At 36.0% G+C, this 72,089-nt stretch overlaps 4 protein-coding genes across 4 annotated transcripts; 1 reads left to right on the top strand and 3 right to left on the bottom strand.

Annotated features, from left to right (window-relative positions):
• Nucleotides 1-23,996: 23,996 nt before the first annotated feature.
• LOC141673802 (uncharacterized) lies at nt 23,997-25,355 on the bottom strand. Its single transcript, XM_074480537.1, has one exon. It carries the CDS (start codon nt 25,353-25,355, stop codon nt 23,997-23,999), a length of 1,359 nt encoding a protein of 452 aa, XP_074336638.1.
• Nucleotides 25,356-26,628: 1,273 nt separating this feature from the next.
• Nucleotides 26,629-27,228, bottom strand: LOC141673803 (uncharacterized). The gene has a single exon (XM_074480539.1). It carries the CDS (start codon nt 27,226-27,228, stop codon nt 26,629-26,631), a length of 600 nt encoding a protein of 199 aa, XP_074336640.1.
• A 1,889-nt stretch (nt 27,229-29,117) lies between these two features.
• On the top strand, nt 29,118-30,788 carry LOC141673804 (putative pentatricopeptide repeat-containing protein At3g15930). Its single transcript, XM_074480540.1, has one exon. It carries the CDS (start codon nt 29,118-29,120, stop codon nt 30,786-30,788), a length of 1,671 nt encoding a protein of 556 aa, XP_074336641.1.
• A 453-nt stretch (nt 30,789-31,241) lies between these two features.
• On the bottom strand, nt 31,242-33,320 carry LOC141671536 (uncharacterized). Its single transcript, XM_074477808.1, has one exon. The coding sequence runs from the start codon at nt 32,699-32,701 to the stop codon at nt 31,451-31,453; it is 1,251 nt and encodes a 416-aa protein (XP_074333909.1). The 5' UTR covers nt 32,702-33,320; the 3' UTR covers nt 31,242-31,450.
• Nucleotides 33,321-72,089: the final 38,769 nt, after the last annotated feature.

The raw sequence follows: 72,089 nt of genomic DNA on the forward strand, positions 1-72,089 counted from the left end.
TCGTTCTCAGAAAATATGTATACTCGTAATTTTATGAAATCAGGGTTATTGGGTTCTGACAAAACATTCATCTCAACATACAATCAAGTCTCGCATAATATATATATACTTATTTATACTCGCATGATGTACCGATAATTACAGGGTATGTCCCGAATTTCTAAAATAATTTCCAAAAATTCGGGCAGCACCTCCTCTGTTTATCGGCCTACCCGTCGAACAACTCGACGTCACATCTCAACAACCAATTCAACAATTTATTCCACCAATACAACCGAAATCCATTTCACCAATCCCAAACACCATTTTAACCAACTAATTATCATTACATCATATATTTATACTCGTATTTGTTTTAAATTATTAGGACTCAGAATAATTCATCACGGTCCACCGTCGGCTCGCTAAAGCTCATTGCCGACGGCGGCAAGTCTCATTGGTGCCCGACCAAATTCGGGTTTCCTAACGAGTCCCGCCGATAATTAATTAGTAACTTCTCGAAAAAGAATAAAATTCGAATAATCAAAAGGGTTTATTCGAAATATTTACCAAAATAATCCGAGTACATATATTGAATATTCATTACGGAATTTCAGAAAATAATCGAATAAACAATCATCAATAATCTGAAGTAATAATCACGAATCAGAATCTACAGAGTATACGAATTATATTCACGAACACCGAACAACTGAGCAACAGGGGAGCGGCGAATAATCGCCGTAGAAATGGAAACACAAGGCTGCAGACCACACAAAAAATTAATCAATGATACTTACATACACACACATATGGAGGTGTGCATATATATTTGACTGATAAATCGAGACTAAGCTGTGAGGCAAAAACAGAACTGGGGCGACGGGGAGTTCGCCGGAACCGGCGACTTACCGGAATAGATGGAGCTGGCGCCGACAGGAAGGAAGGGGGAGAATAAGCGGGGGAAAAAGGAGAGTAGTACAGGGGATGAGAGAAGATCGAGAGAGATTATAGGGAGTACATGGACGATGCTGCATATCTCTGTTCTTAATTTCTATGTATCTCTATTTTTTAATTTCTAAACCCAGCAGTATCAACACTACATACTCCTGAGAAGATGACACGTATCTAATTCTGGACACGCATTTCTTTTCTGCCCGGTATTGACCCGCACTTTGAGTTTTAACGAACCACGTTGCACATGAAATAAACTCGCAAAATTATCAAAATAGTCTTAAATTTTTCTAAAAATCCCGAAACTAATAAAACTAAAATTTCCGTAATTTTTAAAGCAATTTTGAAACGCAACTCGTACCCACATTTTATAATTAAAGAACCGAGCTGTACTTAAAACAAATTCAGAAAATTACGAAAATAATCTTAAAATGTTATAAATATCCCGAAGTTTATAAATACATAAATTTCGAAATTTTTAAAACGATTTCTGAAACACAATTTATACCCGCTTTTCTCAAATAAACGGATCAACGCCCGGTTCAAATTAATCCCGAAAATTCCCAAGATAATTTTAAAATTCTCGGAATATTCCAAACTTTGAGTTTCATAATTTTTGAAGAATTCTAGAATTAAATATGGATTTTATAAATAAAAGCATTCAAAAAATCATTTAAAGATAAATAATTAATAAAATATTGATTTCTCAATTTTATAAAATCCTAAAAATAATTTTTGTAATTATAAAATCATAAAAACAATTTTAGAAATATTCCCAATATTTATGCGAATAAATTTGCACTATATCCATTTTTGAAAGTGAAAACAATTTAATACGATCCCATAATTAATCGTGCGGACAACCCGGTTCACCATAAATCACATCTAGATAATAATCAAACAACTCATATCGGTCAAAACCAATACACATATTTATGTAATAATTTCCATAATAATCACACATTTAAATAATTCAAAAATACACGAGTCGTTATATCCTTCTCCCCTTAAAAAGATTCTGTCCTCAGAATCTGGTCCAATTACACAAGTGAGGATGTTTGTCAAGCATATCTGACTCTAGTTTCTAAGTAGACTCTTCTATTCGAGGATTTCAAACGTACTTACTATAGATATGTACTCATTTCCAATGCCTCGCCTTTAACGATCAAGAGTTTGGATTGATCACTCTATGTAAAACAAACTTGAACAAGAGCCTCATTGGCTCCTGATCAATCACTTAATTCAAATCAGATACTTATCGTTTTTAATATTAACAGGCTAGACATACTATATGTACACATTGTGGTGACGGTAACATCAACTTATGAACAACTTTATCTATATTTATCAATACCTCGAATGGTTCACTAATTTTAGGACTTAACCTGTTTTTTCTACTTAGACTTATCTAGTCTCTTTCAAGATGAAACTTGTATTAACACTATTGGTCCTATTTCTATACTCATATTCTTTCTCGATACCATTTCGCCTTCTTTATTTGTCTACTCCGAGCTGCTTCAATCAATATTACTACGCTCTTGGTGTGCTGAATTACTTAGAATTTGACAACTTTCTTTCTCCCACTTTATCTTAATAAAATGGGGACCTACACTTGCGTTCACATGAAGCTTGGTAAAGTAGCATTTCAAAGCTGACATCGATGATAATTAATCATTCCAGTGTTTTCTTAAAAACTTAATCTCTCAATATATCTTACAGTTCCTGAATCACTTTCGTACTTTGACTTTCCGTTTAAGTATTTAAACTTCATATTCCACTCTTTCCTATTCGTCTATTAATTCCTCAGTGGTCTTAATTACATCCAATCTTCTCTGTCGGTATAATGCATATGTTACCCTACAGCTTTGCTTAGGTAGTTGTTCGTGGATCAATTTAGAATCTTTGTTAATCTTAGTCAAAATTTCATTCTTGAAGACTCAACGTATAGTTTCCTGAACAGCTGAAGATGTTATCAATAAATATAATTCACTTATCTGAGTACTCCTTATACAACATGTTCCTTAATTCCTTATTAGACAACTGATACACTTGTTATTTCACATAATATCACCAGAGCTTGCAATACTCATAACTTATTTTAATCATAATCTCTGTTATGTCCTCAGGTCGGATCTTAAGTTAATTCTCAATACATAACACACTTCTTGAATTAGGTCTCATAAGTAATCAATTCTTTATAGGGTCTCACTTCTTCTTATTCATTGTTTTGTTATATTCCCGATAATCAGTACATAATCTCATAATTTCATTCCTTTTCTCCATAACATCACTGATAACCTTCACGATTCACTTCTTGTAAAACCACTCCCTGGGTCTGCCTTATCTACTAGGCCTCCAATACTTCGCCTTAATTCTTTGACATATCAAACACTTCCTAATCCATCTCAAAATTTCCTTCTTATACCTGGTTGTTACTATTTTTCTTTAAATTTCCGTATATCTTGACGTTTCTTCAATAAATTAAATACTTTATATTGTAAATTCCCTGTGGGATCTCATTTCTTAATCCTTTTACTTGTAGCATTCAAGTGCTGGAAGAAAACCTGGGGATATCGTGCTCGTTTTCCTGGGCGCATAAATTTCCTTTTACTAACTGCTAACATCGTGATCCATTATCTTCTCTTGACATCTCCTTATCTTTTTCTTAACAACTTCGACTGAAAGGTCATACTATCCATCCTTGCTCCATTTTGGATTATAAACTCTGACTTCCAATTCCAACTTCTAAAATTCCATAGATAATTCTTTTGGTACAGTTTTTATGTTCGTTTTCTCCTTTTTGCTTATTGCTTGCCTCTATATTTGCTTTTTCTCGTGAATACATACTTCAACCTCTTATGGTCCATATAGATCTTACATCTTTCTCCATACATATCATGTTTCCCAATCTTTCAAAGCGAATGTTATTACTATTAATCCCATATTATGAGTAGGATACTTCTGCTCATAAGGTTTCGGTTGTCTGAATGAATATATAATAGCTTTATTGTGCTGCATCAACACACATCTTATTTCCTAATGAGAAACATCTCTATAAACTATCAAACCACCTTGATACCTTTAAATTGATAAAACAGGTGTTGTAACCATTCTTTCATTTAACTTCGCAAAACTTTCCTTCACCCTTCTCCACTTCACAAAACTTCTTGCTTTTCCTTGATTAGCTTCATCAAAGGTATTGCAGCTTTAAAGAATTCTTGCGTAAATTTGCAGTATAACCGGTCCATGGTAAAACTTTTTACTTTTGTTGGTGCTTTTAGCCTTTCTTTATTCATAGTAACTTTAATTTCTACTGGATCTCCTTTGGTCTCCTCCTCACTGATTACTTATGCTTTCTATCATCAAAACTTTCACCTTGCAAACTTTACATAGAGCTTCTTTCTTCTCCGACTCCTCAGTTGTCATTAAATGCTTCGCATGGTCCTCCATTGACTTTAAGTGTTACACTACAGCTTATTCAGATATTCCTTAAAGATTTGTGTCCATCGAGTTCAAATATTACGGGTATATTGGTTAATCCAAATGACAATACGGAAATAGTACTTAGTTCTGAAAATTATCTTTGATATATCCATAGGTTTAATCTTCAATTGGTGAAATACCAAATCTTACATCGATCTTACAAAAGTACTTTGCTTCCTTTGTCTGATCAAACAAATCATTGGGTCAAGGTAACAGATACTTGTTCTTGATAGTAAACGTGTTAAGCTTTCACTAGTCGACGCATAACCTCATACTTCCATCTTTCTTATTAGTAATTAATACCGGTGCAACTTATGGGATACACTGGGTCTAATCACTTCTTCTTCTAGCATCTCTTACATCTGCTTTGCTAACTTCCTCCTTGTGACTGGTGCCATTTTATGTAAGGCCTTGGTCACTGGCTTCGCTTCAGGTGCTACGTCAATCGCGAGCTTCATTTGTCTATCTGGAGGAAATGTTGATAACTTATCTGGAAACATATCCTCAAACTCTTTAATTGTCATAAAATCTTCAATTTTGTTTGTCTCTAACTTTTATTTATCTCATAATTACCGTAAAACTCACATCTTGATCATCGTAATCATCGTTAACCAATTCTTTACCTCCCTTTTTCCTTTATGCCTCATCCTATTCTCATTTAACGCCTTCAGGACTATCTCTTCATTATGATTGTTCGTTTGGGCATCATGCTTCCATAGTTAATTCATTCCTTAGAATAATGTCAAATCCTCTTATCTCAAATTATACCAATTCTTCACAACTTATTGCCAGAAACCTCAATTCCACCATTGGTACTTACTTATTTAACAACTACATGTTCTTGACTTGCTAATCCTTTTAACTATAATCTTATCAATTCAACAGGGTAATTCATTTCATCAACAAAACCTTGAGGGATAAACAATTAAGTTCCTCTCACATCTTTTAATACTTTAACACATAAGGTACTTACCATCGTCATCCATGTTATCACGTCCGTAATTTAAACAACATATTTCACAGGAAAGTCGCATATTCTCGTTCTCGAAGACGTATCCTAATTGGAGTAGATTCCCTTGATTCTTAGTGCATCCCTGACTGGTTAGTGATTTGCAATTCTCGCCATATGCCCTTGTTTGCTTTCCATGCGTGAGAGGTAGATGGAACTTTACCCGCTTGGTCCATAATTCGTTGATTTCTGTTTAAAAACTTCTTGCAAAGAATGACAGTACAACGAAACGACTAGAAGGATTCAAAGTCCAACAAAATTTAGAGTTGAAAAGAAAGAAGAAACAAGGATTTGAATATGAATGAGACAACCACATTGGTACTTAAGATGGCCAGTCTTTCATACCATACGGCATACAACACATGATTAGGTGGCGTCCCACCCGACTCTTCATCATTCCGACAAAGTGTCTCACCATAACACTGTCTGTCCCAATCAGAGAGCAAGACTTGAAGGAAACAATTAAATTTGAAAGGAGTTCAATATCCTCCTTTCCGATATCATAGCAAAGAGTTTATTTAAGAGAAGGAGTTCATACTTATCGAGGAATCAAAAAGGGATTATACGTTGTAGTATTGAAGACAAGAACGATACCCTTGATCACCATCCACATTTCATTTGTATTCGTCTTTTGAGCTTGATCGACCACATCCCAATTGCATCATATAACAACTTTAGAGGGTACACTGAAATGCCTTTGCAAATTAAGCATTATGGTAGATTCCTACTTGTCACGTCTTGCGTCTTTAATATCGCACCCACACGGATAATACTTTAACAATTCGATCATAATGGCGTTCCTACCAGATAACTTCGAGTTTCCTCATTTTAATTCAGAATAACCGCGAATCATTCAACATAACGATCTCTTTTTTTTTTTAATAATACTCTTCTTTTAGAAAAGTCTGGAAATCTTCCCAATCTCCTTCGATCACGCCCAGGCTCTTCTTAAATCGATAAATTCTTTTAAACTTTAATGGTCTCTGCAACTTGATGAATAATCACTCCGTACGCGGATTCTGTTATTAACCTTGTCAACAACATTTACACCTTACCGATAGGAATAATCAGCTTCTTCATAGTCACGGGTTACTTGGTTCTTTAAATTAACAATACTAAGTCTAAAGTAAGTATCCATCCAGGAAATCCAGGTTTTTAACAAACAAGAAACTCAAGTAGTAATTTGACAACCAAGGTTTAAAACTTATTTTATTCAAAAAAAAAGCTTTTAGAAATTTTGTAAGGAAAAATCTTTTGCGAACACTTGTTAAAATTTTAAAAATCATAAACCTGGTTGTCCTTACTATATGAGTTGGTTGTTGTCCTTCCGACCTATAACAAGGTACCAAATTAATGGAATGATCATATAAAGGTCCATTCACTTCAATCTACCTTTTCTCCTTAATCGTATCCATTTTACCTTCCTTAATCGACGAAACTTCAATTGTTGTCGCACATTATCTTATTCGTAGCTTCACATCAAGGCTCCCATACTGGTAATACTTCCGACATTATCGTTGCAGTAGTTAAGTAGAACATGCTATCCAATATTCAACAAGTCTATTTCATAGAACAAAGTTTACTCGTATCACATCACAGCACTACTTTATATATCGTATTTATCATAGCACCATCATTTAATTCCACCAAAAATTCCAGATTTATACCTTTCTCTCTAACTCTTTCTAAATTCATCTAATTCATCCCATAATTATTCACGGGTGGCTTAGTCACTAATGGCTTCTTTTAACCCAATAACAACTATCCTCTGAAACAATTAAATCTCCTCTCTAAACTTCGTCTCACCTTTATTTATATCTCAAGCGCTCACTATTTACTGTAACTCTCGAATCCATCCTCGTAGGTACAATCACTTCATAGAACAAGTTCTAAACTGGGGGTATAGAACATGATGTAGGGTAAACTAAAGAGATACACTCACAGCCGAATGTACAGTAAAACAAGAATAAACAGATGGAGGTTCTTGAATAGGTAATCTCGTATCAAGAGGTGGAAAAATTAGCATAGAATAACTTGAAGAAGTACAACCGTTATAACAGAAGGTAATACCATTAATGCTGGTGGAGGAACAAGGTGCAAATCCAATCTGAGAGAAGATGACGATCCTCGAACGGAAAGCTCCAAATGATAAAATGACACCAGGAAATCAAGATCTGCCATTGCCGTTGTCCGGAAATCACGTCGCAAACTGAGAATCCCGAATTGCAATATGAACCGTGCCGGAGACCTACTATACCATCGCACTCAACCTCACATCGTCTTATCTTTCTATTTCCTATTCCTCTTCCTAACCCTCTACCCAATCCCGACAATCTAGGCTTTTTTCAGTGACTTATAACCTGTAGCTCTGATACCAACTTGTGGCACCCTCCAAACCCGGGTTAGAAGTTTGGGGTCCACAACACAAACACAATATATCAAACTGTCTAAGAAATATTATTTATAATGACCCTGCTTTACAAAACCACGGATCGTAACAGGTTAAAGTATGAAAACAAGTCACAACCTTAATTTATTACATCGTACCAAATCCCAACTAATTTAACTTACAATTGGTAATAAAATCATTCTTACAATCTAACTATCTCTTTACCACATGAAACTTCTGCTAGCTCGATCCAACTCGACTGGAACCTTAGCCCGTACTTTGGACTGAGGAATTTCACTATCATCCATATTCTTTTCAACTGTAAAATATATAAAAGAATCGCAAGGGTGAGCTAACTAGCTCAGCAAGTCATGATAACGATAACTGAAGTTAAACAATGATCAAATGAGATGATTCAAAGGAATTGAGTTTCGTTTTAACTAATCATTAGAATTGGATATTCATTTTAAGTTTTAAAAACCAAGGTTAGGCTGCTGCTCAGTCACGCACTAACCCCGAGCAAGCACATAGCACTTTTCTAATTACTGGATCCAAGGCACACATTGGCCTAACTTGACCATTGGTACGGTCTGACCACGAATCTGGTCCACATATATAAAAACTATCCAATCCTAAAGCAGTTTCATATGATATCAATATGATTCAATAAAACAAGATCATAATCAATGATGGTTAAACATTTGCATAAAAACGTAAGGAAACTCGTGGATATCTCAAGGATATATCAGGGTATGTATAAGAAACGGTTCTCAGTTTGTACAAGGGTCAGGTATCAGACCAGTAATGATTTTTCAAGATATGGTTCTTTGATGTTATTAAGAATGGTTGGAGTATAAAAGTTTCTGTGTTTTCAAATCATTCTCTTTCAGTGTTTGGTGTTTGGTAGTTATACCTTTGGGGAGTAGTATTATATTTGTATGGTTTGGTGTCTGAAGATCAATAAAGGACGGATTATAAAGAATGAGGCTTATGGCTCAAGATCAAGAAAATCAGGGTTCAAGGTTAAATGGTTTAAAGTTCTTGCAATATAAAACAGGAGTTATTTCGAATACTAGCGACATGTTATAACACAGTTCAAAACATGGGTAATATATATCTTGAAGAGAAGTTCAGAAATACTTGCCTTACAAGGCTTTATAACTATTACTGATCAACCCTGAGCCGAGCTGCTCAGGTTCTAACGTCCAACCACTAGATCCCATTGGATTCAACTTCGACACTTAGATCTTTCTGTTGAAACTCTATTGAGCTCGTCGACTGACCACTAAGTTATCTTTAGTCCACCGTTCACTTTCAGGTTCCCGACTATAACCTACAAGGTCGAAATACCCTACATTAGACGTCCAGGTATACTTGACATTTCCTCGATACTAATTCTACCCAACGACATTCAAACCCGACTCATAATTATATATATTATAATAACACACGCAACAATTAGGGTTCACATTTTCAAAATCGGTTTAGTGTTCGTTCTCAGAAAATACGTATACTCGTAATTTTACGAAATCAGGGTTATTGGGTTCTGACAGAACATTCATCTCAATATACAATCAAGTCTCGCATAATATATATATACTTATTTATACTCGCATGATGTACCGATAATTACAGGGTATGTCCCGAATTTCTAAAATAATTTCCAAAAATTCGGGCAGCACCTCCTCTGTTTATCGGCCTACCCGTCGAACAACTCGACGTCACATCTCAACAACCAATTCAACAATTTATTCCACCAATACAACCGAAATCCATTTCACCAATCCCAAACACCATTTTAACCAACTAATTATCATTATATCATATATTTATACTCGTATTTGTTTTAAATTATTAGGACTCAGAATAATTCATCACGGTCCACCATCAGCTCGCTAAAGCTCATTACCGACGGCGGCAAGTCTCATTGGTGCCCGACCAAATTCGGGTTTCCTAACGAGTCCCGCCGATAATTAATTAGTAACTTCTCGAAAAAGAATAAAATCCGAATAATCAAAAGGGTTTATTCGAAATATTTACCAAAATAATCCGAGTACATATATTGAATATTCATTACGGAATTTCAGAAAATAATCGAATAAACAATCATCAATAATCTGAAGTAATAATCACGAATCAGAATCTACAGAGTATACGAATTATATTCACGAACACCGAACAACTGAGCAACAGGGCAGCGGCGAATAATCGCCGTAGAAATGGAAACACAAGGCTGCAGACCACACAAAAAATTAATCAATGATACTTACATACACACACATATGGAGGTATGCATATATATTTGACTGATAAATCGAGACTAAGCTGTGAGGCAAAAACAGAACCGGGGCGGCGGGGAGTTCGCCGGAACCGGCGACTTACCGTAATAGATGGAGATGGCGCCGACAGGAAGGAAGGGGGAGAATAGCGGGGGAAAAAGGAGAGTAGTACAGGGGATGAGAGAAGATCGAGAGATATTATAGGGAGTATAGGGACAATGCTGCATATCTCTGTTCTTAATTTCTATGTATCTCTTTTTTTTTATTTCTAAACCCAGCAGTATCAACACTACACGTGTAGAATGAACTCCTGAGAAGATGACACGTATCTAATTCTGGGCACGCATTTCTTTTCTGCTCGGTATTGACCCGCACTTTGAGTTTTAATGAACCACGTTGCACATGAAATAAACTCGCAAAATTATCAAAATAGTCTTAAAATTTTCTAAAAATCCCGAAACTAATAAAACTAAAATTTCCGTAATTTTTAAAGCAATTTTGAAACGCAACTCGTACCCACATTTTACAATTAAAGAACCGAGCTGTACTTAAAACAAATTCAGAAAATCACGAAAATAATCTTAAAATGTTATAAATATCCCAAAGTTTATAAATACATATATTTCGAAATTTTTAAAATGATTTCTGAAACACAATTTATACCCATTTTTTTCAAATAAACGAATCAACGCGTGGTTCAAATTAATCCCGAAAATTCCCAAGATAATTTTAAAATTCTCGGAATATTCCAAACTTAAATAAATATGAGTTTCATAATTTTTGAAGAATTCTAGAATTAAATATGGATTTTACAAATAAAAGCATTCAAAAAATCATTTAAAGATAAATAATTAATAAAATATTGATTTCTCAATTTTATAAAATCCTAAAAATAATTTTTGTAATTATAAAATCATAAAAACAATTTTAGAAATATTCACAATATTTATGCGAATAAATTTGCACTATATCCATTTTTGAAAGTGAAAACAATTTAATACGATCCCATAATTAATCGTGCGGACAACCCGGTACACCATAAATCACATCTAGATAATAATCAAACAACTCATAGCGGTCAAAACCAATACACATATTTATTTAATAATTTCCATAATAATCACACATTTAAATAATTCAAAAATACACGAGTCGTTATAGTTCTCACTGGTGTGAGAAAAGGGAATGTGTACCTAGCTGATTTCAACTCATCTAATACAGAATCTGTAACTTGTCTTCTCAGTAAAGCAAGTCAGGATGAAAGTTGGCTATGGCACAAGAAGCTATCTCATTTAAACTTCAAGATCATGAATGAGCTAGTAAAGAAAGAACTGGTCAGAGGCATTCCTTTAGTGGAGTTTTCTAAGGATGGACTGTGTGATGCCTGCCAAAAAGGGAAGCAGATTAAAGCATCATTCAGGAAGAAACTTGATTCAACAATTGAAGAGCCTTTGCAACTGCTTCACATGGATTTGTTTGGACCAGTCAATGTATTGTCAATCTCAAGGAAAAGATTCTGCCTAGTAATTGTAGATGATTTCTCAAAGTTCTCTTGGACATATTTCCTAAAGTCTAAAGATGAGGCTAGTAAAATCATCATCAATCACATAAGGCAAGTCAATAATCATCCTGATTTCAAGGTTAGAAGAATCAGGAGTAACAATGGAACTGAGTTCAAGAATTGTGTCATGAGAGCATTTTGTGAGGAAAATGGGATTCTGCATGAGTTTTCAGCAGCAAGGACTCCACAATAGAATGGAGTAGTGGAAAGGAAGAACATATCACTTATTGAAGCTGCAAGGACAATGTTTGAAGAATCAAAATTACCAACATATTTTTGGGCTGAAGCTATAAATACTGCATGTTACACTCAGAATATTTCTCTGGTTAATCAAGCAAGATGCATGACTCCCTATCAATTGTTCAAGAACAAGAAGCCAACTCTAAACTTTCTTCATGTCTTTGGCTGCAAATGCTATATTCTGAGAAATCAAACTGATCAAAATAGGAAGTTTGATGCTAAAGCAGATGAAGGAATTTTCGTTGGATATGCTATTGGTAAAGCATATAGAGTCTACAATCTAAGAACCAACATTGTTGTGGAATCAATACATGTTGTGTTTGATGATAAAAAGATTGAAGGACTAAAAGATGGAGATTACCATGAGAGCCTCAAATTCGACAATGTGGAGATGGTTAGTGATGACAGTGATGATGAAAGTGATCAAGAGAATGTATCTAAGGATAATGCAGATAAATCTACCACCAATGAAGCACAAAACTCAACATCTGTCGAGTTGCATAATGCTTCATCCGTCGGAAGGCAATCTGCGTTATCCGTCAGGAGACAACCAGCTTCATCCGTCGATACTCAAAATTCACCATCCGTCGGGTTATCAAAAGGAGCAGGAAGTCAAGATAGATCACCTATAGAAAGTTCCCCTTTCTCAAATCAAAGATCCACAAACTCAGGGGGGTTTCTAACAATCAAAACTCAATCACACATCAAGACAACAATGAGATTTCTTCATCTAGAGCTAATCTACCTCAACAAAGGAAGTGGACAAATGATCACCCCTTTGAGCTTATCATTGGTGATGTTTCTTCTAGAGTTCAAACAAGAAGAGCAACTCAGGAAGAATGTCTATACAACAGCTTTCTTTTCAAGGAAGAACCAAAGAAGGTAGAAGAAGCTTTGTTGGATCTTGATTGGATTTTAGCTATGCAGGAGGAGCTAAACCAATTTGAAAGGAATAGTGTGTGGAAGCTGGTACCCAAGCCTAAAGGAAAGAATCCAATAGACACCAAGTGGGTATTCAGAAATAAGATGGATGAAAATGGCATAGTTGTCAGGAATAAAGCTAGATTGGTTGCCAAAGGCTACTGTCAACAAGAAGGAATAGATTTTGATGAAACATTTGCTCCTGTTGCAAGACTTGAAGCCATCAGAATCTTCTTAGCCTATGCAGCCCATGCCAATTTCAAAATCTATCAAATGGATGTCAAAAGTGCCTTTCTGAATGGAGATTTGGAAGAAGAAGTTTATGTTAGTCAACCTCCTGGTTTTGAAGATCCAAATTTTCCAGAATATGTCTATTATCTTTTGAAAGCACTTTATGGACTGAAGCAAGCACCTAGAGCCTGGAATGACGCTTTATCAAAGTTCCTTTTGGAAAATCACTTCATAAGAGGTACTGTAGATAAAACTTTATTTTTCAGAAATGTTAATGGCTCTAGTATACTTGTTCAAATTTATGTAGATGATATTATTTTTGGCTCTACAGATGAGAAACTTTGCAAAAAGTTTTCCAAATTGATGCAAAGTAAGTATGAAATGAGTATGATTGGAGAGCTAACTTACTTTCTGGGTTTACAAGTTAAGCAAGTTAGTGATGGAATATTCATTAGTCAAACTAAATATATTTTTGATCTTTTAAAGAGGTTTGATCTAATGGATTGCACATCTGCAAAAACTCCCATGGCCACTGCAACTAAGCTTGAATTAAACACTACTGAAAATCTGTGGATCTTTCAAGTTATAGAGGCATGGTTGGCTCACTTCTGTACTTAACAGCTAGTAGGCAAGATATAATATTTGCTACATGTTTATGTGCCAGATTTCAAGCTGATCCTAGAGAATCTCACTTAACAGTTATTAAGAGAATTTTCAGATATCTCAAGGGAACACCAAACCTTGGCATTTGGTACCCTAGAGATTCTGGTTTTAATCTAACTAGTTATTCAGATGCAGATTATGCAGGTTGTAGAATTGATAGAAAGAGTACAACGAGAACTGTCAATTTCTAGGAAACAAGCTTGTGTCCTGGTTCAGTAAAAAGCAAAATTCAGTTTCTACTTCCACAGCTGAAGCTGAATATATTGTTGCTGGAAGTTACTGTGCACAGATTTTATGGATGAGAAATCAATTGCTAGACTATGGTTTGCAAATTGAGAGGATTCCTATTTTCTGTGATAACACAAGTGCAATTGTCATCACTGAAAATCCAGTACAACATTCAAGGACAAAGCACATAGATATCAAGTACCATTTCATAAGGGAACATGTAATGAATGGTACTGTGGAACTACATTTTGTTCCCAGTGAGAAGCAGCTTGCAGATATCTTTACCAAGCCACTGGATGAATCCACCTTTTCAAGGTTGGTAAGTGAGTTAGGTATGCTTAATTACTCTTAAATCTATCTGAGTTAATTTGCAAGTTGAAATGCAGCCAGAAATTTAATTGATTTTTCAGTCTTGGATGAAATTTTGGCTAAGTCAAAATTTACATCTCGACGGATGACCCTTATCCATCGAGTTTGGTCATCCGTCGAAATACAATTAGCTAATAAAAATTAATTACTTTTCTGGAATATTTTATGACTCGACGGATAACAGTTTATCTTCATCCGTCGAATTGTCTTAATCTCAGCCATTAATTCCCTGAACATTATCCATCGAGTATACTTACAGTTTGTAAGCATAACACGACGGATAATGGATGGAATTTTTACAGTTTATTTTTAAACGGCTATTTTAGGTAATTTCTATTGGTTACTTTATTTTACTTTATTATTTTTATCAGTTATTTTTGAGATAGTATAAAAGCTTATTTCATTGCAATTGTTTTTCTTTTATCATTCTCAAATTCAACTGCTCTAATTTCATTCTCTCTCAAAGCACTTACTCTCTTTCTCTCCAAGCTCTTACTCTTTAACAATGGCACCTGTTGTATAGATTATGTCTCAAACTGGGTTCATTTATGAGAAGAACAATTTCACTGCATTAGTGAACAAGGGTATTCAACAATCGGATGACTATCACAAGATGATGGACTTTGTGAAGAATTGCAAGCTCAATTTTGCCATGCTGGAATCACCCACAATCTTCTGTGAAGTTGTTGAAGAGATGTGGACCACTGCTACCTATAACTCTACAGATAAGACCATCACTCTAACCATCAAAGGTAAAGAATTCTGTATAAATAGTGATGTGATAAAAGCATGTTTCAAAATTCCTGATAACAATGTGACTTCACCACACACTGACACTGATATAGTCAATATGCTCAATTCCATGCACTATGCACTTCCTACTTCTAAACTGAGTGATATTAGGAGAATGGGTCTTAGGAAAGAGTGGAGTTTCTTGTGTGATGTAGTTACAAAGGTTTTCTCTGTAAAGATCAGTAATTTTGATTCAGTGAATATTTCCATGCTTAACATGCTATACATGCTAGTTACAGATAAATTTTATAATTTCAGTGATCTTGTCTTGTTTGAGTTAGGTTTCAAATTAGGGGAGTTAAATAAATGAGGTAAAAATGTGTATTATGCTAGATTTCTTATGTTATTAGCTAACCACCTCTGTGAAGAGATTGTGCTTGAGAACCCAAACAACAAACTGGATTGTTGGGTTTAAGAGAGAAGGCTCATTGCAGATTTGAACAGGGCCAATCATCACAAGGATGTGCCAATGTTCTACTTTCCTGTAATGCAAGCACCTCAAGTAAGTGATGTAAGTTCATCCATCCCTACAACTATTCCAACCTCCATAATTTCTTTGAGTTCAAGAGTAGCTATGGCAACTGTGCTAATGACCAAACAGTTGCCTACCAAAGCTGCCAAACCTACTATTATTTCAAAATCCAAATCAAAGAAAACCCCCTCTGGTATCTCCCAAAAGATGCCAGTTGAAAAATCAACTAATGCCAAAGAGGGGAGTGTGAAGGAGGGTAAGTTAGGTGAGGGAAGGGGTGAACATAAAAGAAACCCCAAGAATAAGGTTGGAGAGTTGAGTGCATCCCAGCCTAGCCATACTGCAGTTTTCCAACAAACTGCAGTGCTTAAAAGGACAAAAGCTCACTTCTAGCTGCATCCTCCCAAAAGGATGTAGCTATTGAACAAAGCTCTCAACCAAGAGCACAGGCCAAGAGGGTTAGGGACACAAGCTCACCCCAAACTTATGCCAGAAAGAAGAAATCAAAAACCTCTGGGGATGCACAGGGTACACACACTGTGCAAACTGGTGCTAAAGACACAGTCACTGCACCTTCACAAATTTAGCTTGATGTGGCTCCAATAAATGTGGAGTCACAGCCAAAATCTCTAGTTATAGAAGCACCTCAAATACCAAACTCACCAACAAACTCTCTGGATATGGATATGATACACACATCAATTCCTGATTCCCCTTCTTTAACTCTGTTGGGGAAGCCAAAATCTAGTGCAAGTGAGCATCATCTTTTAGATGATTTGTTGGCTCACTTGCCAATTCTTTCAGGAACTGGTGTATTATCTGTGCCTAAAATATCTTCAATCAGCACAGAGTCAACAATAGTTTCTATTCCCAGCTCATTCGTTTCTACTCTCTCGATGGATATTGCTCATCCGTCGAGTAGTGATTGTATCCCGACGGATAAGCCTAACAGCAGTTATCCGTCGGATAGCAAAACCACTCACTCGATGGATATCACTCATCCGTCGAGTATCTCTACACAGCTTCAAACTTCAATTATTTCAATTGCAGAAGATTTAGTGGTTGTACAGTCACTCATAGGATTGAGAGAGAAGAGTGTTTTGAGTGAGAGTCTGGGTTGCTCCCAGGAAAAAGGAGAGGAAATGAGTGAAAATCTGCAATCCATTTCTTCAGGATTGGCAAAAGGGAGTGAGAGGAGTCCCACCTTAGTAGGTGAAGGTGAGGGTGGGGAGCCAGGGTGAGACCCTGATGCAACAAAAGAGAGAAAATGAGAGAAATGTAGGTACTGGAGCAATAAGGATGGATGTCATTGCTAGTGAGTCAATGAATGCCCAGGATGCAGACAAGGAAGGACTATCTCAGCATCCTAAAGCTATTATAGATTCTACTTCTCTTGATGTTGAGGCATTTACTCACCCTGTTCCAGCTTATCAAATTCTAGCTTAACAGGGCAATGACAATGCAGAAAGGATGCTCAATCTGGTGCATACCACCCAGTCTATGCAAAGGGCTAAGGATGCCATCACAACTTTACCTTCTACAGTTGGTGATGTGGACTATGAGATTGGGGGTTCAGCTGATTTCTTTGGAGATGGGAGTGGGGATAGTGGAGATGAAGCAATGGACATAGGGGGAGAAGTAGGTTCAAGCTCAAGGTCAGGTATGCCATCATGGGCATTCTCAAAGAACTGTGATGAGCATTACTTCAAGATAACAACCCTGATCCAGTTAATGAATCAGACAAATATTGCTCTTCAAACCACTCCCAATGCAAGCACCAAGAAGCTCCTTCAGGCACATCTTTCCTCCCTGCAACTTCAGCAAATACAAGGCCTCCACCATGCTAGAGATGTGGATTCTATGAAGTGTTATATTGAGGAGATGAAGAAGGCTATTTCAGACAGGATAGATTCTAAACTTCCAGAAGCTACAATGCTTGACATCAAGATGCAATTAAGGAAAAATTCTGATCTGTCAACCAAGATAGATGCCTTGGATACAAGAATGTCAGCCATGGAAGCATCTTTTACTGCCATTCATCTCCATCAAGTCCAACAGACTAATCTACTTCAAAAACTGGTGGCAGCTCAAACCCCCTCCACAACTCAACTTGATGATAACAAAAAGGGGGAGAAAGGACCAAGTGAGGGGGAGAAGCTTCGGATACAAATCAGTAAAGTTATTGTGCCTTCAATTACTATCTTAAAGCCACCAGTCACAAATGGTATAGATCTGATTCAAGCAGCAGCAGCCAACTTGAAAGTTACTGAGAAAGAAAAGTTGAGTTTGGTCAACTGGGAGAAGATTGATGAGGAGATACAGAATAAGTTTGAACTTGTCAAGGAGCCAGTTAAGTCAGCCATCCATCACTCTCAAGTCAAGCAAATTAGTGTGAATGAGATGAGCATGAACTGTCTAGAAAGAGAACAATCTTCCTGCATCAAGTCTCCAAAGGTTGAAATGATACTTAAACCAAGGGCAAACTACTCAAAATCATCTTTGAAGAACCTCTTGGACACTGTGTATGAGACACCCAAGCCTGATGAGAAGAAGCTTCTGTCAAGATCAATTGCCTTCTATAAAGATCCAGCTGATTCAGCTTCTAAAAGGAGGATTGCTAAGATTTTTAGAAATGGGAAAGAAATTTGTGTGGTGGCTGGACACCCTCAATTTGCTCAAGCAAAGAGAGAAGAAAAAGCTAGATTGAAGCAGGAAAAGAAGCAGGCTGCTCTAGATGCTAAAAAGGCTAAATAGAAGAAAGAGCAGATTGCTATCTTGGCCAAACTACATGCTGTAAATTCATCACAACAAATTCCCTCTCAACCATCTGAAGCTACTGAATCAAGGAAGCAAGTTGAAGAACAGAAGAAATTTCCAAGAAAGAAAGAATTGGCTAAAAGAAATAAAAGGAGACTGGATATTGTTGACAAGGAATTGGAAGATTAATTTCCTAAGGAATCCACACCAGCTACAACTCAAGCAACAAAGCCCTCTGTGGTATTTGAAGACATAAGGGTGGTGGATCCCTACAGGAATATTCATGGTGAACCTATTGTGCCCAAGGATGAGCCAATAGAATGGGAGAACATACCAATTCCAGACTTCAATCTACCAATCCTTAGCAAGCCAAAAAGGACAAAGTCAAGAGCAGTCAAGAAAGTGAAGCTGTCTCCTCTCAAAACCAAATCCATAGTCAAAGCTCAGCCCAAAGTCAATAGGGGATACTATCTGTACTTATGTGACATCAAAGAATTTTCTGATCTAAATCTCTATATGGATGAACTAGATGAAGTAAGAGGTATTGATGCATACAGAAACCTACCTGAAAGGTTAGTGTTCAAGTACAAAGGAGGAAAGGAGATTCAGTGGCCACTTCACAGGATTCTTCAAGAGAGCCAAGCTGTACTAATTAAAGTTTATTCATCCTTCAAGAAGAACTTTGGGTTCAATGTCACTGCAAGAAGACTAGTATTGAAGAAGATTGAAGAACTAAGGAGTGTTAGAGCTAAAGATGCACTCCCAAATACTCTAATCATCCCTTACACAGGGAGAAGAGTGCATCTAAGGCCCTACTGGCTGATGGAGTTCATAGATGACAAAGGTGTGAGAAGATTCTTCAGATTAGAAGAACAATTGAGTATCTCTAGCAATGAGACTCTTTTGGAAATGCAAGGAAAGCTAAATCTCTCAGAATCTGATGAACTGGAATTCCACAGACAGCTCCAAAATCAAATTGATGAAAACAACAGAAAGCTTGGAAGAAGATCCAGACCTTCAAGAAACTAGATAAATCTGCTTAGGCTAGAGGAGCACCTTGAAAATGATTGTGAGCTAAACTTTGTACATTTTTTTTGAAGCACTTTTCAGTATTATCTACTTTCTTTTAAAGTTGTATGTTTAGGGTGTTTTGTTATCATCAAGTATCTCTTAATTTATGGCTACAATTCCAGTAGACATAAATTGGGGGAGATTGTTGTGCATATGTTGTGTACTTGATGATTACATGAACAAAACACCTAAGTAGATTTTACTTAGTAAAATAATGTAGCACTCGAAGGATAAGAATTATAGTCCCGACGGATAACTCATTATAGTCCCGACGGATGATGACTTAGTATCCATCGAGTGAGTAGCTTATGTAATAATAAGTCTGAAGCACATTTCTGCATACACCTTTGTATAGATTCTGTAGTAGCATATAAGTCATGTTGACTTTAACTAGATATGCAGAATAGGTTGATTAATTGTACATAGATGATGTCTTGTAATTCTGCATAAATGAAATGAAGTCAAGTGCCAAAATAGCTAACGACGGATGATTAACAAAGCCATCGACGGATGATCAAATGGCTATCAACGGATGTTCAATATAGCAGTCAACGGATGATCAATAAAGCCATCAACGGATGATCATAAACTCGACGGATGATCATGTACTCAACGGATAAAGAATTCAAATATCAGTTGACAGTGACAGCATAGTCACATGCGTCGAAGTGTATGCAAATGGAATGAGGAAGCCTATTAACTGGGTAATAGAGAACAAAGTAGCAAAATATTAGACCCGATAGTTTTTATAATGATCCTGTCTTTTGACTTTGTAATCTTGGTAATATATAAACCAAGAAGTAGCAAATAGAAACAGAAATCTGGGAACACAACAAGAGAACATTTGTAAGCAGAATTATTAGCATTTCTCTGTATTCTCAGTAGTTCAATATTTGTAAGCAGTTGTGGGCATTCTTGCACACAGGGTTCTCTCGATATATAATATATATCTCTGGTGGAATCATTCAAATCCACCAGAAAGTTTTTAAAGACTCTTGTTTTTAATTACTTGTGTTTTGATTCACTTAAGTTTTATTTCGTATTGTGCTAATCAATACACTTATATTTTGTTAGGTCACACACACACTGTAGAGGGGGTGAATACAGTGTATAGTACACTCAAATCGAACTTTAAGAACTTAAGTAACAGAAAACAAACTTTATTGAAACAATAAACTCTGTTACAGTATGGAACTGTTACCTCTCAGTGATGAACAAATATCACGAGAGCTGCTAGGGTTACAATGAATAATCTTTTCTAATAATGATAACACTTATAGTGTAAACCCTATGTCTGTGTTTATATACTACACAGTTACAAGATAATCGCTAATTGATATGGAATATAATTCTGCTTCCTAAAATATATCAATCAGATATCTTTTCTTCCAAGTATTCCATTCTTCACGGAATTCCTTCTTCATGCATATCTCTTCTTATGTTTATCTCGATCTTCTTTCCTTTAATCAGCTACTGTCCTTATCTGATTGTCCTTCAGCACTTAAGTTCTGATATCTATCTTCTAATGATTATCTCCTGATAATATAAGTACTGATATCCTTAAGTCCTGACTTCCAGTATAAGTACTGATCAACAGTTAAGTACTGATTTATCCTGTTCACGTAAGATCTGAAAGCTAAACATAAAACATATTAGCCATGACATTATCAAATATATCTAACAAATTTATATTTGAGTTAGAACATTTTATTTCAAGAAAAAGTTTCAAGAATTCCATTCAACCCCCCTTCTGTAATTCTTGTCATATTGTTAAGGGACTAACAATAAGTATGATTCTGAGTTTTTGGATAATTTTCATGGGCCGGTGTCTTTGTACTCCCATTTGCAGTTGAAGGAAAGTGCATTTTTGGAGAGTCATTCTCGTAAGGATATGATCCCTTTATGTCTATTGTTTTGTTCTTGTTCTATTTTTCTTTATTATTTAATAAGAATCATCTTTTCTGCAGTTGCTGGAAGCTCTTTAAAGAACTTACTTGACAGCGGAGTTCGAGGGAAGAAGATGGATAAGGCGATGATGTTCCTAGTTCAGAAAGCAAGTGGGTCAGCTCGCGAGGAGATGAGAGTTGGTGGTTCGAATACTGGGAAATCCAAAGTTGGCAGGTCTGTTTCGATTGAGTTGCTGAATGACAATGGGGATCGAGTTGTAGAGGATCATGAAGAAGTTGTCGCGGACGACCCTGAGCCGGTACCTATGAAGAGGCAGCGTTCGGATTTTGATGGGGCGAGGGTTGAGGTTAATCGTGTACCAATGAATAAAAAAATGACGATTATCGGAGGGAAAGGGCTTTGAAGACTTCCTCAGCTGTCAATGCATCGAGGGATGTGGTACGTATTGAGGTTCATCCTTGCGAGAGGTGGACTGGAGGCTCGACGGTGCCGCTACAGGTTTTTAGTGCCTTCCAGCTTCCCCAAGACATGGTGTCTTATTCTACTAAGAAGCGTAGTGATTTAGTGGATAGATGTATGGGTCGTGCTGTTCGGGTATGCATCTCTGATGCCTAATATTATTTCTTGTTTGATTTTAAAGTTTCGTTTTGACGTATGTATTTTGTTTTGTTTCTAGTTCCTTTCATATTTTACTTACATCATGAGTGAATTTAAGAATGATGGTGATGGCGGGTCATCCTCTAGGCTTAGCGCTGATCTTGGGTCGATGACTCGAGAGAAGAAAAAATTTGAGGATTTGTATTTGGCGGCGGATCGCCGGGCTGGTGAGTTGGTTGTGGCTAATACGAAGCTAAGCACACAGGTTAGTGAGTTGGAAGTGGAGCGTCATGTTTTTAGCAAGAAGATGGCTGAACTGGAGGAAGCCTTACGCAATGTTACTCTGTCGAGGGACGATGAGAAGAGAATGCGGGAGAAAGCTGAGAAGGACTTTGTGGACCTAACTGCTTCTAACAAGATTTTGATTGAAGATAACTGTCAGATGAAGATGGAATTGGAGAAGAATATTGAGGATATCGCAAAGGCGTTGGGTGATGGCTATGGTCGTTGTTTAACGAGGTTATTGGGTGTTGGGGTCGACATAGCCGATCATTCATTCGAGGATTATATCCATGATTTTGCTCATGCCAGGGAGACTACCCAAGATCTTCCTCCTAAAGACGATGCTTGAAGGCGGGGAATGCCCCGTTGTGATGTAATAAGAGTTTTGAACCTTTGGTATTTGCTGATGATTATTAAATTGTCTTGTTATTCCTGTTGGTTTTATTTTAAGGCGTAAAAGATTATATGCTTTTTACTCTGATTTTTGTTTTCTTGCTCAATTATAATCTTGTTTGTTTAGACTTTTTGCAAAGAAAAGAAAAAACTTTTTTTTTGCATGAGAGGGGATAATAAGTAACGAAATTTGTCTTGATAGATAGTAAGGGGACTTTATATATGACAAGATTTAAATTTTCTTTGGCTAACTATTCGTGTCGTGCCCGTATTCTCAAGTTTTGATTTAGTACTTTATGAATTTGGATATTTGTTTTGTTTTTGTTTTTTTTGAATGCCCCTCCTCCTTGAGTTGGTATCAAATGTGATTGAAAATTTGAAAGATAAGTTGAAAGTTTCATAAGATACCTCAAAAATTTCCAATATTATAAACTAAATAACCCTCGATGGGGATCTCATAACGATCCTCATTGCATCGAGGGTTATTTTTGGTGGGGCAGTTGTAGCCTTGAAATTTCAAATATTACACATAGGAACACATTAATGACAAAATTTCTTGAGATGGATGCCATTCCAGGCGTTCTTAATTGGTTGACCGTCGAGGTGTGAGAGCTCATAAGTTCCCATACTGACGACCTTCAAAATTCTGTACGGGCCTTCCCACATTGGTTTAAGCTTTCCTGTGACAGTGGGCTGTGATGCAACGGAATCTCGAAGGATAAGGTCTCCTAGTTTAAAGCGCTTGTTTTTTACTCTCTTGTTAAAGTAATTTACAGTCTTTTCTTGTTACGCGATCATGCGTAGTTGAGATTCCTCTCTTATTTATTCAAGCAAGTCATTGTGAAATCGCAAGCCCTCGAGCACGAGGGAAGGGTCAAAAACTTCGATCCTTGGGGAAATTAGGCTTATCTCAACTGGCACGACTGCATCGACGTCATACGCTATGCGAAAAGGGGTTTTACCTGTCGCGCTTCGGGGGGTCGTCATGTATGACCACAACATATATGGAAGCTCATCAACCCAGCAGCGGGGAATTTCTTCAATTCTTTTATTTAACCCTTGTAGGATGGTTCTATTCGTTACTTCTGCCAGCCCATTGGCCTGTGGATACGCAACCGAGGCCTTGATATGTTGGATTTTTAACTCTTTTAAAGCTTTCTCAAATTGTGCCCCCACAAATTGCGTGCCATTGTCTGAAACTAAGATTCATGGGATTCCAAAGCGAAATACCACATATTCCGTGAAAACTCAATCATTTCTTTCTCTCTGATCTTTGAAAGAGGTTTTGCCTCGACCCATTTTGTAGCATAATCCACTGCGACCACGATATATTAGCACTGATGTTTAGATTTTGGAAAGGGTCCTATGATATCGATGCATCACTGGAAGAAGGGGCATGGGGCGAGGATTGAATTGAGCTATGTCGTGGGTCGATAATTTACGCTTCCATGTAGTTGACATGCTTGGCACTTTCTAACATATTCCTCACAATCTTTCCGAATTATGGGCCAATATAGACCTTGTCTGATTATTTTAAGGGCTAGGTTTTTTCCTCCGAGGTGATCCCTACAGATTCCCGTGTTTACCTCGACCATCGCTTGATGGGCTTCTTCTAATATCAAACATCGGAGCAGAGGTTCGGATAGAGCGCGCCGATATAGCGACGAACCAATTACACAGTAATTTCTTGCCTTAAACATGAGTGAGTGAGCTTCGCGTTTCCCGTCAGGGAGTTTGTTTTTTATAATGTACTCGAGGAATGGCTTTCGCCAGTCGGGGTTATCCTGGATCTGGTTGATATAAAACTCATCGATGGCGGGAGCCGTTAAGATGTCGACATATACCGGATTGAGATTGACAGGTAAATTAGAGGATGCTAACTTGGCCAGGGAATCAGCCCACTGGTTCTCTTCTCTGTCGATATGCGAAAGTTTCCATGAGGAGAACTTCTTGAGTAGCTCTTGTGTTCGTTCCAAATATCGAGCCATTTTTTCATTGTGTGTCTTGAATTCCCCGCTTATTTGTTTAGAGACTAGTTGAGAATCTCCGAATATGTCAATAATCTCGGCCTCGAGGTCCGTCGCCAGTCTTAAGCCTGCGATGAGTGCCTCATATTCGGCGATATTATTTGTAGCTGGGAATTCAAACTTTAGAGTTTGCTGGACTTTAAATCCCTCCGGGCTTATTAAGATAATTCCCGCTCCTCCAGAGTCGGCCATCGAGGATCTGTCAATGAATAACAACCACGGTCTTAAATGATTTTCGTTGGGACTCTGGGTTTTAGCTTGGAATTGACATTCAGCAATGAAGTCTGAAAGGACCTGGGCCTTTATCGCAGCTCGAGGCTTATACTCGATGTAGAACTGACTCAATTCAATTGTCCACGCAGCAAGTCTACCCGTCATGTCAGGCTTGTGTAGGATCCTCTTTAGGGGTTGATTCGTAAGCACATGTATCTCCCTCGCCTGGAAATAGTGTCGCAGTTTTCGGCTTGCAAAAACTAAGGCATAGACCAACTTTTCTACTTGCGGGTATCTGACTTCGGCATCCCGAAGAGAGTGACTAATGTAGTACACCGGGATTTCTTTTCCCTCATCGGCTCGAACCAGTACAGCCGCGACAGTTTTGTTGGAGGCTGAGAGATATACTTTCAATGGCTCGCCTGGTAAAGGCCGAGTGAGGATGGGTGGGTTTGTTAGGAATGCTTTTAGCTTGGAGAAATTCTTTTCACACTCATCGCTCCACTCGAAGTGTGAGGACTTGGAAGCTTTTTTCATTGCTCAGAAAAAGGGAAGGCATCTTTTTGACGATTGGGGAATAAACCTTCGAAGTGCAGCGATACAACTAGTTAGTTTTTGTAAATCTTTTACGGATTTTGGATTTTCCATTTCCAAGATTGCTTTTGTTTGAGATGGATCTGCTTCGATACCTCTTTGTGTGACTTAAAAGCCAAGGAATTTTCCGGCAGTAAGACCGAATGAAAATTTAGCTGGGTTTAACCGCATATCGTTTTTTCTTGCGTTTTCAAATGTTTCGCGAAGGTCTAACACATGGTCGAAGGAAATCTTCAACTTTGTAATCATGACATCGACGTATATCAGCATGTTTCTCCCGATCTGCGAGGCGAATATTTTATCCATCATTTATTGAAAAGTGGCCCCAGCATTGATTAAACCGAAAGGCATCACTCAGTAGCCGAAGACTCCCCGGTGTGTGATGAATGCAGTCTGCTGCCAATCTTGTGAGTCCATTTTAATCTGGTTGTACCGCGAAAAGGCATCCATAAAAGAGAGAAGTTCATTTCCCGTTGTCGCATCAATGAGTTGATCAATATTTGGAAGTGGATAAAAGTCTTTAGGATAGGCCTTATTCACATCTGAGTAATCGATGCACATTCTCCACTTCCCGTTACTTTTTTTGACCAATACCACATTCGAGATCTATGTGGGGAATTGTACCGGCTCAATGAAACTGGCCTCGAGTAATCTATCGATCTCTTGGTCGATGACCCCTCTTTTCTCGACGGAAAATGTTCGGTGTTTCTGCCTCACTGGCCTGATGTGTTTGCTGATGTGTAAAGAGTGTCGAGCGACGACTTCGGGAATTCCAGGCATCTCTTTTGGATCACAGGCGAAAATGTCAGAGAATTCACGAATAAGGCACGTGATATCTTTCTTTAACTGCTCAGGGAGATTTTTTCCGACCCATGTAGTTTTCTCAGGGTTACCTTCAAATACTTTAATTTCTTCGGTTTCTTTGACGGGAGAGCAAGAGTTGCTAATGGCGGATCAACAAGGGCTCTGGAGTCGATATCGAGCACTTGATTGACGTCTAATTCTTCATTAGCCTTTTTTTTGGAGACACGGTGGTTAAGTAGCATTGTCTTGTTGTTGCCTGGTCACCGATCATTTCTCCTACACCAAAGTCTGTGGGGAATTTCATTTTCAAGTGAGAGATAGACGTTATAGCTCGGAGTGCAGTGATCGTTGTTCGCCCCAATATGGCGTTGAAACTAGAGGAGGCATTGATCACGTGGAATTTGACAACCTTTCAAACCTGACACAGTGGAGAGCCAAAAAGCCCTGGCATGTCGATGGTTCCTACCACATGGACCTCATTGCCTGTGAACCCGTACAACGGTGTTCGGGAATTTTCAAGTCTTCGATCTCTGATGTCCATTCGGGAGAAAGCATGATGATATAGGACGTCGACGGAGCTACCATTATCGACCAGCATCTTCTTAACTGTGTTGTTTCCCACACGCGTGGTGATGACAAGGGCATCTTGGTGACCTTCGATGAGACCGGGACGGTAATCATCGTCGGAGAAAGAGATGACTGGGGAGGGATTCACTCGAGGGCGTTTAGCTGTCGAGGGATTGACATTAAAAACTTCTCGAGCGTAAAGCTTGCGAGAGTTGTGAGAGAGGCCCCAGGCGGCTATACCGCCAAAGAAGACGTCAATTACACGGTCGTCCTCATCTCGATGGTGGCGTCTGGACGCATCATCCTGTTGTACATAGTGGACAAGTTGTCCTCGGCGAATCTTTCCTTCGATGAGGTTGCTGAGTTGAAAGCATTGCTCTGTTCTATGGCCGGTGTCTTCATGATATTCACAATATCTGGAGCTTGGGGGTCTGCCCGATTTCATGGGTCTTGGAAGACGGTAGTCTGGCTCTGTTTTTAAGATTGCCAAAATTGCCACCTCTTCGGCGTTGAGTTTAGTAAATTCTTTCTCAGATCGATTGCGGGGTTGCCAATCTCTTTCTCTTCTATCCCTCGGAGGGAGATCAGATATGAGCGGTGGCGGTGATCGGAGACGTTCTCAGCGCCTTTCCCGTGCGGGGGATCGTGGACTATAGCTGCGGCGCCGTTCATATCTTGACGGCCTCTGAGGGGATTGTATGCAGCTTACTGCTTCTTGGAGCATCATGCGATGTTCTATAATCTGGAATGCAGCTTGAAGGGTTTTTGGCCTCTTTTCAAAAATTTCTTCTAAAAGTAGCCCATGCCTGGATTTATCGATGCCTGCTGTCAGGAAATTGACGGCCATCTGCTCTATTAAGTCCGGAATTTCTGCTATCTCTTCCCTGAACCGGGTTCAGAAACTCCGGAGACTTTCACCGGAACGTTGAAGCATTGTCATCAAGGATGCTATAACTTTGATTCCTTTGTAGTTACTGGAGAATCGAGCTTGGAACTTGCTCTTCATAGTTGTCCACGAATCAATTGACCGAGGTGGCAGGTTACTATACCATCAGAGTGCCGTGCCTTGGAGGCAAATGGAGAAAAACTGACACCTAGCGACCTCCAAGTGGCCGAAGAAAGCCATGCGACCGTCAAAAGTATTTAGAAATGCTAACGGGTCTGAAGATCCGTCGAAATGATCGAGGGCAGGCGTTTTGAACGTCTTGTCGATGCGTGCTTTTTCAAGAACCAACGACAGGGGACTCTTAGATACAGTTTCAAACCCCGACTGATTTCTCATTATGGTGCGCATCTGAGCGATTTTCTCTTGCAACTTGGCAAATTCCTTGTGGACTCAGTTCGTTGAGAGACGTCGGCAGACGACACTGTGCGTTGCGATGTCCTCGCGGTTGTGAGTACGTCGACTCTGCTGATGGCTCATACTCGTAGTCGGCGTCTTCGTCATCGATGTAGTGATCATCGTCTTGCCCTTCGTTTTTAATCGATGCTTGCTGAAGTTCTCGACGAATACGATGGATTTCATGCTGTCGTTCGAGCTTGGCTTGAAGCATTTGTGTCTCACGTTCTAGGAGCTCAAGCTCCTCATCGGAGTATGGTAAATCCTTCGGGCATTCATTGTTTTGAGCCTTTAACCTTTCAACCTTTTCAAGGTGAAGTTGCATGTCGCTTGACAACACATTTTTTCCCTTGGATGTCTGGATCCTTTGTCGCTGATCCGATTTGAACTTTCTCTTCCTGTCTCGCTGATCTACATCTGATAACTTCGGCGACTGATCATGAGAAGCTCCCTCAGGTGGGGGAAATAAACACTTCGGCTTCAAAGTCGAATGTTTGGGTGGCTCCTGCGCCTCGTGACTTTTAGGATTGGTGACAGGTTCCGCCACGGGTTCTTTCACCTGAGTTGGTCCGGCTGTTGCCGGATCAATCTCTTCAACGATCATACTTTGGTTGGATCTATAAAGTAAAGGTCCTTCTAGCGCCAAATGATGAGCCTTTAATATTTATTAATATATAAGACTAAATTATACGGAGTAATTTTCTTTACTTAATTTGCCAACCTCTTTCAATGAGGTTGTTGTCTCTTATTTAAACTAAGTCCCCAAATGGGCTTATTGATACAAATGAGCCTTCTTGGGTTTTACATTAATAACTAATAGCTGTTCTAATTACAACTCCTTTGAGCCTTCTTCTTCTTGTCCAACGAAACCCATATAAAGCAGAAAAGGTGGGTTTGAAAATCAGAAGTAATCTCACCCTACCAAAACCACAAAACTGCACCAAAGACCAAAAGGAAAATCCCACCAACAACACAAATCATTTGAAATGTGAATAATGTGTATGCCACTAGAAGCATTACTAGTGTCACTCAAAACACCATCTCACTGCATTAAAAAACTTGATCAAACACTCGCCCAAACCATTATAACTGGTCTGATTTACACCAACAAAGCATGGAACACCATTCTTAGAGCTTACTCCAAAACCAACAAACCCATTCAAACTCTTATCATTTACAACCACTTTATTCAATCTCACTCTATCTACCCTGATAAATACACCTACCCTGTTATCATTTCAGCTTCTACACGCCTGCATTGTGTCCCTAAAGCCAAAGAAACTCATGCCCGTGTCGTAAAAGTTGGTGTGGACACTGACTTGTATGTGCAGAATGCACTTATTCATTTTTACGGGTTTACAGGACAGTTGATTGAGGCACGTAGAGTGTTTGATAGAATGTGTGAAAGGGATGTTACTAGTTGGAATACTATTTTAGGTTGTTATGGTGGTAAAACAAGTTTAGGAACTGAAATGATGAGTTTGTTTGGGAGTATGGTGCGTGAGGGTGTGAGGGCTGATAGGATTACGATGGTGATTTTGTTGACAGTTTGCGGACAAATTAGGGGACTAGAGTTTGGGAGGTTGATTCATGGTTATGTTGTTAAAATGGGAATGCAATACGAATTGAATATCGAGAATGCATTGCTAGATATCTATGCTAAATGTGGACAGATGGATGCATTGTTGAAAAAGTTTAATGATATGTATGGAACAAGAGATATTGTGTCGTATACAGTATTGATTAATAGTTATATAGAGACGGGAAGGATTGATATGGCTCGTGAAATTTTCGATGACATGCCTGAGAAAGACATTGTTTTGTGGAACTCGATGATTCATGGTTATGTGAAGGAGAAGCGTCCACAGGAAGCTTTAGAGCTTCTTGTTCATATGGAGAATGAATCTGTGCGACCAGATGAAAACACTATTGTTAGCTTGCTGACAGCTTGCTCTAGTTTGTCGAACCTGAGGTATGGCAGACACATTCATCGAACCGTCCTCAGAAACAATATCAAACAAGATGTATTTGTTGAAACAGCTTTAATTAATATGTATTTTAAGTGTGGGGGAATCGCGGATGCTATGATCATTTTCTTTAAAATGAAATATAAAGATGTATTCACGTGGACGACAACAATTGAAGGCCTTGCGAGGTCTGGATTTGAAACTCAAGCTTTAAAATTGTTTCATCAAATGGAGAGACAAGGAACTAGGCCGAATGAGGCTACCTTTGTTTCTACACTGACAGCATGCAGACAAGCAGGACTTGTTGATGATGGTTGTCGCTTGTTTAAATGGATGATAGAAGTCTACGGGATTCAACCTAGTATTGAGCATTTTACCAGTCTAGTTGAGTTGTTAAGTAAAGCTGGGTTGTTGCATCAGGCTGAGGAGTTCATTAGCTTCATTGTACCTAAAGAAAGACTAATAGCTTACAAGACTCTGCTTAGTGCTTGTATGAGTTATTCAGAAATTAATCTAGGACTGAGAATTGCAAATAAACTCCTACAGTTGGGTTCAGCGAGTCATGAAGTATATGTCCTGTTATCAAACTTCTATGCTGAAGCGGGTCTTTGGTATAAAGTTGAAGAGACCAGAAAAGTTATGAAAGAACTCAATACGAGAAAGCAGACAGGTGTTAGCTACATAGAACTTTTGTCCTGATTTACACCTAAAACTACAAGTACTGGAAAGCTACCTTGAACAACAGAATTACAGAGCAGTGTAATGTTATATTCTAAATTCTAGAATTCATTTATATGTTATTGCCACTTGACAGGATATTGTTTTTTCAAATTGATCTATAGCTATCAGATACATCCTAAAGATTATATGTTAATATTTTTTGAGTACTGGTTCATTTAATCCTACTTGAAAATGATACATAACAAATAAGAAACAGAATTAGAGGCTGAAAGTGACTTTTTGAGTACACCAAACCGTGAAGTAATAATTTATGTATGCCGTTCATCTCCTCAGTTCCGTAACTGAGCATTTTTGAACATCAAAATCTTCTTAAATATAAATCATTGAATGCACCTCAAGAAGACCATAAAACAAGGTAGAAGCTACTGAACATACATAGTATAGACAATTATATGAACCAAAAGGCAGCAATGAAATGAAAGGAAAAAGTATCATTGAATTATCATCAGTTTGTAGATTTTTACAGTGAATAATACAACACATATGGCTGGACTTCCAACCAGGTTGATTTCTCTTTGATAGTGGGCATCCAAAGCAGAATTTAAACAATCACTAATCACAGAGAAACGACTACATGGATTGAAGTAAAAAAGAGTGCTTTTAACAAGAGCACCCAAAATCTAAACACGAATTTTACCAGATGATTGCAACGAGGCATGTGCATCTTCTTTGTTTCCAAGTGGTTTCAAAATCAAGCAGCATGCTAACGTAAAAATTATTGCAAAAATCCGTCCGCCAACAAGCCCAGAAAGAATGATCAAACAAAATACCCAATATTTTGAAATCCACATTGTTTGTCTTCCTGATTCGGCGACACCAACACCTGCCTCCTTACTTAGAACCAATTCACAAGGATCAGAACTAATCTGCGAAATATTAACTTCACTTTCACTCTGTTTTGCATGGCCATCAATTTGCTTAAGCTCATTGATCCCATATTTGTCAATACATGTATCTATTTCCGTTGACTCGGGTACTTCACTTCCAAAACCTGGTACTATACTTTCCAAACCAGACCCTTTTCTTCTGGACTTGCCCAATTTCTTCTTAACAAGTTTCCTCATCTTTGTTTTCAGCTTAGCCCTCCGAGAACCCTCTTGTTTAAGTTCATCTTCTTTCTCCGGTAAACTCTTCAATTCCATTCTCTCAACTTCTAATTCTTTGTCAGAATCCAAACATATGATCGGCTTAATCACATCATCCAAATCAACTTCAATCTCCATACTTTGAACATTCAACTTAAAATCTTCAACCGAATCCTGACAAATAGAATCAACACCCCCTCTGATCCTTACAAAACACAAAACTTTCTCAACAATCACTTTCAGCATCCTTTTATAATCCGAACACGATTTCGACAATCCATACACATAATTCCCCACATACTCAAGTAAAAACAAAGAAAATGCAGACACGCTGACCCCTAACACCAACCTCTTAGTCACCAAAGCCAAAACTGCCATAAACAAAACCTTCAAAACAGCAATAAAAATACTACCTTTACCCTCAACAACTTTCTCGAATCTTTCTTTACCACTTACCACATCATCCTCAATTTGATTCGTGGAATACCTATCTGACTTTACCAATTCAACATCCATATTTACAAATTCAACTTCCGAATTCGTGGAACACCTTTCTGGATTCACTATTTGTAAATCTGAATTACAATAACTTATCGAATCGGAGCCAGAAGATCGCTTTTTCTTTGCAGATTTCTTCAAACGATCTCGATTTTTATGGAAGAGGTCAATAATTGAAGTAGGAAATCCAGTTTGAACAACAAGAGAACCACCATGTTTCGATGAATTAAACCGATCAGCCAATCGAGAGATTCTTGATCCCTGATTTTTCTTCCAAGGAAATGGCATGGCTAATTGTTCTTGATCTTAATATTGATCACAACAAATCAAAACAACCAAGCCAAAATTCAACCTTCAAGTCATAACCCAAAAAGAAGTCTTGACAATTACAACATATCACAACCCAACAACCCAGAGATTGAATCTTTAAGTTAATAAACCAAAAGGGGTATTGACAATTACAACAAATCAACACTAAACAACCCAAAGATTGAATCTTTAAGTTAATAACTCAAATGGGCTATTGAGAAATACAACAAATCAAGACTAAACAAGCCAAAGATTGAATCTTTAGACAAACCCAAATTGGGTTTTGATAATTACAATAAAACTAACTTGGTTTTGTTAAAGTCATAGGAAAGTTTTGTGCAAATACAAGTTTCTTGTGAGAGTGCATAAATATATAATAAATAATGTAGATGAAAGAGGAAATGAAAGGGACTGTTAGTTAGGGAACTGAGAATGAAAGAAAGACAAATGATTGAATATATAGAGGCATGTAAGTATATGTTACCTGGTAGTCAATGACGAAAGTTTTGGAAACCCTAGTAAATGAACAGGGTAAACAAACGTGTTTGAGATGGACCAAGACTTTAGACTTGTACAGATAGATACGAGTAACAGAAACAGATGGATGCAGGGGAGAAATTTCATGTAGGCATGCCATGTATAACAGACAGACTTCGAGTTCTGTCGTTTCAGGTACTGGGTTCAATCCTCGCTCACTCCGAGAATTTATGAGAACAGATACTCATTTGTAAGATTATAAGTCATATTTGTCAAAAAAACAGTCAGACTTCAAAACTCAAATCATGTTACTTTTTTTTCATAATATATTTATGATTATAAAATAAAAAATATCTTATTTTTGCATGTTAACTATTAATTTTATGATTAGGACTGAAGAGCAAGTTTAATAATATCCTAAAGGGATGTTCTTAGTTAAAATTTCATATTTAAACAGGACTCGAACAACTTGTGCGTCAAGCGGGAAATTTTATAACCGACATGAAAACGAACAAAAATTATGTGTTTGGGTTAATTTTTGCGATATAGAGACATGGAATTACACAAATTTATATACAATTGATTTTAAATTTACCTTTAGTACACACCGTAAACGAAAATACATGAAATGAAAAAATATTTAAAGAAAGATATTAAAAATATATGAATACATATTTTAAAATAATATTATATATGTGTTAGGAATATGTGTATTAGTTTGATAATAAATTAAACAAAACACTTAAGTAGAAATCTAGTATTTGTAGCCTCAACGGATAAGACCATCTTGGCTATCCGTTGAAGGAGTAGCTTTACTTAGCAATAAGTTTAGTATTGTAGCACATTTCATTCTCTGGATTCAAGTTGTAATTCTTAGATGTTGTAGGAAAGTATCAGTCATGTTGACTACTAGTGGATATGCAAATAAGAGGGCTAATTGTAAATATTTCATGCCTTGTAATTTTGTATAAGTGAAGAAGTATCAACTGATATTGAAGACCTTCAACGGATAAGAAACAAAGCTTCAACGGATGTCTCTAATGCTTCAACGGATAATATCCATCAACGGATAAGTGCTTCAACGGATAAAGACTTCAATTGATAATGCATCAACGGATAAAGCTTTAACGGATAAAGCCTCAACGGATAAGGCATCAACGGATGAAAGTTTCAACGGATGTTAGTTCATTAGCAGTTGATAGTGACAATTCATAAGCTGACAGAGGCACATGGGTTGACAGAGACAAACTCGAATGTGGAAGCCTCTAGGAGGAATCAAGAAGATGCAGCATTTCCATTCTGGTGCAAACAAGGAAGTATTCAAAGATTAACAGCTAAGCCTAAATTGCATTGGATAGAGAAATGAAGAAGAAACATGTGAAGAGCCTTTTTAATTGTATTTTACAGTTTTGTCTTCACTTGTAAACTTGGTGATATATAAACCAAGTAGCAGCTAGTAATTAGATATGAATTTTCCAGAGCTGTTTAGAAAAATCCAGAGAGAAAATCATCTAGTTTGTACTAGGAAGCAGCTGTGATTTAATTCTTTGAATCACAGATTTTCTGAAATAACACATCTCTGGTGGAACAACAAATCCACCAGAAAAGTTTTTAAATTCTCTGTGTTCTTTACATTTGTGTTTGAATATATATTTGTCTGCATTAACTTCAAGTAATTCACACACACTTGCTCTCAAAAACACTTAGCTTTAGAAACTGCTCCAAACTTGAAAAAGTTTTGAGATTTACATTCAACCCCCTTCTGTAAATCTCATTGTTAGTCCACTGAGAATAACAATTGGTATCAGAGCAAGCTCTTAACATACAAAGAGTTTAAAGATCTATTCTGCTAACATCATGAGTAAGAAGGATATTGGTGTAAAGATTCCAATCTTGGAAAGAGATAACTATCATCACTGGAAGGTGAAGATGCATTTACATCTTCTCTCTCAAGATGAAAGCTACATCAACTGCATCGAAAATGGTCCTTACATCCCTCACAAGGTGGCCACAACTGCTACTGCAACAGTTGCTGTTGAACAGTCTATTCCCAAGCCAAAAGCAGAATGGACTGTTGAAGATATTGAAGAGGTTCACAAGGACAAGAAAGCCATGAACATTCTGTTTAATGGCCTGGATCAAGATATGTTTGACAATGTCATTAACAGCCAAACTGCTAAGGAAATTTGGGATACTGTGCAGCTTATCTGTGAAGGCACTGAGCAAGTTAGAGAAAACAAAATGCAGCTTCTCATTCAACAGTATGAATATTTTCATTTTGAAGAAGGAGAATCATTGAATGATACCTTCAACAGATTTCAGAAACTGTTGAATAGATTGAAGCTGTATGGGAGAGTGTACCAAGTCAAGGACTCCAATTTAAAATTTCTAAGGTCTCTACCAAAGGAATGGAAGCCTATGACTGTTTCTCTAAGAAATTCTCAAGATTATAAGGACTTCACACTTGAAAGATTATATGGAATTTTGAAGACATATGAACTTGAGATGAAGCAAGATTAGCTGTTGGAAAAAGGGAAGAGAAAAGGAGGATCAGTTGCACTTGTAGCTGACAGTGAGAAGGTTGAATCCAGGAATGAGGAGAAGACAATGCCAAGTCTCAAAATTGGCACAAGCAAATCAGAATCAAGCAAGGGTAAAGAGCAAGTAGCTGAGGATGAAAACAATTCCAGTCAGGATGACTCTGATGATGTTGATGAACATCTGGCTTTTCTGTCCAGGAGGTTTGCAAAGATGAAGTTCAGAAAAAATACAAAATTGACTAAGCCAAACAAAAACATGGTGGACAAATCCAAGTTCAAATGTTATAACTGTGGCATTAGTGGACACTTTGCAAGTGAGTGTAGGAAGCCAACCTCTGATAAGAAGAAATTTGAGCAAGTTGATTACAAAAAGAAGTACTTTGATTTGCTCAAACAAAAGGAAAGAGCTCTTCTCACTCAAGATGATTGGGCAGCAGATGGAGTCAATGAAGATGATGATATGGAATATGTCAACCTAGCCCTGATGGCTAATTCTGATGAAAATGAAACTAGTTCATCAAGCAACCAGGTAATTACTACTGATCTCTCTCAGCTTTCTAAAAATGAATGCAATGAAGCCATAAATGATATGTCAAATGAATTATATCATTTACGAGTTTCCCTTAAATCACTAGCCAAGGAAAACAATAGGATCAAAGAGAATAATGTGTTTCTAAGTGATAGGAATGCTGTGTTAGAGGATCAGGTAATTGAGCTTGAAAAGATTAAACTTAAATGCTTGATTGTTGAGAGTGAACTAGAAGAAGCTGTTAAGAAAGTAGAAATTCTTTCTAAACAGTTAGAAAGTGAGCAAGAGGTAATCAAGGCCTGGAAAACATCTAGGGATGTTAGTGTTCAGATTGCCAAGGTTCAGGGAATTGAATCATTCTGTGAGAATGCTTGGAAGAAAAACAAAAAGGAGTTAGAATTAATTGATGGATTGTCAACGGATGTGGAATCAACGGATGATGAAAGTTATCCGTTGAAGGAAGAAAAAGAACATCCGTTGAAGGCTCATCAATTAAAACAGGCAAGTAATTTAAAAAATAAAGATCTCAATAAGAAGGATGATTCAACTTTCAAGAACTTTGTCAAAGAAGGAGCTAGCACATCCAAAGATGTCAGTAAGGTGAATATATGACACATGACTTTAGATCAGCTGAAAAATAGGCTTAAGTTGGTTGAGGATAAGAAGGAAACTAAAAGAAAATCTAAAAGAAATGGGAAGGTAGGGATTAATAAACATAACAATTACACACCTGATAGGTATGCTCCTAGAAAAAGCTGTGTGCATTGTAAAAGTGTTAATCACCTATCTGATAATTGCAAATCTGTTAAAAATGCTCCCATGCCTTCAAATCCCTCCATGCCTAACATGTCTATGTCACCTCTGCATGCTATGCCTGTTATGTCTCATCAGAATCCCCATGCACATTTTGCAAACATGCCATATATTAATAATCCTTATTTTACTGCATTTAGTATGCCTCAAATGCCATACAATATGCCTATGTGGAATAACATGTTTGCACAATCTATGCCTTATCAAATTCAATCAAATGTGCTAAATGATTCTGTGACTAACCCTACACTTCAACCAACCACATCTGAGATCAAGGTTGACCCAAAGTTACCTAAGTCAAAAGATGCAGGAGGAATGAAGTCTAGGAAAAAGACTAACAAGGCTGGACCCAAGGAAACTTGGGTACCAAAATCAACTTGATTGATTTTGTTGTGTGCAGGGAAAAAGAAGGAATCTATGGTACTTGGACTGTGGCTGTTCAAGACACATGACAGGAGATTTCACCCTGCTCACAGAGTTTAAGGAGAGAGCTGGCCCTAGCATAACCTTTGGAGATGACAGCAAATGATTCACTATGGGATATGGCTTCATTTCAAAAGAAAATGTCATCATTGATGAAGTTGCATTGGTTGATGGTCTCAAACACAACTTATTGAGCATCAGTCAACTATGTGACAGAGGAAATACTGTTTCCTTCAATTCTGAGCCTGTATTGTCACAAGTAAGAATGACAATAAAGTGGTTCTAACTGGATATAGAAAAGGGAATGTGTACTTAGCTGACTTCAACTCTACAGATGCAGAATCCATTACTTGTCTTCTCAGCAAAGCAAGTCCAGTTGAAAGTTGGCTATGGCACAAGAAGCTGTCCCATTTGAATTTCAAGACAATGAATGATCTAGTCAATAAGGACTTAGTTAGAGGAATGCCTCTAGTAGAATTCACAAGGGATGGACTGTGTGATGCTTGTCAGAAAGGAAAGCAAAAAAAAGTATCATTCAGTAAGAAGCTTGAATCTGCAATTGATGAACCATTACAACTGCTACACATTGATCTTTTTGGACCAGTCAATGTATTGTCAATTTCAAGGAAAAGATATTGCCTAGTGATTGTAGATGATTTCTCAAAGTTTTCATGGGTTTATTTTCTTGGATCAAAGGATGAAGCTAGTGAAATCATTATCAATCATATCAAGCAAGTCAACTAATCATCCTGATTTCAAAGTAAGGAATATTAGGAGTGACAATGGAACTGAGTTCAAGAATTCAACCATGAAGTTGTTCTGTGAAGAAAATGGGATCATGCATGAGTTCTCAGCTCCAAGGACCCCACAACAAAATGGTGTGGTGGAAAGGAAGAACAGATCACTAATTGAAGCTGCAAGGACAATGCTTGAAGAGTCAAAACTCCCAACTTACTTTTGGGCTGAGGCTGTTAACTGTGCATGTTACACTCAGAATATTTCTCTAATCAATCAGGCAAAAGGCATGACTCCCTATCAATTATTCAAGAGAAGAAAACCAACTTTAAACTTTCTGCATGTCTTTGGTTGCAAATGTTACATCTTAAGGAATCAATCTGATCACAAAGGGAAGTTTGATGCAAAGGCTGATGAAGGAATATTTGTTGGTTATTCTGCTGGAAAATCATATAGGGTCTACAATCTAAGAACCAACATTGTCATGGAATCTGTGCATGTTGTGTTTGATGATAAAAAGATTGATGGACTAACAGATGAGGGACATCATGAAGGACTCAAATTTGACAATATTGAGATATATTGTGATGATAGTGAAGATGAGAATGATGAAGAAGGCATCTCAAGAAGAATTCAAAATCTGCCTTTGGATAATGCACAGAATGCTGCATCCGTTGAAAGTCATAATTCAGCTTCCGTTGAAAGAGGCAATGCAGCATCCGTTGAAAGACAAAGTGCATCATCCGTTGAAGTTCATAATGAAGCATCCGTTGATCACAGTCTGTCAACGGATAATCAATTCACTTCATCAGTTGATAGAGCTCCCAACTCCTTTCAAAGGATCAGCAACTCAGGGGGAGTGTCAACCAATCAACATTCTATCTCACATCATGACAATACTGAGGCAACCTCATTTAGAGCTAATCCACCACCTCAAAGGTAATGGACCAAGAATCACCCTTTTGAACTGATCATTGGTGATGCTACATCTAAAGTGCAAACTAGAAGGGCTACTCAAGATGAATGTCTGTATAGTAGCTTTCTATCACAGGAGGAACCTAAGAGAGTAGAAGAAGCTCTATTGGATCCAGATTGGATTTTAGCAATGCAAGAGGAGCTAAACCAATTTGAGAGGAACAAAGTATGGAAGCTGGTACCCAAGCCAAAGAACAAGAGTTCTATTGACACAAAATGGGTATTCAGAAACAAGATGGATGAAAATGGCATTGTCATAAGGAATAAAGCCAGATTGGTTGCTAAAGGCTATTCTCAACAAGAGGGAATATATTTTGATGAAACATTTGCTCCAGTTGCCAGACTTGAGGCCATCAGAATCTTTCTAGCCTATGCAGCCCATGCCAATTTCAAAGTCTATCAAATGGATGTCAAGAGTGCATTTCTAAATGGGGAATTGGAGAAAGAAGTTTATGTAAGCCAACCTCCAGGATTTGAAGATCCAAACTTTCCAGACTATGTGTATTATCTGTTGAAAGCACTCTATAGACTAAAGCAAGCACCTAGAGCCTGGTATGAGACTTTGTCAAAATTCCTTCTAGATAATCACTTCACAAGAGGTACTGTTGACAAAACTCTTTTCTTTAGAAATGTTAATGGCTCTACAATACTTGTTCAAATTTATGTAGATGATATTATATTTGGATCTACAGATGATAAGCTTTGTAAAAAGTTTGCTAAGTTAATGCAAAGTAAATATGAAATGAGCATGATGGGAGAGCTAACTTATTTTCTTGGTTTACAAGTTAAACAAGTTAGTGGTGGAATTTTCATTAGTCAAACTAAATATATTTATGATCTTTTAAAGAAGTTTGACTTAATGGACTGTTCATCTGCAAAAACTCTCATGGCCACTGCCACCAAGCTTGAATTAAACAAGGTTGAAAAGTCTGTGGACATTTCAAGTTATAGAGGCATGGTTGGCTCACTTTTATATTTAACTGCTAGTAGACCTGATATAATGTTTTCTACATGTCTCTGTGCTAGATTTCAAGCTGACCCTAAAGAATCTCATTTAGTGGCTATTAAAAGAATCTTCAGATATCTCAAAGGGACTCCAAATCTAGGAATTTGGTACCCTAGAGAGTCTGGTTTTGATCTAATTGGCTACTCAGATGCAGATTATGCAGGCTGCAAAATAGACAGGAAAAGCACAACTGGCACCTGTCAATTTCTAGGGAACAAGCTTGTGTCATGGTTCAGCAAGAAGTAAAATTCTGTTTCTATATCAACAGCTGAAGCTGAGTACATTGCTGCTGGTAGTTGCTGTGCACAGATACTATGGATGAGGAATCAACTATTTGACTTTGGACTAACTGTTGACAAAATTCCTATATTATGTGACAACACAAGTGCCATTGCCATTACTGAAAATCCAGTGCAGCACTCAAGAACCAAGCACATTGACATCAAGTACCACTTCATTAGGGAACATGTGATGAAAGGTACAGTGGAACTTCATTTTGTTCCAAGTAAAAAGCAGATTGCAGACATATTTACCAAGCCACTTGATGAATCAACATTCACAAGATTAGTAAGTGAGCTAGGTATTCTTAATTATTCATAAATTTATGTCCTCTATATAATCTGCCTTGTAGCCTGAAATGAATTTGCTGCAAGAATAAAGTTGGCTTTAAGTAAGGCTTATCCTATCAACGAATATTCCCTATCCGTTGAAAGCCAAAATTGTTCTATCAACGGATGTTCACTATCCGTTGAAAGATAAATACATTTCTGGTAATTGTATCCCTCAATGGATAAAATAGTGTTGATCATCAACGGATAACTATTTACCTTATCCGTTGAAGTGTCACATCAGTTACTTTAAGTGAGTTATAGCCGTTGATTCTTTTACTTAACCGTTGATACAGATATACACTGTTGTATATATTTGTATTAAAAGCAGTTTTCAGAATTTCTACAGTTTTCTTTATTCTTAAACGGCTGTAATTTATTTAAAAGTATCATTTAATCATTTTATTTACGTTTTAATTCAAGAAAGTATAAAAGCCCATTGAATTCTAATTTTCACTTTACGCTTTCTTGCAATTTTTATTCTCCTTCTCTCCCAAAATTCTCAAGTTTTTCTCTGCAACCTCTACTCACAACAATGGCACCAGTAGTCAAAATTATGTCTCAATCTGGATTTGTTTATGAAAAGAATAATTTCGTAGCATTGGTTGAAAAGAATGAAGCCCATTCTGATTATCACAAGATGATGGACTTCATCAAAAACTGCAAACTAAGCTATGCAATGCTGGAAGCCCCAACCATCTACTGTGAAGTGATTGAGGAGATTTGGAAAACTGCAGAGTTCAACTCCACAGATATGACTATTGCCTTCTCTGTCAAAGGTAAGGATTATTGCATTTACTGTGATGATATACAGTCTTGCTTTAAGTTACCTGAGAATAATGCCATGACACCACACACTGATAAAGATGTATCTGCTATGTTAGATTCCATAGGCTATGCTTTTGATTCTGCTAGTTTAGGTAGTATTAGAAGGAAGGGCCTTAGGAAAGAATGGAGTTTTCTTGGAGATGCCTTTATCAAGGTTTTCTCTGGGAAGATTAGAAATTTTGATGCCATAACTTCATCTCTTGTTAATATGCTCTATATGCTAGTTTCTGATAGGTACTTTAATTTTAGCAACTATGTCATGCTAGAATTAGGTTCCAGATTAGGTAACAAAGCTAATAGACCACATAACATCTACTATGCTAGATTCTTTATGTTATTGGCTAACCATGTTGCTGAAGGATTGGTTATATCAAATGAGAACAATAAACTCAAATGTTGGGCACAAGAGAAAAGGGTCCTTGCAGACCTTTTGAGAATGAACCTCAACAGCCAGGTGCCATTGGTATATTTGCCAATCATGAATGCACCACAGGTAAGTGAGGTAAACACTTCTATAACTCCTACTGTTTCCAACCCCATTGTTTCTTTGCCTTCCAGTGTGGCAATGGAATCTGTGTCTTTGTCCAAACAGGTTCCTACCAAAGCCACCAAAACTAAAATTTCAAAACACAAGTCAAAGAAAACCACCTCTGTTGTCTCTCAAAAGACAACATTTGTAACAACTACCATAAACCCTGAAGGGAGTGAACAGGGTGTGAGTGGTGAGGGGAGGGGTGAACATCAAGAAACCCCCCAGGATAAGGTGGGAGAGGTGAGTGGTACCCCAGCCAGCCAAGCCACAGTCTCTCAAAAGACTGTGGTGGTTCAAAAGGAGTCAAACACATCCATAGTTGCATCCTCCCAAAAGGGTGCAACTATTGAAAATAGTCCCCAACCAGGGACATAGAACAAAAGAGGGAGGGACACTGAAGCCACACATTCACCAATCAAATCCTTTTCAAGGAAGAAGAAGGCCAAGACCCTAGTTTCCACACAAGGGGCACACATAGCACAGATACATCCACCTGTATCTTTGCCTTCTCAAATTCAGCTTGATGTGATTCCAGCAAATGTGGAGTCACAGCCCCATTCTCTCATAATAGAAACACATTCATCATCAAACTCTCCATCACCCTCTCTGGATGTGGATATGATATTCACATCACTTCCTGATTCTCCCTCATTAAAACTCAGGGAGGAGCCCCACTCAAAACCTGATGATCATCATCTTTTAGATGATTTGTTGGATCATCAGCCAATTCTTTCAGATATAGTTAAAGAATCTGTGTCACCTCACTTAAAATCAATTCACATAGATTCAACAATTATGTCACTTTCTATATCTACATATTTACCTTCTTCAACGGATATCTCTCATCCGTTGACAAGTGGTTGTTCTTCGACGGATAAGCTTAACAGCAGTTATCCGTTGATACCATCAGTTTCCACTTCAACGGATACTCCCTATCCGTTGATGGTCTCTACACACATAACAGAAACAATTCCAACTGTAGAGGACATGGTTACTGTACAATCACTTTTAAGTTTGAGGGAAGGGAGGGATAATTTGAGTGAGAGGCTGGGTTGCTCCCAGGCAAAAAGAGAGGTTGAGAGTCACCATATGCATGCTATTTCTTCCAGCATGGCAAAAGTGAGTGAGGGGAGTGCCACCTTAGAAGGTGAGGGTGAGGGTGTGAGGGTGTGTGTGAGCCAGGGGGAGCCCCTGATGCAAGAAAATAGAGAAAATGAGAGAAAGGCAGGTACAGAAGCTATAAGGGTGGATCCAGCCATTGCTAGTGAGTTAATGATAGTGGATGATGCAGAAAAGGAAAGACAATTTCAGCAACATTACAAAGCTGTAATTGATAACATTTCCTTGGATGCTGACAGTTTTACTCACCCTGTTCCAGCCTATCAATTATTGGCTGCTCAGGGCAATGTGGAGGTAGAACAGACTTTAAACATTGTACACACTTCAGAATCTCTTCTCAGAGACAAAACTGCTGTTAACAGGCTGCCTTCTCAAGCTGGTGAGCCATCTGAAGAATTTGGAGTAAATTCTAATGATGATGACTCTGATTCTTTGGATGAGAGCATGAACTTAGGGGGAGAAGTATGCCCAAATTCTATTCCAGATCTCCCTGATTGGGCATGGGCAAAGGCATCTACACCAGGAGAGTTTGGTGTCACTTTGGTCAGGCAAGTAATGACTATTCAGAAGGCCCTTCAGGAGACTACAGATGCTGGTACCAAGGCAATTCTTCAAGCTCATCTGGACTCTCTGCATCTCTTGCAGTTGCAGCATTTCACACAGAATCTAAGTGTGGATGAACTCAAGCAGGACATTGTTGATCTGAAATCTTACAATGCTGAGAAGATGGATTCTGTCATACCTTATGGTACTATACAAGATTTGTTGGGGAGACTGAGGAAATCATCTGATGTTGACAAGAGGCTGGCCAGGTTGGAAGACAGAGTTCAGATCATTGAAGACTCTATGGTCACCATTCTTCAGAATCAACAAACTCAGACAAATCTACTAATGCAGCTGGCAAAAGCACAAGGCTTGACCCCTACCCTTGATGATAACAAAAAGGAGGAGAATAAAGGGGAAGGGGAATGAGAGCCATCAACAATAGTTCAAATATCTCAAGTGCTAGTTCCTGCCATCACCACTTCTCCAACTATTCAAATCAAAGGAAAGCTTGATGGAATTGATCTAATCCAGATAGCAGCAGCTGAATTGCAAGTCAAAGAGCAAAGGAGGAAAATTGATGAAAAGATGCAACAAATTTTTGGTTCTACAACTTCTAAATCACAATCTGTGAAGCATAGCACAAAGGTGGAACCAATTATTATGGAGCTCAAGCTAGTAAGGAGGAATAAGGTTGGAGAGACTTCTTCCAAGAATCTGAAACCTATGGTTCTCAAGCCCAACAACAGATCCAATAAGGACTCTACAAAGAATCCTCTAAGCCTTGCTCAGATGAAAGAAGTGGATTTTCCTCTTCCAAAGCCTGATGAAGACAAGGTTTTGGGTGGAAGTATCATAAAGCACAAAGAGACCATGGATGTGGTTGTAAGGAGGAACATGGTTATTATCTTTAGAGAGGGAAAGAGCATCTGTGTAATGCAAGGACATCCCAAATTCTCAATAGCCAAGAGGGAAGAAACCAGAAGGTTGAAGGAAGAAGCCAAAAAGCTAAAGGCTGACAAAAGAGCACAAGCAAAGCTTGAAAAATAGCTAAAGTCAAGTCAAGCTGAAGAAAAGAAAGAAATTGAAGACAAAAGTGAAGATGAAGGTATGGGGGACATGGTTGATAATGATATGGAAGAAAGAAGTAAGGAAAGAGAGGAATGGCAGAAAGGGAACAGAAAGAAGGCCAATGCAAAAAGAAAGATGGTAGATGAGACTGAAGAAACCCAATCAAAATCCAAACCACTACCTTCTATTCCTGAACCCATTGTGCCTGACCCCTTCATAAACATTCATGGTGAAACAATCATTCCTAAGGAGGAACCAATTGATTGGGACACCATCAAATTGCCCACCTTCTTAACCTCTTCTCCACCATCAAAGAAGTAGAAAAGAAGAATCAAATCAACACCCTCTAAAACCTCAATCAAATTCACTCAGAAGCCTAAGCCTAAGCCACAAGCCTCTAAGGATGATTATGTTCACATTTGTGACATAAAAGAATTTTCAGACATTGAACTCTATCTGGATGAGCTGGAGGAAGTAAGGGGAATAGCTGCCTACAGACAGCTACCAGAAAGACTAGTGTTCAAATACAAAGGAAGTGGGGAAAGAACTTGGCCTCTCTACAGGATTCTGAATGAAGGCTACTCTACCTTAGTTAGAGTCTACTCAGCCATACAAAGGGATTCTGGCTTTACCAGGACTGCCAAGACTGAGATTCTCAACAAGATTGCCAATATAAGGAAAACTTGGTGGGAGCCCAATGCCTTGCCTAGAACATTACTCATTCAAGAAAGAGAAATTACAGTTCACAAATCACCTCATTGGTTGATGGAGTTCAGAGACAACAAAGGAGTCAGAAGATTTTTCAGACTTGAAGATCAGCTCAAGATTGCCAGTAATGAAACTCTCAAGGATATGCAATCTAAGTTGGACATCAATGAAGAAGATGAAGCTGAGTTCTACAGATAACTTCAACTTCAAATAGAGGAGAATGACAGGAGGCTAGGAAAGAAAACAAGGGATCAAAGGAAAAGAAACTAATCTGCTCAGGCTAAAGGAGCACCCTTGGAAACAATGTAATTCTTCAATTCCATCTCAGCATACACATTTTTGCAGCACTTTTGAATTTCTGCTTTATTACAGTTAATATATTTGTCAAGTGTTTTGTTATCATCAAGCTAAACCCAAATTTATGCCTACAGTTCTAGTAGACATAAATAGGGGGAGATTGTTAGGAATATGTGTATTAGTTTGATGATAAGTTAAACAAAACACTTAAGTAGAAATCTAGTGTTTGTAGCCTCAACGGATAAGACCATCTTGGCTATCCGTTGAAGGAGTAGCTTTACTTAGCAATAAGTTTAGTATTGTAGCACATTTCATTCTCTGGATTCAAGTTGTAATTCTTAGATGTTGTAGAAAAGTATCAGTCATGTTGACTACTAGTGGATATGCAAATAGGAGGGCTAATTGTAAATATTTCATGCCTTGTAATTTTGTATAAGTGAAGAAGTATCAACTGATATTGAAGACCTTCAACGGATAAGAAACAAAGCTTCAACGGATGTCTCTAATGCTTCAATGGATAATATCCATCAACGGATAAGTGCTTCAACGGATAAAGACTTCAACTGATAATGCATCAACGGATAAAGCTTGAATGGATAAAGCCTCAACGGATAAGGCATCAACGGATGAAAGCTTCAATGGATGCTTAGTTCATTAGCAGTTGATAGTGATAATTCATAAGCTGACAGAGGCACATGGGTTGACAGAGACAAACTGGAATGTGGAAGCCTCTAGGAGGAATCAAGAAGATGCAGCATTTCCATTCTGGTGCAAACAAGGAAGTATTCAAAGATTAACAGCTAAGCCTAAATTGCATTGGATAGAGAAATGAAGAAGAAACATGTGAAGAGCTTTTTTAATTGTATTTTACAGTTTTGTCTTCACTTGTAAACTTGGTGATATATAAACCAAGTAGCAGCTAGTAATTAGATATGAATTTTCCAGAGCTGTTTAGAAAAATCCAGAGAGAAAATCATCTAGTTTGTACTAGGAAGCAGCTGTGATTTAATTCTTTGAATCACAGATTTTTTGAAATAACACATCTCTGGTGGAACAACAAATCCACCAGAAAAGTTTTTAAGTTCTTTGTGTTCTTTACATTTGTGTTTGAATATATATATATCTGTCTGCATTAGCTTCAAGCAATTCACACACACTTGCTCTCAAAAACACTTAGTCTTAGAAACTGCTCAAAACTTGAAAAAGTTTTGAGATTTACATTCAACCCCCCTTCTGTAAATCTCATTGTTAGTCCACTGGGAATAACAATATGTAATTTTTACACAAGAATAGATAAATATAAAAATATTTTTAAAATTAAGTTTTACAAAATTTGACCCCACTTAATTTTTTTGCATATTGATCTAAGGGTTGACTAGTAAAAATTTAAATATTTTCACGAAGTGAAGGTACAAACACAAAATGAAACTAAATCTTGACGGATTATATTTGGGTTTGTTATTACGTACACGAAATAAGTAGTATACGAAACTAATAAATTGTCAAAGTCTACGAAACGAATGAATTGTCACAATATAAAAGTATATGAAACGAATGAATTGTCCAAATATATCGAAAGTGTGATGAGATCTATCGCATGCCTTATCTTCGGGGCACCAATACCTATGCACTATTTCATTTATATAAATACAGGAATGTTATGTGTAACAGCCCGATTTTTCGAACTATTTATTCTAAAGCAAAACTAGTACAAAATTCACTTTATTAATCCAAAATTCAATTACAAGAGTGACTATTACAAACGCGCAGTTAAAAGCGAAAGTCCAAAAGTCAATCTGCTCTAATCATAAGTCCTCGAACTCCAATGTTATCCAAATCGAATCTTAGGCAGAAACTGAAATTGTAAATAATGAGATATACAGCTCAGCAAGAAACCAATCGATCCAACTAGTAGGTCAAGTAACATATACACATGTAACAAAATACGATAATGTATACGATACGATATACGAAATAAATATTTTTAATGCATATTATTATTCTTATTTGATACACATTGTGACGCCCTCAATCTCGGGGTTAGGAAATGAGGACTCACACACCTCTATTCTAATAATTAAATATGCATAAACCCCGATTAACTACTAACAGGATCAACAGGATAAAGTATGAGACAAGATTACAACTACCAATCAAAAAATATAACTTACAAACCCAAAATATTATTAAATAATCAATATCGATTCCGGCTGGGAACCGACAGATAACCCATTGTATCTTTAAACACATCTTACTAGGCGCGAGCTCACTCATAACCTGTACTACCTGCTCTGGCAACTGGAAGCCCTCAACATGGTAGGGACCACCAGGTACGCTCTTACGAGCAGTGCGCCTAAGCCTGGCCATCTTCTTGCTTAACTGCCATGGTTAGATTAAGACAAAACAAGTGAGTAGAAAACTCAGCAAGTAACTATACAGCAGTTCTACAATATCAATTCTCAATATACTTTGAACAAACTAGGGCATTCTACTTTAACTAATCTAGGTGGCAGATTTCCATATATTTATTTTTGTTTTCTTTGGGATAAGGAAAGGGTATCCGAAGAATAGTTGGGCTTTCAAGAAACAAAGCTCGAAACAGGACAAAAGCCGACATTCATCACAATTCATTATAGGATCAAAATAGATCTTTCGATAGAGGAAAGCAACAGTATTTCAAGATATAGAATCATTCATATGATCAACAATTTCAGGAATCAGGGTTCTGAGCTTTAAGCTCCACAATAACATAATCAACTCTTTTCAAAACAGTATAAACCATTTTCATTTCCAAAAATCAATTTACTGAATAAAAGTTTCAGTTCCCTTTTTTTAAATAATCATTTAGAACCCTTGATTGGATCACTTATCTTTCCATTTCATTATATACGGGTGATCAGCCCGTATCGACCTCCATTCCGGTCTTTAAGGTACCATTCGGCATAATTTCAGCCTTAAATTGGACTAGTCCCACTAGCCTCTTACCATGACTGGACTAGTCCCACTAGCCTCTTACGTCACAATCCAATCCATCAGGAATTCATTTGGAAAACCTTGAGTTGGAAAACAATAGGTTTTCTAAAATTCATTTTATCATTACCAAGCCTTTGAAATCATTCGGACTCTTTCAAGTCGAAACTCATTCTTAATTCAGATTTTAAAGAAACAAAGTTCAGGGAGTGAATCAAAGATACGCAAGGAACAATTATGAAGAATTCTGTATCAAGGATAATAAGGTACTAGATTTGAAGGATCAGTAATAACTTAGGGATCATTAGGGCGATCAAGAGAAACGGGGTATCATTAACAGAGTTATCTAAGATAATTTTAAGGTTCAATATGATCATGGCATTATAGGAAACTTAAACAGAAAGGCAGATTATCAACGGGTGAAATCAATAGGATTATCAATAACAGGTTATCAAGAACAAAGGGTACTTCAAATCAATATCAGGGTTTCATAAAGCAAGGGTTTCATACTTTAACAGTTCAAAACTCTACATGGTATGAACAACATTTCCTTTATAATCATTTATACAAGTAATCAGAGTTACTTGCCTGAAATTGCTTTTCATGAGGGTTGAACTACTGCCACCTAGTATACTTTTCCCTTTCCTAGCCCGAATGCCCTCACGCTCCGAATCTACAATAAAAACCAAAAATCTTAATGAGATTCCCAACTCTCGTTCCCGGAACGATCTCTGTATACAATAATTTGATTATATCTTTGACTCGAGCATACGAATATAGCTTATACAAATAAGCACATAGCATATAGCACAATCCTTTCTCATAGTTTTTATATCCTTATATTCCTAGCAATCAAAGCATACTCGCTTGACCTAGGCTATTTCTCAAATCACACTAACACGACTCTTTTACGAGTACTAGACCCATTTACAACCAAACATTTACGTGCATACTATCACTTATATCAATCGACTTAATTCCCTTTTCTTTTATTCCTTAATTCGAACCAAAACAACAATCCAATCAAGCAGAATCAAAGATTTTCACATATAAACACTCAATCATTCTTTCAATTACCAAAATCAAGTTTTGACCTCTATTTCTTATGGCCTATTCGGCCTTAACACTTATCACAATCAAGAATCAAACATGCAAAGCCCTTATTTTGACATGCATCAAGTATATCATCCCAAGCTAGTTTAATTTTATTTTTACAACTCATTCAAACTCATAATTCAATCATAATCATGGATGATCACTCAATTTAACATTTAATCCTCTTTTGATCATAAGACCCATTCGGGTTTTCTATAAATCAAACATGCAAGAATAGATTTTGACATGCAAGGTTATATACCACATTTCTCTCTTGTTTTAATCCCATATTAAATCATTTCATTCATTAAGTCACCAAACCATGCACTACTTAGTGATTTCAACTTAATCAATCCATCAAATCAACATGCATACACTTAATTACCAAATTATCCCCTTTTTAGTTTATTCTCCATTCGGCAAGAATCTAATTCACAACTCAAGGATTAAACATTAACATGCACAACTTGATCTTCTTTAAATTAACATGCAATCATTCTCTAGGTTTTATAAACTTAGTGTTCACCAAGATTAACTCACAAAAATCAATTTCCTTTCTTATTAACACAAAATTCGAACCTAAACTTAGCATGCAACAAGAATTCATTCCTTATTAATCAAATCACAATCCATCATTACTTTAAACAAGTTTTACTCAAATCAAGCCACTTTAAAGATTAAAACCATTCGACCTTATTCAAAAACAAAACATGCAACTTGATATTCTTACTCCTTGAATCACAAATCATCCTATTTCTTAACATCAATTCATTAAATCATGCAATTAACCACAATCAACTTGATTTCTTTAAAATTATAATGGCCATTCGGCCTTTTTCAATCAAAACACCACATGCAAACATAAAGAATTGATCTTAAGTAACTAGAGCTCAGTTTTTAACATCATAGCTCACCACCGGTTCACCGGAGTTCATCACCGGTGGCGGTGGCATCTCGGTGGTGCCCTCATTCGAGGGTGTCCAACCATGAGCCCCCGATTTCTTAACCAAAACCAATGCAACAACACCACATGCAATCTAATTTCAGCACGTTAATCACAGAACATGAACTAATCAAGCAAGCCCTCGGTTCTTGGCTTGAAACCGAACCCAAAACACACACACTTTGGCATGCAAGCACCAATACACACATGCACATACTTCTACCTATACATAAGTGTTTATCATGAAGAATTAAGGATGATTGATGAGTTTGATCAAGGAAAAAGGAAGGATACCGAGAGAAATTGAAGAGAGAGCCGAGAGAGAGTTGTTCGAGTGAGAGAGAGAGTGTGAAAGAAAAAGAGGAGAGAAAAGAGTGAGTGCATGGCAAGAAGAAGAAAATGGGGGGGGAGGAGTGTTTTATACTCCACCAAATAAGGGTAAAATAGTAATCTACTAACCCCCTTTTTAATTTGCATTTTGTTTCTATTTTTACTCAAATGTAACGAAATCCAAAGTAAAAATATTTCTCTCGCGGAAAGTCAAGAATTATTGAAAATGACATTTTTAACGCGTAGGCCTCAAAATTAGCTTTTTATCCATTGCTCATAATAAGAATTTGAGTGAGCGGTTGATTTTATATGAATTTCGCAAACTCGCTTTAATAAATACATTTTCCACATAAAATCGATTTAAAAATGCAAAGATCAACAATTAAATTCACTTATCATTTTTAAAAAGTCTCTAAGACCTCTACGAAGATAACAGAACAAATCCCATATTTTTATCCGTCTCAGATGATTTTATAAAAATGCACGAAGGTTAATTAAACCTTTACTTAAATCACATAATTCCTTTAAAATTCACAAAAATTGACATAGAACACATAGTCATGCATACAGTCGAGCAATCACACACATATAGTCACATAAAGATTCAGGTCTGATCATAGATCTATCCCTCTTTAATCTTTATCATCTTTTACGCGTACCGGGTCACGTTCAGCCTGACGGCCCAACGCTCAGCGTTTCGATTACGCTTCTCATTATCTTTGCCAATCAACACGTCTCTTAAGACAAAATACTTTATTCATTCACTTCACATATAATTCACATTTTATATTATTTAATTTTCATACTAGGACGGGTTCCGTTCTACTTGACGGCCCGAAATCACAGCTCGACTTCTAAGCTGACTCTTTAAATTGGAACGTTTTTATCCACGCTCCTTAACTCTAGTATACAGATAAGACAAATAATTACCACTTAATCACATAATCTCATCACATAACACATACTTTACTTTCTTAATTACGACGCAAAATTCTCGGTTGTTACACACATAATACACATACCATATAAAAAACAATAATTCAAAATCCATAATCCATGTCAAGACCACTACAAACCAGTGATAACGGTTCTAAATTTTTAGAAAACTGTCACTATAAACCAGTGACTACGGTCCTAAGTTCTTATTCAATATTTTCACAAACCATGGCATAAATCATAGATCTCAAATTATCGTCTCGACATCACATATATACATCGATACATATTCTGTTGTGCAAGACATGCCTATATAATAATAAACTAAGTCATATTGACTACCCTAAGATTTAGTTGTTTGATAATTAATTTTTTATTATGTGTTATATTTCTTGAGTATGTAAAAAGGATAGAAGATTAGACTGGAGTATTTTTCTGTGAACTGATTCAAGTTAAGGAATAAACTCTGGAAGAAGATCAAGCCATGATCATGCCTCGGAGAAAAGTGTAGAAACTTGGAGTTGAATAAAACTGTTCTATAAAAATGTTCAAAGTCAAGATATTGACAAGTCACGGATGAAGTTATATCGAGAATTCATTCGAGAAGTCCAAAAATAGCTTATCGGGAAGTCCAAAATGACTTATAGAGAAGTCTCAGAGATATCGACAAGTAAAATGAAGATGCGAAGAATTGGATATATCGATAAGTCAATTTCTCATATAGAGATCTCAGAGATATCGACAAGTCAAAATGGATATAAAGATCTCACAGATACCGACAAGTCATTTCTACATGTAGAGATCTCAGACATATCGACAAGTCATTTCACAAGCAAGGATCTAGAGACCTCGACAAGTCAAGTATACCTATATAGAACTCAGAGATCTCAATAAGTCATTATACTTATCGAGATGTCACTTCTCTGTAAAACAAATTAGATTATCTCGACATGCCTCTTAAGTACAGAATGCAAATAAGTTAAAGATTCAATATTATTAGTCAACAAACGATCTATTCAACTAGATTGAAAAGTCTACAAAGTAGCGGGAAGAATACAAGATCAAGGGCCAATATTAACTGGACTAAGGATTGTCACAAACCAGGAAGATCCTGCACAAATTTCCTAAGTTAGAAATGGATATAGAAAAAGTTGCTTTAGAAAGTAGTTCAGTACATTTTAGTGCAAGTCCTGTAAACCCGTGATGTTAGTCTATAAAGCATACCCTGGTCCTTAGTTCACAATAACAAAAAATATAGATCAAATTTTCTTGTTTTCTCTCAAGAAAAAAGTTGAGTTCTTATATTTTTAAGAACATACAATTCGTAAAAAGACAAACATAATTAATACAAATTAAGTGAGTTTTAAAATATTGTGCTTGTTGATTTATTTCTTTAACACAGTATCTCTGCAAATATAAACTGCTTTGTTCATACAATATCCAAACAAGTTTTAAAAGGCTATAAATCCAAGAAACACATTCACCCCATCCGTGTTGCATTCAATATCTAACATATTCTATATCACATATTACTATCAAATATATCATCCTTTAGCCCAAGTTTTGATAATCAAATATACACGCATAACACACACTTTTAAAAAATACTAGTAAAATCCCTAAATAATTTTAAATATTTGTTTCGTTTAAGGTTCCTGTAATGCATAATTCCCTAAATAATTTTAAATATTTATTTCTTTTAAATAAAATATAATGTATAAACTTTTATACAGAAAAAAAAATTCTAAAAAAAATTCTAGAACTATACTTTATGATAACCTTAAAATGCGTGCCAAGTATGAGGAAAAATTATGTAAAGAATTCAAGTGGACGAAGAGAGTAATACTATCAAATATATCATCACTTAGCCCAAGTTTTGATAATCAAATATACACGCATAGCACACACAATTTTAAAAACACTAGTAAAATTGATAAAAAAACTTATCTCAAATTCTGACCATTAATGAACTTAGCCTTTTTGACCCACTAAACGACGTTTTTTTGAAAAACACGAAGCATCAAAAGTGAGAACGGAAAGACCTTTCCAAAAAATCCAAGATCAACAATTTCCGACTTCCGATGAATTTTATATGAATTTTACAATATTGTTGATTTTTTTAATATAAAAGCCCTATAAATTTTAATAATTTAAACGAAAAAACGAATTTGATGTACTTATAATCTTACAAAACTCTATTTCTTAACCTACAAGTTATCCATATTAAAATTTTATCCAAATTTTAGGCATATTGTTCTAATTCAGTTTTAATATTTTATTCATTATATAATTTTAATCTTTTTAATTTTATTATTCGATTATTATTATAATTCCAAAAATTATGAGATATTACACCCGGTCTTTTTACACCAATATGCATAGCTTATTTTAATTATATATAAATACAAGATTTATGTTTCTCCTATATATTTCTCTTCTCTTGTCTTTTCCTTTATCTTTAACAATTACTTAAATATATTATTATTTTAATGATAAGATACAATGATAAGATATATTGTGGGCTCAGTTGGTTAAAGAGGGGATAACTATCATTTTGGTCACATGTTCGAATTTCACGGAAAGAGAATTTATGATTATGTCTCCTGAGGCGGAGCCTGTGGCTTAAATGCGATTTAGCTTGGTTCATGTGGTTTTCAAGTGTAGAGTTCACCCAGTACACACGCCGAAGGGTAGCGGTTGCGGGTTAATTACGATAAAAAAAGATATATTGTTAAAATTCATGTCAAAATTATATATTAAATCATTAGGATAGTATTCTTTCATATATTAGAAGACATTGATTAGTATAAATTTGTAAGCACCTAGTACAAAAGAATTCTAATTTAACTTTTATTACAAACGAATTTTAATTTAACTTAGGATTTTAATGTAAAATGCATGATGAGCACTTTTATTGTTAAAAACTATGATATAAAAATTATAAATTTATCGTTAAAATATAATATATATTACATTCATATAACTTCTCTAATTATGTAATCAAAGACATGGATATTATAAAAATCGGTAATCGGAATATATTAGTTAAGGTATCGATTTAGGATTAATCAGAGAATCGGGGATTAATTAGAATGATTAATTGGAGAAAAAAAATGGATGCACTTTAATATTTTAACTATATCTAATTCAAAACTTATTTTATTAGTAATTTATAAATTAATATATGTTTATCATAGTACATAATTGATAGTTATTCATATTAAATTGAAATTATAGTTTATATCGAGTAATTTATACCGATCAAGAAAAATATATAAAGATTAATCAAATTTTAAAAATTGGATCATTAACGTATCTCGTAGAGGATTAATCGATAAAACGGAGAAAATTTAGAACCATGCTTGCTTGTGATTATTGTTTCTTACTTCTAGTTTTAAAAAAATATTTCCGCTCCTATATCATACATAACTATATGAGATAATTTAAATGTGAAATACTTACTGCAAAATTTTAACTTAATCATCCGAGGTAGCTATAATTTTTTTTTAAAAAATAATTCTTTTAGCTAACTTTTTTCATATCTCATTTAAATTTGAACCGAATAAAAACTTGAACATATACATAGTCAAATTTTTTGTTTATTTAAAATATTATCCAGACCCGAATTAAAACTGAATTTTTATATCAGCGTAATCGATCTAACCAATTACAATATCCTAAATGATCTTTTTTGAGAAGTTTGGCTGAAGTACAGTAGAACCTTTATAAATTAATATTCGATAAATGAATAATCTTAACAAAATAATTTTTTTCTATACGGGCTTAGGCTAATGGGTTTAATGAATAATATCATTAAATAAATTAATGAATAAAAAAAAATTAGTATCTATAAGCCCTATTTAAATATTAATGAATAATTATAATAGTTCAAATATTATATTTATATAAATATATGAATAAATTTAATTCAATAAATACTTTTCATTTCATAATGATTGTGATATTAAAAGATCTGAAATATATAGATGATTGACTGACTTTATTAATATTGTATCTTTTATATTCTACAGTGCCTACACACATCGAACGTATCGTCTCGGTACTATATATAAAACCTAGTAAACACACGTGGTTGTACCTATTTCATGTATGTATGTATGTAAAATTAATTTAGAATATTAAAAATTGAATGTAATTAAATATTACATGATTATTATTATTATAATAATAAATTTTAGATACATTTAAATATAAAATAGAATAAAGAAATTAAAAAAAAATCTGAAAATAATATATAAATAAATAATCTCCTTATACGCATATATATTTTTGATCCGAATAATATTTCTTTATTGAGATTTTACTCTACAATGGAACATGAAGATATTGGGAGTAGTTCCCGGCGACACGTGTCAGGTACACCTTATTTGACACTACTATTTGAGAGGGTAAAAATTTAAGAATTTTTTTATTTACTTGTGATATTTTTCGTGAATATAGCCCTTTTTTGGGAAATTAGAAAATTATTATTGCAAATCATTTAAATCCTTAAAAAATAGATCTTCCCCTCAATGAGCGCTTTAATCAAACGAGTACCCAATATACGATTTTAGGAACGAGAACCCGAAGATAATATGAACATAAAAAATCACTTAAAAGTAATTAAGAATCTTTTTACAATAATACAAACTGCACTCGACTTAATTGAATTCCAGTGTACCTTAGTCTTAAAAGTAAGTTCGAGTACTGGCATGTAAATCCAACACTATGTATAATCTTTCTTTTTTTTTGAAACTATGTATAATCTTTCTTAATTTTTTAATGAAATACTGTTGTAATTTCGCTTAATAATTATATCGGCTTCAAACTATTGGTGGAGGATTGCCTGATTAATCAACTTAAGAGACTTTAGTTAGGAATCCCTCGAGTTAAAGAAATTAAAAGGGTTACATGTGCTTTACATGTACTACTATTTGGTGATAGGAGAATCTCGTTAGCATTCTAATCCCACCAACTTCATTATTAAGTATGATAACGTACTTATCAAAAAATAAAGAAGTATGCTAAACGTGATTCGTTACTGCTTTGTTTTATTCTAAAACAATTATAATCAAAAAAGGAAGTAACAAAAAAATTATTTTTGAAGTTACTAGAGCTAATCCAGTATATAGCTGTCTTGACATCCGACATGATTTGTTAAGTTTTAGTAAATCTAGTTAGAAAGTTTCTTTTATTACGGCGTACAATAGTAATCTCGAACAAGTCATAAATAACATTTTTATTGGAAGATACGGAAGAAGAAGTTTTTGAGTTAGAGAATGAGGTACTGCAAGAAAACACGATGCTTGCACAAGAATATGTAATATCTGAGATATATTGTTTAATTATTTTTATCAATAAAAAATATTTTGTGATTATTATGTGAATTTTGGTAAATTATCTGTTGATTGGTATTTGTGTTTGGATATTTAAATGTGGTGAAATTTGAGTATATTAATTTTTATATGTCCAAAATAAAGTATATATAATTTTGATATCTTTCTATTAATTTACATGTTGTTATATAATTTTATGAAGGATTTATGGATTTAATAAATTATTTTTCCGAGTAATTATAAACTATTTTGTATAATCGGGAATCGTCCAACTTCAACCGTTTTTACATTTTTATAACCCGAAAGTCTCAGAAAAACTCATGTCTAACCTAATTTGATTATTTTGAGGATTTTCCATATTTTGACTTTTTCGATTTGGAGTACGGTTTTACCCGTGCGCTTCACATCGCAAATTTTTCGATACAATATTCGTTTCGGTAAATCGATAAAACCTGTATTCTCGAGAAACGGGATGTTTTGATTAAACTACTATATTATCTTCTCGTATTTTGTGTAACCAAAGCGCTGAGACCAAGACTGTATTTACAAAAAGCCCGGTTTTGATAATTATCCCAAAATCGGTACCGAATTGGATCAGTTTTATTCTATTTTTATATCCGATATGATCCAATGCAGTACCAGTATTCCATAAATATAAATAGCCCTTATCGCTTTTTAATTTGTACAGATAATCATAATCAAACAGTAAAAATAATTTTTTTAGAGAAAAACCCTAATATTCATAGTGTTCTTCAAGATCAAACCTAAAAACGAAGGCGTTATCGAACTCGAAATCAAGCGTGTGAGTAACCGAATCGAAACTTTTGAAAAGTACTATCAAATTCTACAAGCTATTTCACTACATAATCAATAGGTATTTTTCTATATTTTTAATTAATTTCGAATTAATTTGGGTTTAATTATGAATTTTTTATTTTGATGTTATTTGTATGATTTGATGATTTGCATGTTGTAGAGAATTTGATTCTGATCATTTTGGTATATCATATTCTGAATTTGGAGTTCAATAACATATAGAAATTTGTATTTTATTCTTGAATTAGTAAAATTAGGGTTTATATAGCTATGAATGTTCTTTTTTTTTGGTAAATGAGGTCAAGCCTCGTAAATATATTAAAAAGAGAGAATTTACAAAGAGTCCAAGCCTTTTGGAATAAACACCAAAAGACTAAAACAAAAACAAAAAGAAGCCTAACATACTAGGCAAAAGAAACAAAACAAACAACTAAAATATACAACAATTCCAAAGAGAATAAATCTCCAGGGAACTAGCAAACCAACAAAGAGTCCACAACAGACCTCCAAGAAGACATCCAGCAAAATCCAATAGCAACCCAGGAGAGAAAAACCCTTCTCCACGAAATCCAACTCGAAAAGAAAAAGCCCGCATCTCAGAGAACTAATAAAAAGAAAATCCAAGAATCCTGGAAACCAGCGAAAAACCCAGCTATACTCGAGCATGCCCACCCAAGAAAAATAAATCCCTTGGCCATACGAATTTTCTGAAATGCTCTTGACAAAATCCACACCAAAGAAAACTTATGCTCCAACCTCAACATCGCACCTTGTAATATATATGTGATGATGTAAAAGATTACTGAAGATGACAACATTATTAGTGTTCCTGATCAAAGTGTGAAGCAAAACTAAATGGACATCTTATCTAAGGAGAATAATGAACTGTTACATTTCATAATCTGTTAAGCTTGGGATTAGTCTTGTTAACAGGCATGAATGTGCGTTAAACAATCTTCTCACAAATTGGGGGAGATTGTTGTACAAGACATGCCTGTACTTTAACAAGACTAAGATAATTTGTCAACCCTAAGTAAGTTGTATTGTTATCTTAGTTTGTATTTGTACTTGTAACACTTAAAGTCTGTAAAAATGCAAAGGAGGAGACTGGAGTCTTTTTCCTGAAACAATATCAAGTCTAAGATTTCTATCTGGAAGAAGATCAAGGTGATCATGCCTCAGAAGAATTTTGAAGAAGCTTGGAGTTGAATAAATCTGTTTGGTTAAAAATACTCTAATTCAATATCTCTACAAGTCACAGATTTAGTGTTATAGAGAAGTCATTCGAGAACACCAAATGACTTTTCGAGAAGTCAGGAAAGCTACTAGAGAACTCAGAGAGATATCGACAAGTCATTTCTTCACTAGAGAACTCAGAGTTATCGACAAGTCTACATTCATTAGAGAACTCTGAGTTATCAATAAGTCAAATTTCACTAGAGAACTCAGAGATATCGATAAGTCAAAATTCACTAGAGAACTCTAAGTTGACGATAAGTCAAAGTGAAGACATGATGCTGAGAGATCTCGACAAGCCAAAGTTTCATTCGAGAACTCAGAGACATCTATAAGTCAAATTCACGAGAGGAGTAGAGATCTCGATAAGTCATTATACTTATCGAGATGTCAAGATCTCCATATGCCTAATTGGAGATCTCGAGTGAAATTCTCAAAGTACAAAATCACAGACCAGTTCAATATTCAAGATAAATAATCAACAAACAATCCAACCAGCTGGATTGACAAGTCTACAAAAAGCAGCTTGAAGAATGTGCAAGATTGTTAGGTCCCAATGTGTTTGTAGAAGGGGGGTTGAATACAAACAGTACCGAATAATCGAATAAATGCGGAATAAAAAATATGAAACAAAATTCAAGTTAAATAAGAATATTATTAAACTTGAAAGGTGTTACAACAACTGTATCGATTACAAGGAATTAATCTCAAATTAATTATCACAAATTTAGAATAAATTCGATATGAACTTTTTCTATTTTTGCAATAATTAGAATCAAATGCTAAACGCGATTTGAGATTAAGTTCTAGGGATTTTGATCCGCTAGATTGTTACACAAGATCAAGATAAAGATTTCTAGTGGATTGGATTTAACTTTACAATCTAGAAATTTAATCTTGAAGTATACAGATGAAAAGATGAAATATTTCTTCTTGTTTTTCTTTTCTGCTTTGTTCTTGACTTCCGTGTTCTGTTTGTGATTGAACTGCTTCTGCTTCTTTTAATCAATCAACCGAATAGAATTGAACTGGCATGACAATCTCTTTTTGGCTCAACAAGACTTTCGATAGGACTATCTTTTAGAACTAGCAAGACAATCAGAATGAACTAGCAAGACTTTCGGTATGACAATCAATTGTCATACCGATTGTCATAGTAGTTCAAACAGATTGTTTTTGCTGAAAATAAATAGATTTAAATCCTATAATAATTCTGGTAAGACAATCCTTTTGAATTAGCATGACTTTCGGTATGACTATTGATTGTCATACCGATTGTCATACTAATACAATCAGTTGTCTTTGTTGAATTAAACATATTTTTAAACCAATTTAAATTCTGAAAATTCTTAATATTAATTCAAAATTAATTAATCAATTAATTCAATTAATCAAATAAATTAATCTTTGCAGATATAATTTATTCTCTTAATTAAATTATATGACTTAATTAATTAATAGAGAATTAATACTAATCTTGAGCAACATCTATTCTTCTGTATATCTTCTGAAAATCACTGAAATATATGAATCAATTCCACCACTTCAATGTTGACACTCGATGTACTGTCTGGTTCATAAGTGACTAACTTCCGTGACGTTTCTTCATGTCTTGACTTTGATACTCTGATTTTCTTCAGATTAAATCCTTGTAATTAATGATACTCTGACGAGATCTCTGTCACTTGATTAAATCCACGATCTTGATTTATATCACTGAGGCTTGATCAATTTCTTGAACTTCTTCCAGTGAATTAACTACTCAAGTCTGTAGATGAACCTTGTTTCAGAATCCTCTGACAGATGTTACTTTACGAGATCTCTCTGACGGTAGATCCACTATTTACTTATTACATTCTTATTTGAGTTGAGTTGAATCCTCGAATATACAAATAGGCTATGACATATGACTTACAATCTCCCCCTATTTGTTTGTTAGACAATAACACACAAATACCTAGAGGATAACTCAACTAACAAATAAGAAAAAGATATAAAAAGAAATGTAAAGTAAATAGTAGAAAAGTTTCTGGAAGATATTTAACATTTTCCAGATTCCAAGTAGATGTTCCTCTAGACTGAACATATCTTCAAGTAGTTTCATCTTCATTTGTACAAACACATTTCCTGTTGAGAAGCCCATACCTCTCTTGCTTCTCCCCCTATGAGAATCAACTGATTAAAGAAGATCACCTTCGTTTACCACCTCTCCCGTACAATAGGATCCGCAGATAAAAACCAATGGTACTCTCCTTTTGAAAACAGCTTCTTCCCTTACTAGAAAATCACCTTGTGTTTACCACCTCTCCCGTACAATAGGATCCGTAGTTACAAACAATAATGGTGTGGTGTAGTGTACATGTTTGATCTTTTTCTTCCTCCCTGCTATTTCTCCCCCTTAGTTGAGGAATCCTCCAAACTATTACTTAAGCTTTTATCTCCCCCTTAAAGAAGGAATGTATGTCGTCGTCTGAAGGAGTTCTCATATTTCACTTGGTTGGAAAAGAAATAACAAGTAGTTTCTCTTTCTTCCTCACTGTGAGTGTGTGATTCTGTGTAGTGTACCTCACATGTGTTTCACTCTTCTCTCCACTCGTGTTTACACTCATTCTCACAAGTGTATCACTCTTCTCTCATAGCTCCATACTCCAGCTGTACCTGCAAGGAAAATCACCTTAGCCATCCTTAAGGAGGTCACAGGTGGTGCAATGGGAGTTCACAAATCCCCATCATTGTTAAACTCGTCAGATGAATCTGAGTCATAATCTACAAGTTGCTAGTTTCCCTTTTAGGGTTCCAGATTTGAATTCTGGGAAGGTAAACAATGATCCAACGAATTTAGCATAAAGATCAAAGTTCCCTTCTAATGTCTGTGAAGACATTTCCTTGTGACTCATCAGGTAATATCTGAATCATTGTCAACAAGTTGCCGATCTGCACCTATGTCAGTTCCACTATCCGCAGATGCATCCAGGGGATTTAAGCCTGGGGAGGTAGACACTGACCACTGACATATGGCTTTTGGATCAGTATCCTCTCCTAACATCTGTAAAGGCAATTGGTCCATTAACGAACCTTAAACAATCGAATCTGACCTTAAAATGGTCGAAACTCTTGTTTCCGTCAACTCATCCTTTGTGTGTGTAACCTCTCCTTGTGCATCAAGAATTGTTTATGTTTGAAGTGGTGACACTACATCAGATACCTTGGCCGACAGGCAAATTTCAATAGACACACCCTATTGAGAGAATGAATCTAGTAACTGTTTTTGTGCCTTTTCAGCCATTACATCTTTTTGAGAAGATGTATGGGGGCTAGCAGTTGTCTCGGTTTAAATACTACTCATCTTTGTAGGAGACAGAGCTACTGGGTTGACTACAGAACCTTCCTTATGTGGTGCACTAAGGCACTATCTCCCTCACGCTTATTCATACTACATTTAGTGGTAAGAGAGTGTTGGTTGGTTCTGTTTTTGTGTTTGTCTTTACAGTCTGGGATAGACGTTGTGGGTTTTCAACCTCATGACTGTCAATGAAAGAAAGTCATTGGAGACTGAACCTGTAACACAGAATATATGGCACTATAGAGATAAAATGTATTTAAGATTTATAATGAATGAAAATTATACATTTAATCTTTTGAGAGTAATGATGTACAATAGTGATTTCAAAGGATTTTACATGAAATAAGAAATCACTAATGTAGAAAGAAGTTTGATTTTGTTTCTTTAATATGAATGAGTTTTTGATAAAACATTGATCACTTAGGGTAAAGTCTAAGTAATTCTCATTCATGTCAAAAGCTTACAAATATCTGTAACATAATGTTAACAACATATCATTGACCGATACTTGTCAAGTACTTTAGATACTAATTGTTATGTTGCATAAAATTTAAAATAAAATAAAAATAAAAAAAATAAAAAAAATAATACAATACAAATAATAATAATAAAAACAAATATCAATGAATTAAATACCAAATATCTATCAACAAGATATCAACATACAATTTCATATATCATACAATATTTACAATTACAAAAAATACAAATAAAAACTTATATAAATATAGCAAAAATATAGAAACTATTTACAAGTTCAATGATAACATTACCAGCTTGCAAACAGCCATATCCCTCGGATAAACCTTTGCTGTTATCTCCAAAGGTAACCAGGGGGCCAGCTTTCTCAATCCACATTTGATAGCAGGGCTCTATCTCCGGTCATATGTCTTGATGATCCACTGTCAAGAATCCACACTCCCGGTTTCACCTGTTTTAATGCCCTGCAACACAAATGGATTAACCCTTCTTCGGAACCCAAACTTGGTTGGGCCCGACATTCTTATAGAACTGTCCTTTGTCAGGCAAAACAACATTTTTAATTTTAATTGTCTCAACTTTCTCAATGACTGAACATTTGACCTTGTAAACAGCCTTAACAAATTTCTGTTTAAGCTTAGGCACAAATGTCTCCTTTCTAGCCTTAGAAGGACTAGCAATCTTAGACCTATCATGCTTCTTGTTATTCACATGCTGACGATGAGTAGTCTTATCATTAGAAACATGCTTACCATTAAAATAAGCATACATCATATTAAAAGCACAAGACATACAATTAGAAACACCACATGCTTTATGAGAGTGATTAATAGCAGGCAATTTATGCATGGCAGACATGGCATTTTTGTTATCCAACTCATGTGTGTTTGAGTTAGTCTCAGTTGCTTTCACAACTTTGACTGGAACTTTCGACACACTTGACTTGGAAACAACCTTCTCATTAGTATGATCTTCAGCACGTATTTCTTCCTGAATAACAGAAGAGGTCGCATCAAATGGTTCAGCAATTGATGGTTTATAGAGGGGTTCATCAACACCCTTAAGCACATGTGGTACTTCCCTCCCTTTAGCACAGACATGAGGAGGGGAGTTTATGCCTAATTCTCCAATAGCAGCATTGTAATCATAACCTATTCCAGATGTTTGATTAACAACTTGCTTACTGTAGAACTCTTTAGCCTTCGAACAAGAATTGAAGTAGGCTCTAACCTTAGTCTCAAGACCGGTGATCTTGTCTTTGAGAATAGTTTCGAGTTTTCTATAACAGTCAACTCTATTCTCTAGAAAAGATACTTGTTCTTTTAATTTGTCTTGATTAATATGCACAAGTCTTAATTCATTGACCACTTTCTCAAGGTCTTTGATCTGTAAACTTAACAGTTCATTATCACGACGTGCATTATTTAAGTTGCCTCTTAGATGATAAACCATTTCAGCATCAGAAAGTTTTACCTCTATTCTTGACGATGAAGCTTTTCCATCAATAGCCATAAGAGCAAGATTTCCTTCTTCTTCATCTTCACTGTCAGTATCATCCCAGCTTCTTCCCTTTGCCAGATAAGCCCTTTCAGAGTTCTTTCTTACTTGCTTTGGCTTCCTACATTCTGTGGCAAAGTGTCCCAACTCATTGCAGTTATAGCATCTGATGGTGCTCCGATCAACCATCCCTGTTTTGTATCCACCACTGCTGGTGTTAGAGGATGAAGATCCACCTTTCTGGAATTTGTTGTAGTTGGGCTTGTACTTAAGCTTGGGATTCCTCTTGAATCTGACATGGGAGAATCTCTTGACAATTTGGGCCATTGACTTATCTTCCAATTGCTCCAGCTCTTCCAAGGAATAAAAATCATCACTTGATTGATTTGTAGTAGAAGGATCATATTCTGCTACTAACATATTTTCCTCAGCCTTGGAACACTGTACCATTCTCTCCAATTGTTGAGATTGCTGTTGTTGTTGACCTTCAGCTATAAGTGCAGTAGATGTGCTGACCATTCTATCCTTCCCGTAGACTTCCTTCTGTTGAATCTGCTCCAACTCATAGGTTTTTAACACTCCATAGAGCCTGTCCAAAGAAATCTCACTCAGATCTCTAGCTTCTCTAATGGCAGTGATTCTATGTTCAAGATGAGTTGGCAGTGTTAAAAGGAACTTTTTGTTGACCTCCCTAATTGAATAAAATTTTCCATTGATGTTCAGGTTGTTGATCAACGCATTGTACCTCTCAAACACTTCAGTAATTCCTTCTCCTGGATTTGATTTAAAATGTTCATATTCAGAGGTTATGATCTCCAACTTGTTCTCCCTAACTTCCTCTGTGCCTTCATTGATCACCTCAATAGTCTCCCACATGTGTTTGGAATTTTTACAGTTCATCATATGTCTGTTCATCAAGGGATCAAGGGAATCAATTAAAATTAATTGAAGGCTGGCATCCAAGGAGGCTTCTTCCCTTTCATCAGGAGTAAAATCTTCAGGATCTTTAGGATAGGTTCTAGCTTTGGTGATCACAACATCATCTACTATCACCTCCGGTTCAATAACCATCGGAGTTTTTATCCCCTTCTTTAACAAGTTTGAATATTTGGGATTTGCCACTTGTAAAAACAAGAGCATCTTCTTCTTCCACATAATATAATTCTCTTTATCAAATTATGGAATTTTAACGGTTCCAACTTTTTGTGAAGTCATTATGAATTTTTGAATGAATAAAAATTCAAGGAGTTGAAAAATCACAAAAGTCTAGGATCTTGATTTGTTCGTTAATCAGAAGGCTCTGATACCAATTGTTAGGTCCCAATGTGTTTGTAGAAGGGGGGTTGAATACAAACAGTACCGAATAATCGAATAAATGCGGAATAAAAAATATGAAACAAAATTCAATTTAAATAAGAATATTATTAAACTTGAAAGGTGTTACAACAACTGTATCGATTACAAGGAATTAATCTCAAATTAATTATCACAAATTTAGAATAAATTCGATATGAACTGTTTCTATTTTTGCAATAATTAGAATCAAATGCTAAACGCGATTTGAGATTAAGTTCTAGGGATTTTGATCCGCTAGATTGTTACACAAGAGCAAGATAAAGATTTCTAGTGGATTGGATTTAACTTTACAATCTAGAAATTTAATCTTGAAGTATGCATATGAAAAGATGAAATATTTCTTCTTGTTTTTATTTTCTGCTTTGTTCTTGACTTATGTGTTCTGTTTGTGATTGAACTGCTTCTGCTTCTTTTAATCAATCAACCGAATAGAATTGAACTGGCATGACAATCTCTTTTTGGCTCAGCAAGACTTTTGGTAGGACTATCTTTTAGAACTAGCAAGACAATCAGAATGAACTAGCAAGACTTTCGGTATGACAATCAATTGTCATACATTGTCATACCGATTGTCATAGTAGTTCAAACAGATTGTTTTTGCTGAAAATAAATAGATTTAAATCCTATAATAATTCTGGTAAGTCAATCCTTTTGAATTAGCATGACTTTCGGTATGACTATTGATTGTCATACTGATTGTCATACTAATACAATCAGTTGTCTTTGTTGAATTAAACAGATTTTTAAACCAATTTAAATTCTGAAAATTCTTAATATTAATTCAAAATTAATTAATCAATTAATTCAATTAATCAAATAAATTAATCTTTGCAGATATAATTTATTCTCTTAATTAAATTATATGACTTAATTAATTAATAGAGAATTAATACTAATCTTGAGCAGCATCTATTCTTCTGTGTATCTTCTGAAAATCACTGAAATATATGAATCAATTCCACCACTTCAATGTTGACACTCAATGTACTGTCTGGTTCATGAGTGACTAACTTCCGTGACGTTTCTTCATGTCTCTTTGATACTCTGATTTTCTTCAGATTAAATCCTTGTAATTAATGATACTCTGACGAGATCTCTGTCACTTGATTAAATCCACGATCTTGATTTATATCACTGAGGCTTGATCAATTTCTTGAACTTCTTCCACTGAATTAACTCCTCAAGTCTGTAGATGAACCTTGTTTCTGAATCCTCTGACAGATGTTACTTTGCGAGATCTCTCTGACGGTAGATCCACTATTTACTTATTACATTCTTATTTGAGTTGAGTTGAATCCTCGAATATACAAATAGGCTATGACATATGACTTACAAAGATCAATGGTGAAGATTAACTGACGGAGGAAGATCAAGATAATCAAAGGATGCTAAAGATATGCTAAGCCAGAAATGGAAGATCTACTTTTATATAAATAGACAAGTGACAGTTTAGAAAAGCTAATAGCATGTCTTATTATACATTGTGTAAACCAGCAGTTAACTGAATTATAAAGTTAACACTGGTCCTTCAGCCATTTGCAATAATTTAGATAGAAATCTTGTAACTCTCTCAAGAAGAATCTAAGCTCTTTATCAATAAAGAGCCTAGAAATTTTGTAGCAAACATTCTTAATTTTTAATATAAAAATTAAGTGAGTTTTGAAAAGATTATGTTCTTGTTTATTGCATGTTTATTTACTGCATTAACACATCGTATCTACCAGATTAAATTTACTTTGTTCAACCAAAAATATTCAAGAAAAGCTCAAAAATAAAAAAACACATTCACCCCCCCTGTGTGTTATTCATTTCCTAACAAGTGGCATCAGAGCAAAATCTGAAAGTAAACAGATTCAAGATCTTGGAAGAATGAATACACAGAAAATCAGTAGCATCAAAATTCCTACCTTTGACAAAGCTAACTACACTCTTTAGAAAAAGAAAATGATGTTGTTTATCAGGATGGCCAATCCACTCTACATTTAGATCCTCGAGAATGGGCCCTTCACTCCTATGGTTAGAGTTGAGGAATCTACAGATGGAGATATGGTTATTCAGCTCATTATGCTCCCAAGGACCCTGCAAAATACTCTGAGCCTGAGAAAGAGAAAGTCTCTCTGGATAGTGGCTTGCAGTTAATCTTTATTGAGTCACTTGACAATGTAATGTATAACAACATTATCAACTGTGACACTGCAAAACAAATCTGGGAAAAGATAGAGATATTGTGTGAGGGAACTGAAGAGGTTAGGTCAAACCAAAGAAGAATACTGATTTCACAGTATGAGGGTTTCATGGCCAAGCCAAAGGAAAGTATAACATATGTGTTTGAAAGATTTAACAAGTTGATAAATGATTTGCAGCTTCATGACAAATACTATGAAGCTAAAGAAGTGAACCTGAAGTTCTTGCTTACTCTCCCTGATCATTTGGAACAGAAAATCTCAGCAATCAGGGAAGGGAGAGACTTGAGTAGGATAACAATGGAAGTTCTATATGGAATTTTTAAAATATATGAACTTGAAAAGATTCAGAGAAAATCATTGAGATCTGGCCAAGGACATGTTGTAGATGGCTCAAGTGCCTTAATTGTCAATGAAAGACAAACACCTATTGATGAGCCAAAATCTCAAACTCCAGTGGTCTCAACTAGTGAGCAAAGAACAAATGATTCACATGAACAAGTCATTCTGGAATTGGAAGAAGATGAGTTCTACACTCTTGATGAATTGGATGAGCTAGATCAGTCAATGGCTTATTTGGCTAGAAAATTCTCTAACATTAGAGTAAAGAAGCCAAGATTTTGGAAAGGAAAAGGGAAGTACAATTCTGAGAGCAAGAATGGTTACAAAACTGGATCTGTTGATAGATCTAAGATAAGGTGCTACAATTGTGACGAGTTGGGCCATTTTGCTACAGAATGCAGGAAACCCAAGAAAGCAAAGAAGGATAAAGCTTATCTTGAACTTGAAACAAAGTATGAAGCTATTCTGAAGAAATAGCAAAGCAAAGCTTATATTGCAGAGGGTAAAAGTTGGGATGACTCTGAAAATGATGAAGATGAAGAATTTGGAAATTATGCACTCATGGCCTTGGAGCAAGGAGAATCATCCTCATCTAAATCACAGATACCAACTCTTACCACAATTGATTTAAATGTGAGTCGATATAAGGAAACTGTAGAGAAGATGAGCACCGAAATATTTCACATCCACACAAGCATGGTTGCTGCTAATGAAGAGGTTAGAAGATTAACAAAGATAAATGAGAAGCTTGAAAGTGAGAAGCAAGAAACTGAATTGTTGTTGGTGGAGCTTGAAACTTTAAAACAAGAAAATGCATATCTAAAGAACAAGCTCAAGTGTGCAAGTGAAATTGAGGCAGTGCTAAGGGAGAAGCTGGAAAAGAATGAGGTGAAGCTGAAATATTTCAGAAATGCATCTGAACTGGTTGGACAGTACCATGAGAAAAATAAGCCATGTGCAAACATTGCTATTGGCCTTGACTATGATGCTTTGAATGACAAAAAGAAGACTGTAGGTGACAAAGGGAAAGCAAATAAAATTGAGAATGCTCCAACCTTTTTGAAAGAGGTTAATGCACCTATATTCAAAGCATGTGAAGTCAATTTCAGTGAAGAAGAATTGATTATCAAGCAAGAAATTGCTGATGAGAATAAAGAGAAGAAAACTACAGAATCAACTCAGTCTTCCAATACTGAAGAAAAGCTCATGGACAAACAAAGTCCCAAGCCACCTGTCAAAGAAACCAAAAGTGAAGATGCAAGAAAGAAAAAAAAATAGAAATGGGAAAATAGGGATAAAAAAGCAACAATTTTGCTTATGTTGCAGATGCTCCAAGAAAGAAGTGTGAAAAATGTGGCTCTGTGAATCACCTAACTCACCTCTACAAAAAGGTAGTTAGCAAGCCAACTGAGAGAGCCTACAAATACAATGAAGCAAATGCAAATGATCCCTATTCATTCTGTGACAAGTTTGACTACATTCCTTGCAACTTGAAAGTAATGAAGAGTTGCCACAAACTAAGAGTAGACCTCAAGGAAACAAAAATTGGGTCTACAACAGAAAGGAAAAATGCTCAACAGTCAATGAACTCTATTTTATCTGAAACTACTCATTCTACTTCTGCTAAATCAGTTAACAAGAAGAAAGTACCCAACACTGCTTGGGTTGCTAAACACACTTAAAACTAATTGTGGGCAGGGAAAAGTGAAGAAACTCATTTGGATCATAGACAGTGGATGTTTTAGGCATAAGACAGGTGATAAAGCCCTGCTATCACAGTTTGAGGAGAAAGTTGGCCTTTTGGTGACCTTTGGAGACAACAACAAAGGATTCACAATGGGATATGGCAAGATTGTTTCTGAAAATATTGTCATTGATGATGTAGCACTGGTAGCTGGTCTTGAAGTAAATCTTCTCAGTGTTAGCCAATTTGCAGATAAAGGCTTTGAAGTTTTATTCAAGAAAGAAGAATACACTTTTATCAACAAGAAAATTGGTGAAGTTGCTCTGAAAGGAGCAAGGAAACGAAGCTTGTTTGTTACAGATTTTGACTCAACAAATAAGGATGGTGTTTGTTGCTTCTACACCAATGCATTAGAAGAACAAAGCAAGCTTTGGCATAAAAAGCTGTCTCACTTGAATTTCAAGGCAATTAACACCTTGGTCAAAAATGAGTTAGTAAAAGACATGCCCAAACTGGAATTTGCTCAAGTTGAAGTTTGTGAAGCTTGTCAGAAAGGAAAAATGAAAAGATCAAGTCACAAGTCAAAAACTGTGAATTCTATAGGTGCGCCATTGCAGCTCATTCACATGGACTTGTTTGGGCCTGTAAATGTCTTATCTATTTCAAGGAACAAATATGCACTTGTGATGGTGGATGATTTTTCAAGATACACTTGGGTAGAGTTCATGTACTCTAAAGATGAAACTCCACACATCATAATTGAGCACATCAAGAAGATAGAAAAATAGGCTGAAGATTACAACTGTGTAAAAAGATTGAGAAATGATAATAGAACAGAATTCAGAAATGCTACCTTGAGTGAATTCTGCAAAAGTAAAGGCATTGTTCAAGAATTCTCAGCTGCTAGAACACCTCAATAAAATGGAGTAGTTGAAAGGAAGAACAGAACATTAGTTGAAGATGCTAGAACAATGCTGCAAGATGCCAAGTTGCCAACATGTTTCTGGGAAGAGGCTGTTAATACTGCATGTTACACTCAAAACATATACCTCATTAACAAGGCACATGGCAAATCACCTTACTCAATCATGTCTAAGAGAAATCCTAATGTAAAGCATCTTCATATGTTTGGAAGCAAGTGTTACATTTTGAAAGACAACTCTGAATATATGGAAAAATTTGACTCAAAAGTTTTTGAAGCAATTTTTCTGGGATATTCATTGGAGAGAACTGCCTACAAGGTCTATGTGTTAGATCAAAAGAAAATTATGGAAAGCACATATTTGACTTTTGATGATGACAACTGTCCAGACTTGGAACGCCTTGATGATAATGAAGCTGAAGCCCTTGCTTTTGAAAACCTCAACTTTGATAGTGATTCTGATGGGGAAGATGAAGTTGATGCACAACAGATGATAAATAAAGAGACTACTCAACATGAAAATCATGAAAGTGGAAGTTTATCTCTAACACCTGAATTTGATAGCACAAACTCAGGGGGAGAAAGAGAAGAAGGATCTAGCAGTCATACCAATAATGAAGAAAATGATGAAGGCACAAGTCAACAAACTCATACAAGGAAGTGGGATAGAAGTCACACTAGAGAAGTAATTATA

The sequence above is a fragment of the Apium graveolens genome, chromosome 7 (genome assembly GCF_009905375.1).
Source record: "Apium graveolens cultivar Ventura chromosome 7, ASM990537v1, whole genome shotgun sequence".
NCBI classification, from domain to species: Eukaryota; Viridiplantae; Streptophyta; class Magnoliopsida; order Apiales; family Apiaceae; genus Apium; species Apium graveolens.

Excerpts from the sequence above, each read along its gene's own strand:
- LOC141673803 (XM_074480539.1), bottom strand. The coding sequence starts at position 27,228 with ATGAAATCGGGCAGACCCCCAAGCTCCAGATATTGTGAATATCATGAA.
- LOC141671536 (XM_074477808.1), bottom strand. The coding sequence starts at position 32,701 with ATGCCATTTCCTTGGAAGAAAAATCAGGGATCAAGAATCTCTCGATTG.
- LOC141673804 (XM_074480540.1), top strand. The coding sequence starts at position 29,118 with ATGTGTATGCCACTAGAAGCATTACTAGTGTCACTCAAAACACCATCT.
- LOC141673802 (XM_074480537.1), bottom strand. The coding sequence starts at position 25,355 with ATGAAAAAAGCTTCCAAGTCCTCACACTTCGAGTGGAGCGATGAGTGT.